At 43.6% G+C, this 71,885-nt stretch overlaps 1 protein-coding gene across 2 annotated transcripts; it reads left to right on the top strand.

The window, feature by feature from the left end:
- Window positions 1-15,392: 15,392 nt before the first annotated feature.
- Window positions 15,393-51,707, top strand: Ppp4r2 (protein phosphatase 4, regulatory subunit 2). 2 transcript variants are annotated; one of them, NM_182939.4, is made up of 9 exons: window positions 15,411-15,690; window positions 16,490-16,571; window positions 34,258-34,428; window positions 43,183-43,276; window positions 44,896-44,933; window positions 46,452-46,526; window positions 46,847-46,990; window positions 47,561-47,856; window positions 48,030-50,490. In NM_182939.4, exons 1-9 carry the CDS (start codon window positions 15,657-15,659, stop codon window positions 48,347-48,349), a joined length of 1,254 nt encoding a protein of 417 aa, NP_891984.1. In that variant the 5' UTR covers window positions 15,411-15,656; the 3' UTR covers window positions 48,350-50,490. The 2 variants fall into 2 exon arrangements, with proteins under 2 accessions (XP_006506071.1, NP_891984.1); XM_006506008.4 differs by lacking the exon at window positions 46,847-46,990 and having other exon boundaries at window positions 15,393-15,690; window positions 48,030-51,707.
- The last annotated feature ends 20,178 nt before the right edge of the window (window positions 51,708-71,885 follow it).

Below are 71,885 nucleotides of genomic sequence, written 5' to 3' on the forward strand. Positions count from 1 at the left end.
CCATTGGACATGCAAACTTTATATGCCCCAGTACAGGGCAACGCCAGGGCCAAAAAGGGGGAGTGGGTTGGTAGGGGAGTGGGGGTGGGTGGGTATGGGGGACTTTTGGTATAGCATTGGAAATGTAAATGAGCTAAATACCTAATAAAAAATGGAAAAAAAAACAAACAAAAAAAATCTACAACCCAAAAAAAAAAAAAAAAAAGAAAAAGAAAAGAAAAGAAGAAAAGACAAAGAAAAGGAAAGAAAAAACAAAAAAGGAAAGGAAGGAGAAAGAAAACAAAAAAGAAACAGAAAAAAATAGTAACAATACTTAAGACATAATTTATTGACTACCTTCCCTAGTAGAGACACTGTCCCCTTTTTTTATTTTTAGGAAATTTATTGTTATATGTAAGTACACGTAGCTGTCTTCAGGCACACTAGAAGAGGGAGTCAGATCTCATTACAGATGGCTGTGAGTCACCATTTGGTTCCTGGGATTTGAACTCAGGACCTTCGGAAGAGCAGTCAGTGCTCTTAACCACTGAGCCATCTGTCCAGCCCTGAGACACTGTTCCTTAAAGGCATAATCCTTGTTACCCTGTTCTCTGTTCTGAACTTTGGTGATGAACACACAGGAGCACCACAGTTAACAAGAATAAATAAATAATTTGGCTGCGCGCTGATTGGGGACCCAGCCCTGTCAGCAAAGTTTCAGAACACTAGTTTTGGTTAGTCTGAAAAAACAACTTTGCTTCCTGGGAAGGTTGCTGCAGAGGTATGACATCTTATTCACTGAATGTTTATCGAGTTGTGTGACTCTTAGGGATTTATTTACCCAAAGGAGGACAAGATAGAGACAGAGACTAACGGAGTCCTTTTCAGCTTAAATGCTTACTCTTTCCACGATCCGTTCTTTATGGCCCCGTGGATGGCATTTGTTTGGAAACCACCTTATTTCTCATAGCCATTTCTTTCATCATTAACTATTTAAATTGTAAATGAGAGCAAACTTAGGCCATTTAGCAGAGGAGGTGTGTGTGTGTGTGTGAGAGAGAGAGAGAGAGAGAGAGAGAGAGAGAGAGAGAGAAGGACAGAGACAGAGAGACAAGAGCCAGAGAGAGACAAACAGACAATATAAATGTGGACAGGCTCATGTAAATGACAAGGTACCCACCTCACCCCCGAAATCTGTATGTATTCAAAGGCTCACACGATGCCAAAGGAATTGTATCTTTCATGGTGTTTTTGTCTTTAATATTTTATTGAAAACAATTGGCCATCCTTCTAGTATCCCAGCCATAAAATGTTGGGATGTCATTACAATAGCATCTTTCCATCTGCAGAAACACATTGTCTCCATGTCCAGATAAAAAATGACATTGCCAAGGTAGGCCGCCAAAACATCGAGAAAATTATTCTCCTAGTGTATGCTTTAAATTAATTACAATATTCGTTTCTCCTGAATGGTAAAAAACCCACTGGCCACCTAAAGCCCTCCCCAGGGAAAAAAAATCCATAATCTAACCAAAGGGATAATTGGAAGGATCTTATCAGAAACCCGATCTGTTGGACAAGACTCATTTAGCACTCCCTACAACTGTAGTCAAAGTCATGAGTGTAAATGTATCCTCTACATGCCTGTGGTGTGTGTCATTTATGACATGTAAAATGTGACTATAAAGGGTTCTGTTAGAACACCTACTCTTACTGAACATGTAGGGCTTATCAAAATATTAATATTCCCCTTCTCTGGGATGGCCGTGTTGGGTTAAATGGTGAATCAGTTATATGTATGTTATGTTAGAAAATTGGATTCTTTTTGATTTTTTGTTTGTTTGTTTGCTTTGTTTTTCTAGACAGGGTTTTTCTGTGTAGCCCTGGCTGTCTTGGAATTCACTGTGTCAACCAGGTTGGCCTTGAACTCACAGAAATCCATTGCCTCTGCCTCCCAAGTGCTGGGATTAAAGGTGTGCACCATCACTGCCCAGCAAGATTTGGATCCTTTTTGAAATATTCATTCTTATCTGTGTGTAACACACGTGTGCACACGCGCGCGCGCGCACACACACACACACACACACACACACACACACACACACACACACGCATGTAACTTTTACTCTCCTGCTCCGCTTGTTCTCTTGGAGGCTTATTGCCTCTATCTGCCAGCCTAGGCCTAGCTTCTAGCCGCCTCCGTACAGTCTTATCTAGACCTAGAATGTTTTAGCCTCTGATACTTACTGCTGAATAAGCTCACCCTTTCTTGTTCTTTTGCATCTCCAACTGGCTGGTCAACTCAGCTGTTTTGGCTCAAACTTCTCTCCAAACTGACTGATTCAATCTGGCTTTTCTCTCCTGGCCTCTCCTGCAATGGAGTCATACTGAAGTGCCAGAAAAGGGTTAGTGATTCTCCCCCCCCCCCAAAAAAAAACCCAGACAGAAGCTGATCCAATGCAACTCACATCAGGGTCTTTATTCTATTCAAGCTAGCTTGGGGGGTGGGGGAGCCCTATCATGCCTTCACCCAGGATGGTTTTGGTGATGGGGAGCCGCAAACATACATCAGGGCAAGGCTTTATAGAAAGCTACAAGTGTGTGTGTGTGCGTAGGGGGGGGGGGGTTAAGCATCTAATTGGGGAGCTACTGTGGCCTTTAACATAATTGACTGGTGTTGGGAATCATATCATATACTTAATTTCTGCTTCCCTCTGCATTGGTGGTCATTGGGCAGGGGGTGGGCTTTTAACGGGGTAGGGGTGGGGGGTGCAAAACTGTTGGGATGATAACCTAGAGACACTGGCCTTGCTGGGGGTGTTACCTGGAGACTGGAGCTAGGCTCGGGTTTTGATGGGAGGTAACTTGGAAACTAACCTTAGGTACCAGCCTGTTAGTTTGTCTGAGTTCAAACTTAGGTCAGGTTCACTAAAATGGAGTCTGAATTTAAAAGATTTGGCCTCTCCATACTAATGCTGGCAATCTGTTCAGATCTTCTCACTTCTCATTCTCTGCCTCATTCTGTTCTCTCTCTGCAACCTGTCTGTGTACAACTGTCCCAGGAAAACTGTCTTCTCCTCTTCCTCCTCCTCCTCTTCCTCTTCTTCCTCCTCCTCCTCTTCTTTCTCCCCCTCCCCACTGCTCTCTTAAGCATCTTCCATTTCTTCTTTCTTCTCCTGAGAATCTGGCGTTTCCTAATCTGTGAAACTTTTCTCTGATTCATCATCACTTAGTCTGCCACTTAATTAGACATACACTTTCAAATACAAGCGCTTCCTTCTACAAACTAACCTTACCTTAATTGTTTGAGATTAAAGGTGTGTACTAAAGGTGTGTCTGTATTCCAGCCAGGGATATTAAAGGTGTGTGCTAAGGGCTGAGCCACACCCTAACTAGAAACAGGTTCAAATATCCTGTAACATGCCTGTATTACAGAACACATGTGGTGATCAGGGGTCCACCTGTAGTAATGAGTTTTCTCCTTCTACTGGGTGGGGCCCAGGGATCAAATTTAAGCTGTCAGGCTTGGTAGCAAATGATCTTACATACTGAGCCATTCTACTGGCTCAGAAACTGGGTTTTTCATTAAGTTATTATTAGGAATTATTTTTAAAAATACAGAGCTAAAAGAAAAATTAAGAAATCATATTATGGGCTGAAGAGATGGCTCAGTGGTTAAGAGCACTGACTGCTCTTCCGGAGGTTGTGAGTTCAAATCCCAGCAACCACATGGTGGCTCACAACCATCTGCACAGCTACAGTGTACTCATATACATAAAGTAAATAAATAAATCTTTTTTAAAAAAGAAAGAGAGGAAGGAAGAAAACAAATCATATGGGTTTGGGCACACCGAGTGTTTGAAACCTGGTCAGTGATTAGAATAGGCCTGCTTATGGATTACTATTGCTGATACATATGTGGTAATGGGGCAATTGTTAACAAAACTAAGCTGTGTTCCAATGGGAAAGCACTTACACTCAAAATTTACAAGAGCCGGAGAGATGGCTCGTGGTTAAGAATGCTGGCTGTTCTTTCAGACAACCAGGGCTTGATTCCCAGCACTCACAGGGGAGCTCACAAACCATCTGTAACTCTAGAGGGGCCTAGGAGATCCAACACCTTGGATTTACACTGACAGACATGCAGGCAGAATACCCATACGCATGAACCAAAAATAAAGGTTAAAAAAAAAAATAAGGGGGCTGGAGAGATGGCTCAGCAGTTAAGAGCACTACTGATTGCTCTTCCAAAGGTCCTGAGTTCAATTCCCAGCAACCACATGGTGGCTCACAACCATCTGCAATGAGATCTGATGCCCTCTTGTGGTGTGTCTGAAGACAGCTACAGTGTACTTACATATAATAAAGAAATAAATCTTTAAAAAAAAAAGGAATTAAAGTAGTTGGCTTGTTGGGCATTAGGATTTGAGCTGCCTAAAATTGTCCTCCGTCTCTTTAGACAGCGACTGCGAGTACAGCTACCATTTGGCTTTCTCCACCTCTCTGCACACGTGTTTTCCATGCAAAGCAGCTCCCTAGCCTTGGCTGTCTCAAGGTGAACCACTGCCACCATTCCTGCGTGCAGAAGGCGCCGGAAAAGGAACACTTCTGGGAGTCGTCTTTTAAATAGACTGACCAATTTAGTCTGTCTATAACATGGCTAGCTCCTATCGGGTGGGTAACAGAATTGCCTGCTCTACCATTTCACCCCAGAACCCTCCAGTAGAAGGAGTTCAGAGTCCAACAGTGGGGGCTTCCTTGATAGTCAGTGCATTATTAGTCCCCCTAGTTCCCTTTCTTACCCCCCAAGTTCTGTAGACTTGGCCCCAGGGGAAACAACTCAAATCTTTGACTCATCATCTGCCATGGGTAACACTTTTGTTTTTTTGTTTTTTGGTTTTTGGGTTTTTTTTTTAAATGATTATTCTAGACAGCATCTCAGTGTGTACCCCTTGGCTGGCTTAGAATTCACAATGCAGACCAGCTAGCTGACCTTGAACTCTCAGATATCCACCTGCATCTATCTACTCCCTGAATGGTGAGATTAAAGGTATGCACCACCACTTCTGGGAAACCGCTTTTCTCTAAGAGCTTATGTTTCTCCACGTACAGTCTCCGGGGCCACACTTATTAGTATCCCCCACCTCAACCCCCAAGACCATGGTTCTCACAGTGTGCATTTTGGACCAGTAGCATCAGCATCAACATCAGCATCACTGATAACTTGAAACCTATAAGTGACCTCCACAGCCAGCTTCTGGGTGGTGCTGGTGGTAGCTTTAGTGTTGCTGGGGCTTGGGGTGTGTGTGTGTTCAAGACTATACCCTCAGGCAATCTGAAGCTAAAGTTTCTCAACTACAAGCCACACCCACAATCTGTGTTTGAGTGTGCTCTTCTGGTAACTTGAGAACCACTAATTTAGACTCTGGCTGAAATGGGCAATGCTGGTGCCTACCCCAGGCCTTTGGACTCAGAATCTTGTGATTTAGAAGCCGGGATGTCCCCTTTCCCCAAGCTTCATTCTATAAAATTGAGAATGATCAGTCTAGTAGTGTCTTATCAATGGCAGATTTTAGAATATTTGAGGGAGTGTCAGGCCATGGGTGTCTCTAAAAGATGAGCGTTCTCTTGGGAGTCCCCGAGAAGAAGATTTAACAAGAACACCGAGGATTTTGGCAAACACAAATCAGTGTCTGTCATGTGGGTGTGTAAAACATTCCACTGTCACCAGACACGGTGGCACGTGCCTTTTAATCCCAGCACTCAGGAGGCAAAGGCAAAGAGATCTCAGTGAGTTTAAGGTCAGCCTGGTCTACACTGATGGAGTTCCAGGCCAGCCAGGCTATATGGTAAGATCTTGTTTTAAAAAAAACAAAAACAAACAAACAAACAAAAAACAGGCGGGGCAGTGGTGGCACACGCCTTTAATCCCAGCACTTGGGAGGCAGAGGCAGGCAGATTTCTGAGTTCCAGGCCAGTCTAGACTACAAAGTGAGTTCCAGGGCAGCCAGGGCTATACAGAGAAACCCTGTCTCTGTAAATACCAACCAACCAACCAAACAAACAAACAAACAAATGTACAATCAGAACAAAAACCCATTCCACTATGGGGGCTTGCACAGTTCTGCCAGTACAAGTACTGCCTAAGATCAAGTTCTTCAGCGCTCAGTCCCAAAGCCAAGCACAGCTGCCTGTGCTGTAACCTCGGCTTTGAGGTAAGCACAAGCTCACACGCTCACACGCCTCCCAAGCACACTGGCGGGCCAGCCTAGCCAAGGCATGCAGCTTCCAGCTCAGTGAGAGACCTCGTCTCAAGGCAATAGGCTGAGGACAAAAGAAGGTGTTTTCCACACTGTGCCTCTGCCGTGTATGCAATGGGGGGGTGCAGACACTCATTCACAGTGCACATGCAACTAAACTAAGACCCAAACAACCTTTCAGTTTATGTCCCTTGAGAGTTGAGAATTAAATTCTTTATTGAGGCCCCACAACTCCCACAGGCCCCACAGGCCTATCAACACCTCCTCCTCTTTTCTTTCACACCCACCAGCCCTCTTCCCACCTCCTTGACCACAGTTTAGTTTTAGTAACTAAACCATAACCCAGCCCCCAGTTAGAGTTCTTTTAAGTCTAAGGGGTGGGGCTGGTGAGATTACTCAGTGGGAAAAGGCACTTGTTGCCAAACCTCACAACCTGAGATTGATTCCCCCAAGGGCTCACGTTGTGGAAAGTGGGTACTGATGATGCCTGCAAGGAGTGCTCGGATCACCAAGGTGCTTAGTGGCATTTGTGGGCCACTCTTACGCGCGCGCGCGCACACACACACACACACACACACACACACACACACATACACACACGCACAATTTTTTTTTTTAAAGAGTAAGGGTAAAGGTTACCTAACAAGGTCAGGAATGCCTGTGAGGGAGTAGAGATAGGAGAATCAAGGATTTAAGGCTATCTTTGGCTACATATAAAGTCTGAGGCCAACTTAGGTTACATAAGACTTTGTCCAAAATAATCAAAAGAGGGTTAAAGGGATAGCTCAGTTGGTGAACTGCTTGCTTTCGTGAAGCCCTGGGTTCAGTCCCCAGCACTGCATGATCAAGGGATGCTGTGAGCTCCAACAACCGCCATTTCAACACTTTGGAGGTGGAGTCAGAATGATTACAAATTCAAGGTCATCCTCTGATACAGGAGTTTGAGGCTAGCCTGGGCTACATATGATGAGATATGAGAGAGAGAGAGAGAGAGAGAGAGAGAGAGAGAGAGAGACTGACAGACAGATACACAAAGACACATACACAGATACACCCAACCATAAAAAGAAAGGTGACAGGGACAGAGAGTGTTTGGCAGGAGAGGGAAGAGACAGGGCCTGAATTGGCTGGAGAGTTTTTAGAGGAGCCAGCTCCCCTGTCTTGGCTTCAGACCCTCTTCTCCAGAACTTTAGGAGGATACATTTCCATTAGCTTAAGCAACTTAGTAGTAAATCATCACTGCAGTTCACAGAAAACAGGTGCAGTTACAGGGTGTAGGGAAGGAACCACCTAGGAGATATCTGACACAGTCACGATGACGTGATAAAGTGACTGTCTTTAATGATAGGACACACTTGACGGTACGCCATGCAGTGGGGTGGAAAGAGAACACAGCATTTTTTCAATGGTGTCCTGCCAGGGACCCCTTGATGGTGCTTTCCTGGGTCCACTCTTATCAAGGGCTCGATGTCAGATGGAGGTAGCCTATCGATGCTCATTTCTTGATGAAATGAATAGGAACGTGGTGGTCCTTGTGGTAGGAATTTACACTAAGGTTTGCAGGGGCTTGTGGCTGCCTGCTCAGCACCTTAGTCTCAAGCAGAGGAAGGGTTCTTGTATTAGTGTTGTGGTGACTCTCTGCATTTGAAATGATTCAAAAGACAGAAGTAGCAAACTCATGGGTATATTTTTGTCAGTCGGCCTAAACAAGATCATCAGGTTGGAGTCACTGAGGCAAGCCACTGGCTTAACTGGTTGAGTCACCTCTGGTGGCGTCGGGTCACAGCTGAAGAAACAGGCATTTTAGACATTAATGATTTACCTGGGTTCATACAATCAGGAAGTGGGAAGCGGGGGATTAAACGCAGATGTCAGGTCTTAGACCTTTATATAAACCAGAAGAACATTCGGTGCTATTACATTCAATTACTGATTGTGTATGTGTGTCTTTATGTTTATCTGTGTGTGTCTGAGATTTTCCAAAGAGATGGAGTAGTGGATATGGAACACAGAGACAATGATTTTTTTTTCCTTTTTGTTTTTGATACAAGATTTCTTCCTGAGCCTGGAACTCAGTGAGTCAGTGATCCCTAAAGATCTTTCTGTCCACCTCCCCAGCACTAGAATTAGACACCCACACTCTGCCTCGTAGTGTGATGTGTACAGACACACAGACAACTCTGGGGGAGGCGAGAGGGTAAGAGGGAGAGGGAGGAGAAAGGTTGAGAATTACTATAAGCATTGTCAGAAGATTGGCTCATATTATGCAGGCTGCCAGTCTTACAATCTACAGGATGACCTGGCAAACCAGGGCCTGGGTGGAGCCAATCAGACAGAAGATGTTTAAGATCTCTTTGGAGAAGAGAGAGGCTTTTGTTATATTGAGGCCTTTGCCTCATTAGAAGGGGCCCAGCCAACATTAAGGAAGACCAGCTATTCTCCTCTGGCTTCTAATTCAGATGCTTCTCCCACGCAGAAATATACTTACAGATGTGTGCAAAGTCGGACCAAATTCTACATCCCATGCCCCTTCTCTGAGTCCTGACATTACCTGGACTCTCTGCTTTAGTGGCCAGCAACAGCCAGATATATACAAGACCTTGGTTCTTAGGTATAGTGGTATGGACAGTTGGCCTAAGTCAGCCAACCAGACACTTTGCCTGTAACAGAACCATACTGTTCAGTTGTCCTTAGCAAGCTAATTAGAATGAAGATGTTTACTCCTGAGCAGTGGAGGGAGATTCAGAGAGAAAGATAAAGAGGCAAAGAGGAATGAGAAGGTCAGGGTTGGGGGAAATGGATAGCTGGCAGGCAGAGCGGAGGTCCCAATCTCACAGAACACTCCACTGGCCCAACAGTCCCCTGTTTTATATTTCTGGATTTCTGGAAGCCCACTTCCACAGTGGCGGTCAGGCTGAAAGAAAACACATTTATGTCTATCTGCTTGAAAGCTGTACATCATTGCCAGCATTGATCGTGACACCACAGAAAGCAATCACTGGTCTTTAAAAATCCCCAAGTTCCCTGTATTTTCACTCAGAACCTGTTAGGTTTTGAGAGTCTGGGGGATGAATGAAACCCAGTAGGTTTGGGAAGTAACTGCTATACTGTTCAGAACGTTATAACCGGTCTATTTTGTCTACTTCAGCTCTATCTTTCTATGCGTTGTGATGTACAAGTACCGACTCGAAAGGCATAAATGAAAGGCTACAGGAATCACAGAACTTTTCAGGCTTTATATAGTGCATTTAATTTAAATTTAGCTAAACTGATATATAAATATATAAAAATTGCAAGCATTTATGGGAAGCATCTATGTATCATGTGATTTTTATTTATTTATTTATTTATTTATTTATTTATTTTTGGTTTTTTCGAGACAGGGTTTCTCTGTAGAGCCCTGACTGTCCTGGAACTCACTTTGTAAACCAGGCTGGCCTCGAACTCAGAAATCCGCCTGCCTCTGCCTCCCGAGTGCTGGGATTAAAGGAGTGCGCCACCACGCCCGGCTGTGATTTTTATTTTATTTATGTTGATTTGTTTGTTTGTTTGTTTGTTTTTGGAGACAGGATTTCTCTGTGTAGCCCTGGCTGTGCTGAACTCACTCTGTAGACCAGGCTATCCTTGAAATCAGAGATCCACCTGCCTCCACCTCCCTTGTGGTGGAGTCAAAGGTGCATGCCACCTGCCCTGGCTTTGTGTGCTATTTAACTCAAGGTAGGCTTACCAATCTCACAAACATTACCATTTCTTTATTATAAAAGTCTTTTTCCTGGCTTTGTTTGTTTATGTGAAACAAGGTCTCACTGCAGTCCTGGCTGCTCTCTGCAGCTCCTCCTTCATAGACCAGGCTGGCCTTGAACTCACAGAGATCCTCACACCTCTGCCTCTCAAGCGCTGGGATTATAGGGATGTTCTACCTTGCTCAGCTTTTTCTAGCCTTGTAAAAGATTCACCATGATGTCATTATCCATGGACATCTCATTGTGAAGTACACACTGACAGACACCTCCTGTGACATAGCAGTTAGAATGACATGTCATAAAAGGGGATTCCTTAGATTGTCCTACATGATATGAACTCCATGTACCTGTACATACGTGTGAACCCAAATGCACATATGCACACACGCAAGCATGGATATGTACGTACACACAAAAATGTACGTTTAGATCTAGCTCACATTCAAAATGTCTACTTTTTAGTCTACTTTTTATGCATGATTGCTTGTATGAGTATCACATGCCTGCAGGTGCTCAAAGAGGCAAAAAGAAGGCATCGAGAGCTGAAGTCACAGGCAGTTGTGATCTGTCATGTGGGTGCTGGCAGCTGATCCATCTCTCCACCCCCATACAATGCTCATTCTTTTTTTTTTTTTTTTTTTTTGGCATGCAAGGGGGGGGGGCGTGTTTCGAGACAGGGTTTCTCTGTGTAGCCCTGGCTGTCCTGGAACTCACTCTGAAGACCAGGCTGGCCTTGAACTCAGAAATCTGCCTGTCTCTGCCTCCTAAGTGCTGGGATTAAAGGCGTGTGCCACCACGCACGGCTACAATGCTCATTCTTAAACTGATTTGTTGTTATTGAGTTTTGACAGTTTCAGATATATTCTGAATATTAACCTCCTTTCAAAGGAATGCGTTATAAATATGTTTTCCCACTCTGTATGGTTTGCTTTCTATTGGTTGCTTCTTTTGCTAAGCCGTAACACAGTGATACTTTAACCGAGGCCTGTTTGCTGGTCTCCAACCTGTGGAAACTGGATGTAGATGATTTCCTATACTTTTCCTAAATCTCTGGTCTTTTTCCACAGACTCAGCTCGGGAGGGCAACCAGACTCCAGTAATTCCCCATGGACTTATAAAATGATCCTCCCACATGGTCTCTGAAGTCACCCTGTTTTCTCTCTACCCTTTCTTCCTGTCTCCATCTTCTGCCACCCACTCTTCAGTACTCAGGACTTTCCCTCAGTGCACATGTGCACGACATGCAGCGGGGCTGGTTTAAGGTCCTTCTCTGTTTCTGGTTTAAATCTGAAACGTCCCCCCGTACTGGCTAAGTTTGTAATGCTTGGTCCCTAGCTAGTAGCAATGCTAAGGGTCATCGTGAAACTTTTAGAAAATGGGGGTGGAAGCAGGGCTGGTGGCTAAGTTGGAGGAAGTAGTTACAAGCACTGGCCTTTGAGATTTATTCCTGGCTCCTGTTTCATGCCCTGTTCTGTCCGCTGTGATGTGAAGAATGTCTAACACAAGCTACCGCACCGAACACTAGGCAGCCCCACCTGTCTTTCCCACCAGGATGGACTAAGCCCTCTGAAACCATGAGTTAAATAAATCCCTCTTCCTGAAGCTCCCCCCCCCCCATGCCCCCTGTCAGCCCTGTCAGCCATTTGGTCACAGCGAGGAGAAAGCCGAGACACTGGTGCATGCCAGCTGTTGTACGTTGATGCCCTTAGTCCCAAACTCCATGCTGCTGGTCCTGCTGATCCCTGTCAGAGCCCCGTGACTTCTCCCCTGGGAGTGTGGAATTGGCAGTGTAAAGTTAGCCTTTAATCTCAGCACTCAGAATGCGGAGCTAGGTGGATCTCTGTGAATTTGATGACCCAGCATGATCTTTAAAGTGAGTTCTAGATTGGTCAGTTCTGGCAGGTCACTACACAATGAGATCCTGTCTGCCCCCACCTCCATCCCCCACCCCACAAAAACTAAAAACTTAATTTTAGTTATCATTTAATTTTTATTTGCATTGGTTTTCTTACATATAAGAAGTTATCTTGAAATTTCAGGAGCGGCAGCATTATAACCCTTGTCGTCTTCCCTGGCTCCTTTTTTATCAGTAACTGGGGAGTTGTTCAGATGGGCTGTTCTAGGAGATCTCACTTTAACTGCCGTCCCACCATCACCTGTCCCACAGTCGCTGAGAGAGTCCCCAACCAAAGCAAGCCTCTGCCTTTCTCCATCCGGTTTCTCCCCCGGGGCTAGCCAGTGTTCTCACGAATGGTAGGTGACTTTTGCCCTCAAATCCCCAAGGTGGGAACCCCAGAACCTTCTGTGATCTAGCCACTCCCTCCACACTGACTTCTCTGATTCAGTGTAGGGATCAGACATGGGCAGGAATCCCAAGAATCATTATGAGGAGTTCTGGGGCTGGCAGCCACATCTTAGTCCTGTTTCTCTGCCATGGAATTAACATGTGAAGAACCAGCCTGCTTCCATCTTAGGCTTGAAAGCCATCTTATAGTAAAGACAAGCTAGGTTCATTCCTGTTTATGGTTAAATCTGTTTTTCAAGGACTGGGCTATGCACCCTTAGCCCTGTACTGCCTGTTTTAGGAACGGCAGCCATGTCCTTGTTTCGAAAGGCTAATAGCATCTTGCAGCCCTCCCTTTGCTTCAAAGGATTGCTATGGCTACCTTGTCGTGACTACCTGTTGTTATGACCACCTTGCAACCATGTCTTTGTTTCAGGAGGTCGTTAGGACTACTGTATATTCTTATTTTCTGCTCCTGTAACACTAAGTATTTTGCCTGCCAAATCCCCCATTTGGGACCACCTTACCTCTGAGCTTTGAAAGCTTTTAAACTTTGTCTTCCTCACACCCAATGCTGACCTCTCAAACCCCGCCTCCGGGGGAAGGCAGCCCAATTACACCAATTAAAAAGCTTGCTTGAATTAATTGCTTGCTTTAATTAAGTTGACCATGATGATTTGGGGAGGTGGTCTTCCACTTCCCATCTTTGGGATTATAAACAAGGTTTAGCAGGCAGCTGCCCAGTTAAGGATTCTAAGAGGAAAAAGAAAACAATCCAAAAAGCCAGACCTCGGGCTCCTCTTTTGCCTCTACTCTCTTTGCAAGCCTGACCTGCAAATAACAGATAAGGTACAAGACAGAAGCAAAGAGCACTCAGCAACACCTGCCTAAGGGAATGGGAAGTTTCTCAGAGGAAGTGGTGTTTAGTCTGACACCAGATATATGTGAGGAAGGTCCCACAGTGATCTTCAGGGGGAAGAGATTTCAAACAGAAAACCCTCAAAGCAGGGACCTTTAAATGAGAAGGCTGGAGAGATGGCTGGCCAGGGTGGCTGGCCATGGTGTGCCTATAATCGCAACACTCGGGAGACTGAGGCAGGAGGGTGCTGAGTCAGAGGTCAGAGTGGGCTAAATGGCCAGTTGTAGGCCAGTTTGGCCTACAGAATGCAATTTTGTCTGTAAGAATTAGGTGTTGGGGGAGAAAAGGGAGGAGAAGAGACCAGGACATGTGAGAGAAGGAAAAAGGGAGAGAAGAAGAGGGAGGAGGGGGAGAGAGGGGAGAAGAGAAAGGGGAGAAGGTGAAGTGGAGAACATATATCTAGCATGTGAGAGACCTTGGGTTTGATCCTCAGCGCATAGAAAGACGTAGATGGATTCTGACTAGCCACAAAGCAAAACAAACTTAATTTGACCCAAGTTGAGAGTGACGCAAGGGACAAAGCAGCGTGACAGGAATGGACTTGGCTTGCTTTCTACTGGAAGGTTCCAATAGAACTCTCTGTAACCCTGTAACAATGGAATACAAGAGCTCACAGCCACTTGAAACGGGGCTGGGGCCGGAGGAACTGGTTTTTATTGAAAAATCTAGAAACTGAATTTTAAATTTTATTGCATTTTTTCCCCTTCACTTGGCTAGTGTGGCTGTATTATACAGCAGATTGCTCTTCGTGAGAAACTGGGGTCTATGGTGGATAGGATAGCAGAGAGATGGTAAACTTTGTTGTGGAGTTAGTGGTTCCATTCAGAGCTGAAGGGACCTGGGCTCATGGCAGTCATCCCCATGGTTTCATGACATTGTCCTCCCCTTAGATCTTCCTGTGATTTCTCAATACACATCCTCATCTGTAGTGGCCCAAAGACACAGACCATTGTTTGGCAGCAACATTTGACAGAGGTATTTTGAGTGTGGGAGGATTTTGCTTGCATCTAAAACCCAGGGTTAGAGTCAGAAACATCTTTTTTGTTTGTTTGTTTGTTTTTCGAGACAGGGTTTCTCTGGCTGTCCTGGAACTCACTTTGTAGACCAGGCTGGCAACTCACTTTGTAGACCAGGCTGGCCTCGAACTCAGAAATCCACCTGCCTCTGCCTCCCGAGTGCTGGGATTAAAGGCGTGCACCACCACTGCCCAGCCAGAAACATCTTTTTAAAGTCAACTTTGTAATGGCTATGTCCAGATTCTCAGCGTCTCAGTTAACGTTTGGTAACAGGCTTCATCCTTTCTTTGCTGACATGGTATGTGGGCCTCAGGAAGAGAAGGTGGAACAAGCAAGAGCTTTTCTTTTTTCTTTCTTTTCTTTTCTTTTCTTTTCTTCTTTTTTTAAAAAATTATTTTGTGTGTGCCCGAGTATGCGTGTTAAAATGGAAGTCAGATGACAACCACATGCATACAATGGATAGAACTCTGGCTCTAAGCACCTTCACCAGATGAGCCATCTTGCTGGCCCACTGCAAAAGTATAAAATGTTCCGTGCTGGTTTAGAGCTAGATGTTTTGAGTTCTAGAACTATCTTGACATACTTTGTCTCCATTTGTCATAGAGTTCTAGAATTGTCTTGACATACTTCGCATCCATATTATATAATGTATGTGTGTGTGTGTGTGTGTGTGTAAAGGCATACTGGGCTTGAATGTGTCTCAGCTGGTAAAATGCTTGCCAAGTGCTTGGTTTGTATCTCAGAACCCATAAAAACAGGAGTCGTGGTAAGCCTCTATTATCCCAGCGCTTGGGAGGTGAAATCAAAAGAATGAGTAGCATAAGGTCATCTTCCAGCTTGGGAAACATAAGATCCTCGAAAATTAAACAAACAAACAAACAAACATTGAAAATGTGTTCTCTGAGCCCTAGTGATGACAGCAACAGTACACAGGGACCACAAGAGTGGTCGGCACCAGCGCCTTCAGTGTACTGATGGGGAAACGGAGGCTCAGAGAAGCAATGTGGACACATCAGCTACACTCTTCCTCTGTTCAGCGGCGTCCGCAGCGCGCAGCTCCAGCCGCGGGCTCCGAACTCGCGCCTCGATCCCGTGCGCCTCCGCCGCGCACGCGCACTGGGCGGGCCGGGAGCGCTCCTGGGCGTGTGTGGGTGTGTGCGCGCGCGCAGCGGGCGCGAGGACGACAGCTGTGGGGAGCGTGCGCGCGCTGACGTGCCGGGCGCCATGTTGGAGGGCTGGTGGTAGCGGCTCGGGGAGGTTCTCGCTCTGTCCGTCTCGCTCCGTCTCTCGCTTCCCCCCGCCCCGGCTCCCTTCGGGACCCCCCTCCCCGGTCGCCGGCGTGTGGCGGAGTGTGTGCGAGGGCGGGGGCGGGCGTCCGGGGGGGCGGGGGCGGGCGCCGCGGCCCCCGGGACGGCGGCCGAGGGAGGCGCCGGCGGCGAGGGACTGCGCGGCGCCATGGACGTCGAGAGGCTGCAGGAGGCGCTGAAAGGTGGGGGTCGCCGCGCTGCCGGCCGCGCGCTCGGGCGGAGGCCGCCCGCGCCTCCCTGCTGTAGCTGTCGCCGGCGCGGGGCTTTGTGTGGGTTGCGGGCGTGGGGTGGGGGGGAGGGGAGCGCCTAGCACCGGCGCGGCCTCGTCGTGCGGCGGCGGCGGCGGCCTCCGGGCCTGGGGAGGTTCGCACTCATCAGACGCTGGGGCCGCGGCTTGGCAAGCAACAGGCTCGAGAACACTGCTTCCCAAACTTGGAACCGCGGGGTCCCGGCGTTCTGAAAACACCCCCACCCCCTAGGACATGCGGGAGCATTTGGAGGATGGCGGCTCGGTTGGGTGGCTTTAGTGGCTTGGGGCTGGATTCATTCAGGTGCACGCTGCGGCGGTCGGGGTTCGGGTCGGATGCCGGGGCTCCCTGCGCCACACTTGGGGAACACTGAAGGATAGTCTGTGAGGTGGAGTGCCCCCTTTAGGAGAATTTGCACTGCCGGTGAAAAAGGGTAACGAGGAGGTAGGAATTCAGGGTGCACGTATGTGGGTATTTGAGTGAGAGGCTGATTTTCTTTCTTAAATTAAAAAAAAAAATTTCGTTTTGACACAGTTTTTCTGTGTTGCCTTGGCTGGTCTGAAACTCAAAGAAATCCGCCTGCTTCTGCCTCCCAAGTGCAGAGATTAAAGGCTTGTCCCACAGGCGCCCAGCTGAGTCTGATTTTCTTAATTGTTTCCAAATGTAGAGAAAGTTTGAATGTTCTTGGCAAGGACGTAGTGATAACCCTTTTTTTTTTCTTTTTCTTATCTAGATTTTGAGAAGAGAGGGAAAAAGGAAGTTTGTCCTGTACTGGATCAGTTTCTCTGTCATGTAGCTAAAACTGGAGAAACAATGTAAGTAGAAACATGGGTTCGTGGTCACAGGCCTACCTGTCATTCAGAGTTGCTCAGGAATGTGGGGGAGAGAGGATTTCAAAACACTCACGGAATAGATCTGTCCAAATTCGAGACCCCTGGGGATGGGTGAGATAGCCCAACAGGTTAAGGTGTTGACTAGCAGGCCTGAGGGCTTGCGTTTGATCTGGGAGTGCCACATAATAGAGCTGATTCCCAAAAGTTGTCCTCGGACTCAAACACAAATCAATAAGTGAATGTAAGTTAAAAAATTGAGATGCCTTAAAGATCACAGTAGAGGTGAGAATCTTTCTGCATGTTGCATAACAGTTGTTAAGAATTTATCAGAGTTTTTTAGATTTCTATACTTTGGCACAAAGAACCTACTAGTTTTAGTTGGAAAGAACTTAGGAAAGAATGTTCCATTGTGTGGCTTTGATACTGTTTCAGGGATTTGTTGAGGATTTTTTTTTTTTTTTTTTTTTGTGCTGTTGCTTACCCAGCCTTTTGTTTTCTTACTAATTCTTGTAGTTGTTTGAAGTCTAACTTGTATTTCTTGCCTTGAGGACTTAAGGTGATTATCTGACACGTTCCAGATGGTGAGGTTGTCACTGTCCTGACCTAGGCTAGCTAACTTACATATGCCCAACATCTTACTAGGCTCTTTTCCAAAAGTTGCTCTCAACTTATACTGTATTTTTTATCCAAAGGAAGAATCTAGTTTTATTATTCTATAGCTTGTGTGGAAAAAGTTGCTCTCACAGTTTGGCTCAGTTACTCTGGAAGATAACCCATCTTTGTACACTGCTCTGAGTAGGGTAGGGTGAGGAGCAGGAAAGAGGAAAGGTTATTTTGGGTTCATGTTGGTGAACTGCCTGCTTAGTTTGAATAATATAATCACTCAGCAAGTGATTGTACAGCTTCTCTGTCATTAGCACTGTTCAGTCAGGGCCTGGAGCCACAACTATTTATTTTAGACCAGGCTGGATTTGAACTCTGATCTGTATTGCCCCTGCCTTCTTAATAGGTAGCCAAACCAGGCTGTTTTTATCCTTTTAGGTGTAACCTTCACCTAGCTCAGGTGGTTTGGAACTCAGTAGGTAACCCAGACTGACTTCATACTCAGACGTGCCTCAGCCACCAAGTGCTGGGGTTACAGATGTGACTGCCACCCCGGCTTCCCTCATTGTTGTCAACATCTTGTTATTATTATTGATTACTGGAGGGCACTGGAGCTGGGACCTAGTGTCTCATGTGCAAGACAAGAAAGAGCCATAACACTGAACTACATTCTCAGCCCCTTAAAAATTTTCTTTTAAGCCTTTAATCCCAGCACTCGAGGCCGAGGCAGGCAAATCTCTTGTGAGTTCAAGCCAGCTTGGTTTACAGAGTGAGTACTGGGACAGCCAGGGCTGCACAGAAAAACCCTGTCTTGAAAAAAGAAATATTTTGAGAGTTACCCACACACTGGCTTTGAACTTAGGGTCCTGCTTTTTCATCTCTGTAGTGCTGGAACTACATGCATGCCCCAACATGCTCAGATCTGTCTTTATTAACAAGTATTCATTTCTTACACGATTCATTTATGGTTGTAGTTTAGCTTTCTAATAACTAGCTGCATTTTAGAAATATCTGGTGTAGTGTATAATTTAGTACTGTAAAGCAGAACCTTTTCAGTGGTCTGTTAAAGTGCACCTTTAATCCCAGCACTCGGGAGGCAGAGGCAGGCGGATTTCTGAGTTCAAGGCCAGCCTGGTCTACAGAGTGAGTTCCAGAACAGCCAGGGCTATACCGAGAAACCCTGTCTCAAAAACCCAATATGACTAATGTGACTATAATTCATTCACTTAATATTTCTTTGCATGTCAGTTTTAAGAATGGAATTCTTGCAGGACATGATGGTGAACAACACCTTTCATCCCAGTAGAAGATTAAAGGCACAGACAGGTAGATTTTTACCAGTTCAGGTACAGCCTGGTCTACAAAATTCTATGACAGCTAAGGCTACATACTGAGACTCTGTCTTAGGTGGGGTTAAGGGAACCCTCTCCCAGAGTGGAGAGGTGGCTCAGTGGTTAAGAGATCTGACTGCTCTTTCAAAGGACCCAGGTTTGATAATTGGCACCCACTTTTAGGCTAACAAGTCTCTAACTCCAGTTCCAGGGGATCTTTTCTGGTCTCCAAGGGCATAGAACACACATATGGTACACGCTTATACATGCAAGCAAACACCCAAAATGAATGCAAGTCACTAGTTTACTTATAGAAAAGCCTAAAAATGATTAGGTACCATTTTTCAAACGTAGTCCCTAAGTGAGTCCCTAGAGAATCATTGCTGTATTGCCTTTCTTTCTCTTGAGCTGTTGACTAGACTGAGCTATTTCTGTGTCATCAAAAGAAAAACATTTTATTTTCTGGAAAAAAAATTTTTTTTTTTGACAAAAGATTATCTTAGCTTTGACTATTCACACCTTTGTTCCCAGCACTTGGAAGGCAGAGGCAGGCAGATCTCTTGAGTTCAAGGCCAGCTTGGTCTACAGAGTGAGTTTCAGGACAGCCAGGGCAGTGCAGAGAAACCCTGACTGAGGTATAGGTGACGGGTATCTTCCCAGTCAGGTCTATACACATTGCCTTAACTGTTTGATTAGTACAGTGCCTATAGTTGATGTGCTCTGATCTAGAACTTCAGCTCTCTGCTCACTACATTGTTTGGCTAGTATATATTTAGATGTTTGTATTAAAATGAGTGGTGTTTTTATATTCTTTATTACACTTAGTGGAGCTTGAACTATATTTTATTTTCCAAACTACCTGTAGCCTGTCTCTGCTTTCTTTTTCACTAGTCAGGGGTGAAAGAAACCTGGGTCTTGCATATGTTAGCCCGGTGCTCAGCCATTGAGTCACAATGCAGAACCAGATAGGGATTACTTTGTTTAGCTGGTTCTGGAGATGATATTCATCACTGGGCAACATCCCCAGTCCAGTACTATGAGGCTTTTTTTTTTTTTTCCCACAACAAATTCCCTGGTTCTGGAGATGAATGAGTGGCTCAGTATCTCTCACGATTACTACATGAATCTATTTTACAGGAGAAAAGACAGAAATGATGCTAGTGTTACTTCCATAAAACAGGAATGTTAACATTTTTTTAAGGCTTACATAATTTATTTTTTGTTTTTTCAAGATGGGTTCACTGTGTAGTCCTGGTTGTCTTAGAAAACACTCTGTAGACCAGGCTGGCCTCAATCTCACATAGATCCCCCTGCCTCTGTTTGCCGAGTGCTGGGATTAAAATGTGTGCCTGGGTGTTTTCCCTGAATGTATGTCTGCACTGTGTGAATGCTGTGCCTGCCAGGATCAGAAGGGAACGTCTGGAGTTTCAGGGGATTTTCAGGTGCCTATGGGTATTTGGAAATGAATTCAGGTACCCTTAACTGATGAAGTATCTCTCTAGCCCCAAGAAAGTTTTTATTTTTTAACAAATGCTCCTACTTCATAGTGCTTTCCCTCTACCTGTTTAGAGGCAGGTTCATGTGTAGCCATAGTGGTCTCTTTATGTGGAGTTGGTATCTGGACATGAATGAGCTTTGTTTGTTAATGCCACATTTAGGAGCTTAGTGAGCACAAATGGCCCCTTCAGATCTTCTCTTCACTCACTGGTGGAGTGGCCAAGAGTGTTTCATTTGTAGCTGTGGCTTTTAAGTCAGGCTGCCATGGCTCTGGTGATACCTGCTGGACCTTTTGTGTGTGTGTCTTTGTAGTGAAACTGATTAGACTTTGTGTGTATGAGAGAGAAGGGGTGGGGGGAGGCACGAGCCAACGGAGGGAGGAGGGGGGCAGGGAAGGAGGGAGGATTCTTAGTTCAGAGCCTTGACCTCTACCACTGTTCTGTTTCCTTTTGAACAGGTAGGTCCCAGAGGTGCACAATTTGTTGGGCTTTTTATTTTGCTGTCTAGTCTGCCTGACAGGGTTTTGAGAGACAGACAAAGCTGACAGTGCCATTCTTTTTTATTTCTTTCTCTTCTCTTCTCTTCTCTTCTCTTCTCTTCTCTTCTCTTCTCTTCTCTTCTCTTCTCTTCTTTCTTTTTTCTTTTTAAAGGTAAACTTAAATCCTTGCTAGACCAGTGTAGTGTGGCAAAACTTTTCCTGGGGAACAATATACTCACCCCCATAGGGATCTCACAACAGACCAAACTACGGATACCACCAAAGTCCCCCTTGGTGAACCAGTGAATTTTCTTGGGGTTACTTAGGAACAGAATGACTCAAGGACAGCTGCATTATTACCACGGTCCACCCCAGCATGGGTGACAGCTCACAAAATCGGATAAACCTGAAGCACACTGCACAGCCTGCAGGCAGCACAACAGCTTGGAGTGTCCCTTTCCTTTCCCTTTCCTTTCCCTTTCCTTTCCCTTTCCTTTCTCCTTTCTCCTCCTTTCTCCTTTCTCCTTTCTCCTTTCTCCTTTCTCCTTTCTCCTTTCTCCTTTCTCCTTTCTCCTTTCTCCTTTCTCCTTTCTCCTTTCTCCTTTCTCCTTTCTCCTTTCCTTTCCTTTCCTTTCCTTTCCTTTCCTTTCCTTTCTGTTGCTCTAAACCACTTCGCATCAGCTCTTCTGGTTCTTCCAGCTTCTTCCAGGCAGCTGGTCTCTTCTTTGAAGCTCAGCTTCTCTTCCCTGAGAGGAACTCATTCTCAGCTTTATTGTTTACTCTGTCTGGGAGTGCCCTAGTGAATCTGGTCAGCTTCAGGGACTTCTTGCTTTGTTTACCTCTGCTTAAAGAGCTTGCCTGCAGGATGGAATGTTTTTTGATCATGGAGGAAGCTGTTACCTAGCAGCCAGTTAAAATAAGGCAAGTACCTCAAACAGTATGGAAATAATATGCAAAAATTAGACCACTACTTGGTGCTAAATAAATAATAGCTGTGATACAGTTTGCAGTGGTGGCTGTGTTGGGAATTGGAGGTGGTCTAGCAATTTCCAGGTTAACCTGGAACTTACTTTGTAGTGTAGGTTGGCTCCAGCTGGCAGTCCTGTGTGACTCTCCTTATGTTTATATATTTGATACTTCAGGAAGGATATAAAGTTAGGTAACTTAGAAGTAGTTACTAGTCACTAGGAAGATCTACATTATTACAGTGTGAGGCCTTGATACATTTTGAGGTGGGGAATATTTTATCTGTAGTACTTTTAACTTAGTAATCATGTAATGCTGGAGCATATTGATTTTTTTTTTAAGTCTTAATTTTTTTTTGGTTTGTTTTATTTTGTTTTTTTTTCGAGACAGGGTTTCTCTGTGTAGCCCTGGCTGTCCTGGAACTCACTCTGTAGACCAGGCTGGCCTTGAACTCAGAGATCCGCCTGCCTCTGCCTCCCAAGTGCAGGGATCAAAGGCGTGCGCCACCACGCCTGGCTACATCACACTTTTAAGTGTGGAATTCAGAGGACACCTTGTAAGAATCAGTTATAATACTTTTACCATGTGGCCCCAGAATCAAACTCAGGTCATCAGATTGTGTTCCATCTTACTAGTCTCAGTTTTTGTTTTGTTTCTTTTTTATGAAAGAAACTATAGATCAAAGGCATATGCCTGGCTCACAAGGAACTTCTGCTTTGGGTTGTTAACTGTCTCTCACCAAACCTCAAGGAAGACAGATTTCATGAACATGTTTTGTATAAGCCATCAAATATTTCCTGTGCATATCCTGCCTTAGTCTTTGTGACTGTTTTCTGTGATAATATTCTGTTTAAAATGAGGCTAGGCTTACAATCATATGTACAGATGAAAAACAATGCAGTTATCCTTGGGCATGGACATTATCAGGTCCTATCAGAACTCATTCCTTGATGCACTGCGTGTGCTGTGTTCACTTGTATAACATCTCTCTCCAGCAGTCTTACTTAAACCTACCAGTAGAATTATCATTATTTGAGGTTGTCATTGTTTACCTAAACTGACTTCATATACCTACACAGCTCTTCTTCCTTCGTGGTACATAGAGCACGTGGCCTGATGGCTGAGCCCTGTGGATAGGATAGGTGCTTGGGCAGGAATTGGAAGGTTGTGTGTGGTGATGCTTGCACACTATTTGGCAGTAAAATAGGTGGCCCACGTGCTCTTAACATCTTTACTTTGTCATTTCTAGTAACTTCAAAGCCTGAACACATTGTGTAAATACAGTTTTTGCAGAGGCATAAATTTGATAGGACATTGATGTTTAGACCGATACATGCTATTTTAGTTTGTAATACATAAACCTAGTTTTTTTCCGTATATGAAGAAGGCATACATTGTGGAAGCATTTGAAATTTGAGGGACATGAGAGGTTTCACTGATGTTGGTGTAGGTTTTGCTCTGTTGTGTCTGTAAAAAGAAGGTGCGGTGGCTTCCTATCACCCACTGTCACGCTGTCTCTTAAGCTTGCATGGTAAGGGAATTTGTGTTTACAGATTTCTTTAAAATTATGGTTGGATTTTAGAGGTCTTTCCACAGTGATTAGCAGTTATTTCTGAGATTACCGCATTTCCTTCCTACCAGTTCTGGGCATGGAGACTGGTCTAACTTTTTACGGGTTTTACAAACAGTATTTCTTGATAAAACAATCTTGAATGTGGGTACAATTTTGAACATTTTTCTCTTTAGAGACAGTATCTTGTAGCTCAAACTGGCTTTGAACTTTGTGTATAAGCAAGGATGGCCTTGAACTTCCTGATTGATCTTCCTGCTTCCACCTTTGTAATGTTAGGATTAGAGGTTTGTGCTACTGTGCCTGGACTACATTTGAAGGTATTTTCTGAGTCCGTGAGTAGGTACCGTTGATGACTCCATGATAGTTCACGGTGCTGTTGTCTTGGATTTTGGTATTTTTTGGTCTTTCCTCCTGTTTGTTTGGTAGGTTCATAATTTCCTTGTTGCTTGACTTTCTTGTATTTTCTGTGGTCTGTGGTCTTCCTGTCTCACTCACTCTAGGATAGGATTGAAATCACTGGCACAGCCCAAGTGCGGCAACTTTAAACCATTGTTAATGGTTCTGGAGAGATGGGTCAGTGGTTAAGATCATTTATGCTTGCAGAGGTCTCGTGTTCGGTTCCTAGTACCCACACCCCTCAAAAATCATCCGTGTAACTAGTTCCCGGGGAGCTTACATCTTCTGACCTCCATGGGCACTGCATTGTGTGCACATGGTACATAATGCAGACTAAGCATTCATACCGATAAAATAAATCTTTTTTAAAACTTAAAAAAAAATGTATCTTGACAATATTTTTAGGGTTTTCTTTTTTCTCCCTGAGGCAAGGTCTCTCTGTAGCCTTGACTGTCTTGGTACTTTCTCTGTAGACTACTAGACTAGACTTTAAACCCATAGAGATCTGCCTGCCTCTGCCTCCTGAGTTCTGGGATTAAAGGCACTTGTTGGGAGTTGATACTATTTGCAAACATTGGAGATTGCACTTAACAAACATAGGTGGTGGAGGTCAGTTAGTAAGCCTCCTGGTGTCTGAGTCTGCAGCTGGCACCATACAGTTTGCTGTTACATAGTCAGCTTTAGCTAGACTAGCTTTAGCTAGAGACATTCTCTAGCAATAAAATGTATGTAGGCCAGTGAGTCACATGTTCTTACCAAGAATTATGCATCATAGTAACTATATGCATTACTGTTCTAAGCTATAGTGCAATGAGTTCTTGGGAAACTCATATGGACTGTACTGTGTTATAGTACATTATTTTGATGGCATGGCTGTGGCACCACACTAGGCAATAGGAATTTTTTATTTTCATTGTATTCTCTTATTCTGTTGATGACCAAACCATAGTTATGAAGTATATGACTGAATATTTTATATACAGAATTTTTTAAAAGATTTATTTATTATTATATATAAGTACACTGTAGCTGTCTTCAGACACACCAGAAAAGGGCATCAGATCTCATTATGGATGGTTACGAGCTACCATGTGGTTGTGGAATTTGAACTCAGGACCTTTGGAAGAGCAGTCAGTGCTCTTAACCACTGAGCCATCTCACAGCCCTATATACAGAATTTTTAGTGGTTGTGTTTCTTCATAGAAACTTCCATGATTCACATGTGTTGTAGTTTGTTTTTACTCATGGCTCTGTAACTGAGTTGGCAGAGCCTGACTTGTTCCTCAGCAGTCCTTGCACCTGTTAGGCTTATGAAAGGCTGGCCTAGAACTTGTTACACTTTTGCTGCTGTCTCTCCATTGTTGTGATTATAGGCCTGCGACCACCACACCAAGCTGGGATCATGCTTTTGTATCATTGGTCCTTTAAAATGAAGACTTAACTATTTTAGCTTGAGCTGATGTAACAACATAGAGGCTGCATGGATTAATAAGCAGGTCTTTTTTCCCAGTTTCTTAGACTGTGAAATCTAAAACTGTGAGGTCCTGTGGTGGTGGAACTTTGTCGTCTGCCTTGTCAGTATTTTATAACACTTCAGAAAATGTCAGCTTCTCATGTGTCTAGGCTCTAACCTAATCATGAAGGTCCCGTGCAGATGTCCTTAACTAGCCATCTCCTCAAGTCATTGCATTGAAGTTTAAAGGCTTCAAATCGCAAATATTGTAAGATCTCATAATTGAGTTGATACTTGTCACAAATTTGTGCAGTGACTGAGCCTCAGATTTACTGATTAAATAGGAGTGTGCGTACGTTGTTGAAGATGACTTTCTTGCAAGTGTATATTGAGTTGCAGAAACATTTTAGCTGTCCCTTCCACTGTCTTTAAAAGAACTGTGAGAAGGGGCTTGAATTTGTTAAGTATAATCTGTGTGGCTACTTAGGTACTCAACAGCCTGTACATGTGAAATGCTTTGTAGCCCTTGATTCTCCTACCTCCCCACCCCCATCCCCAACTCTCAAGCAACTGGATGTGGATGTGTGCCACTGGGCCTGACTGAAAATGTAGTTCTTTAAGAGAAATGTTTCACGTAATTTTTAAGAGAAGTGTTTCACATAGTTTATTAGATGAGTCTAGGACCAGTTGGGACCAGAATGAAGTCAACATATGACTACTGATTTTGCTTTGCATTTCTACTTTAAAGAAATGGCATGTATGCCAATAATACAACATGTATGTAGGGAGGTGTGTGTGTCTGTGTTGTATATGGTGTGAGTATGTCGGTCAGAACACAACTTCAGATGTCAGTTTTCTCCATCCTGAAGCACTGTGAAGACCAGGTAGGTTGGTACCTTAGGGGACTGGGGAGATAGATACTCTGAGTCAGTATCATCTTGTCTGTATTAGCCTAGCATTCTAAAAGTATACACACAACAGGGAAAATGTAAAATTGAAATTAGCTTTAATCGGGGCAGTGTTGGTACCCGCCTTTAATCCTAGCACTTGGGGAGGCAGAGGCAGGTGGATTTCTGAGTTCAAGGTCATCCTGGTCTATAGAGTGAGTTCCAGGACAGCCAGGGTTACACAGAAACCCTGTCTCGAATGCCCCCACACCCCCCAAAAAAGAAATTATCTTTAACTCCTGTTTGTGAATATTTATTTTACATATACATATACATATATATGTGTATATATATGTATACACACACACACACACACACACACACACACATATATATATTGTTTGTTTGTTTTTGTTTTTGTTTTTTCGAGACAGGGTTTCTCTGTATAGCCTGGCTGTCCTGGAACTCACTTTGTAGACCAGGCTGGCCTCGAACTCAGAAATCTGCCTGCCTTTGCCTCCCAAGTGCTGGGATTAAAGGCGTGAAATATTTCTTTTATAATTTGGACATAGTTATAACTTAACCCAACAATGGCTTGTCTTAGTTAGGGTTTCCATTGCTGTGAAGAATCACCATGACCATGGCATGGCCACTCTTATAAAAGAAAACATTTTATTAGGCTGTTTGTTGTTTAGGGATCTTCAAATATGTGTGCTGTTTCAGGTTAATAGGGTTTATGGGAAAAAATCTTAATTTGTGACAAATTGAAGATTGTACAGAGTGCTAAATTAAAGCTCAGATTCTCTGAATGCTAAGGTGAACCTTTAAGTTAGGCAATCTGCTAGGGTGCATGTTTAAGTGGCTCATTTGGGAGTGTTTAAAAAGAACTTGAGTTAATGTACTAGTCCCACAACAGTTTTAGTATTAAAAACTATAAAATTTTAAATTGTGATGGGAAGGTTAGAAGAGACCCTCCACCTGCCATTTCTGGTTGAAACAGAAGCATTCTAAATGTTATCCTAAAAGAGTATATGGGTTTTAGACAGTACCATAATAAGTTTAAAGACTTTTTTTTTTTTTGATTGACTTAAATCCAAAAGGAAATAAAAGAGGAAAAAGATACATTTTTTTTTTTTTTTTGGAAGGATGTTGAGTTAGCAACGAATCAGGCTTTGGGTAGGAGGATAAGGCACCTGTGGGCGACAAAGCCATTGTAGTTGGTAGAGCTGTTCCTTGGGCTGCCATAGGCCGACTGTGCTTCAACTGGTTTCTCTTTCGGTTTCCTTTCTGTTCCACCTTTCAGAGGCAGAATATAACTGTGCCACAGGCATGGTAGTACATACCTGTAAGGCATAGAGACTAGGGCATTTCTGTGAGTTCAAGGCCAGCCTGAGCTATAAGGTGAGTTATAAGCCAGTTTTTTTTCTTTATATGTTTTAAAGGTATAAATAGATTTTTTTGACAGGAAGATGTGATGGGGGAATGGAGTCAGTAGTGAATTAGGGATTTCATCACAGGGAGAAGAAAATTCTGGCAGGAACTATTGATGGGAAACATCAGTTTGGTGTTGGACAGTTTTAGCAAAATGGAAGAATGAAGTACGTGGTTGAATGGATGAGTCTCAGAAATAAGGTCTAATTGACATACCTAGGTATAAAAACTATGCTGGGTGAAACCATTATCTGTTCATAAAGAAGAGGTAGGCTCTGCTCCTGAATGCTGCAGCTTTGAACATTTAAAAATGAGGAAGAATGGTAACCTTTCTGAACGCTCCTTGTAGAGCAGGGAAGTTGAGGTGTTTGAATTAACCACTGAGGCCTGTAGAGATGCTCTTCCAGAGGTCCTGAGTTCAATTCCTAGCAACCACATGGTGGCTCACATCCATCTACAATGGGCCCTGATGCCCTCTTCTGGTGTGTCTGAAGACATCTACAGTGTACTTATATAAATACAATCTTAAAAAAAAAATAACCACTAGATATAGCAACATGGAGGTTGCTGATGATCATGATGGGGACAAATTAGATTTAATGATAGAGCTGTAAGCCCGACTGGGAGATTCGCTATAGGAATTTTACTGCAGAAGACAATGAAGAAATGAGGTGGGAACTAGGAAAGGACAGTAAAGGAAAAAAATGAAGATGGGAGAAATAGGTAGGTGGGTGATTTGCCAGTGAAGTATTCTGTAGGTTTGTGATAAGAGGTGCATAGGTGAGCATAGAGATTGCTCATCAGGAGGTATGCAAGAGAAAGCTGGGTATTTCTTCCCTAATGCTTCAGTTTTAAAAAAGAAGCAGGAAGTGGGGCCATCAAATTGGACAGTAAGGGAGTTAGTTGTTGGTGAAGTACTGAAGAGTGAAAATAAGGGTGAGTGCACTAGAAATCCTGGTGGAGTCAGACTTGGGAATGTGAAGTACATAAATGTCTCTCCCTCATCAAGTACTATAAAAGGAAATCTCACTAGAGTTGGACAAAGCTAAGTGATACATTTTTTGTTTGTTTGTTTGTTTGTTTGTTTTTCGGGACAGGGTTTCTCTCTGTATAGCCCTGGCTGTCCTGGAACTCACTTTGTAGACCAGGCTGGCCCTGAACTCAGAAATCCGTCTGCCTCTGCCCCCCCCAGTGCTGGCATGCACCACCACGCCTGGCTAAGTGATAACATTTTTTTTTTGGTTGTTACTTTCTATACTGATTTGTCATTTGACATATTGTCTTTATCTTTAAATAAAGAAATATAAATGAGTTGGGAATCATTACTGAGAATTTTCTTCTCCTTAACAAAAGGGAATGCTTAAAGTGCCTCTGAAGGTATTTCTAGGGCAGAGACTCCTGAAGTTACCTATTATGTGATAGTATGTTAAAGAGTTCAACAAAAGTCTGTTTTGCTGGGTGGGGGTGGCACACTAATTGCAGCACTTAGGAGGCTGCAATCTGATCTCTTGGAGTTCAAGGTCAGCCTGGTCTAGAGTGAGTTCCATAAACAGCCAGGACTACACAGAGAAACTCTGTCTTGAAAAACAAACTATAAAACAGTCTCTAACTGATCCATTTTACTATTATTAGTGTCATCCCAAAATGTCCCCCTCATCCCCAAGTTCCTATATTTCTTTCAACTTCATTACTTTTAAAGATTTATGTGTATGAGTTTTAGCCTACATGTATGCATATATACCTGCACCACGTGCATACCTGGTGATCCTAGAGGTCAAAAGAGACCATCAAATCTCCTGGAATTGGATTTACAAATGGTCGTCAACCACAGTGTGAGTGATGTAAACCTAATCCCACCCCTCTGCAAGAGCAGCAAATGTCAGTAGTCTGACAGCTGACGAGGGGAGCACATACGTCTCCTTAGAGCAGCGGTTTTCAACCTTCCAAATGCTGCGATCCTTGACTAGACTTCCTCATGTGGTAACACTCAAACATGAAATTACTCTCATTGCTACTTCATGACTGTAATCTTGCTACTGTTATGAATTGTAATGTAAATATCTTAGGCAATCCCTCCGAAAGGTTCATTTGACACCCCTTCTACCAAGTGTTATGACCCACCAGTTGAGAAACACTGCATTAAAGTATATTCATTCCTGTTAGATTATTCTTCATTCTTTAACACATTAATCTTGAGGTGAAATATGCCTCTGTCTGATAAAATATAAAAAGAATTTAAGTAGGAGCCATGGTTGACCACTTTTAGTCAGTGTCATATGTACAAGCTGCTCTGCATCACTCCTTGGCTTTTGTGACCTTTGGAAGGGCTGGTCCAAGCAGCCCATTATACATGCTTGAGACAGGACTGCCTTGCTAGGGTTATAGGTAGGGACCTCCATGCCTAGCAATGAAGAACCAGTTTTAAAGTTAAATTGTGTGATGGTCATAATGTGTAGTGGTGCTCATGTAGGAATCAGAGGATAACTTGCAGGGGCTTATATCTTCTGCCTTGTAGGTCCAGGGATTGAACTCTGGTCATCAGGCTTGGCAGCAAGCTCCTTCACCTGTTATATTATCTTGCTGAACCAGAAAGAGCCATTCTTGATTGTTTATTCCAAATTGATTGCCTATAGGTTTCAAATTCCATGTCATAGGAATCTTTATCTTACAACTGAGATGACAATTTTTATAATGAAGGTGCTCTTTAATAATTTCATTTTTCTAGGCACTGTGACATCCTTGTTCACTTGATTTTATTGAGCAAGGGAATTCTGGACAGTGAACTGACTAATTCTGCTTTCAGTGTTTAAAGACGTATTGGTTTCACCTCACTACCATGGATAGTTTGGGCATAAAGTTAAAAAATCATCATCTCTTTGGGTTTTGAAGGTGTCTTCTTCCTGTTACTCTTACGACACTGCCTTTTATACGTCTCTGGTATGTTTAATCAATGAAATATTGTAGTGCTTTTTATAGGGTTTCAAGATTATGCAATTATATTATGCATTGATGTATGTATGTCTTGTCAACTCTTAGTGTGGCTACTTTCACTTACCCTTAAACTCTTTGAATGTGAAAACTGGTCGTCATCCTTTGCCTTCAAGGTTTTTTTGTTTGTTTGTTTGGGTTTTTTTGGGGGGAGGGGAGTTCGAGACAAGGTTTCTCTGTGTAGCCCTGGCTGTTCTGGAACTCACTTTGTAGACCAGGCTGGCCTTGAACTCAGAAATCCACCTGTCTCTGCCTCCCAAGTGTAGAGATTAAAGGCGTGCGCCACCACGTCCGGCTTCAAGGTTTTGTTATAGGAGCCCTGTTGATAACAAATTCTGGATACTCAAGTTCCTTAATGTTTATTATGTTCAACCTGCACATACCTTTCATGTGCTGCTTGTCTTGGTGACCTCTGTGCTGTGATAAAATATCTTCATAAAAGCAACTTAAAGGGGAAGGGATTTAGTGTCATAGTAACCCCTTGTGATGCAAGAGCACCACAGGAAGACGAAGGTGGATGTTTTAAAGGTCACAGTGCTAGAGCATTTATTTTAAATGAACCATTTACACTTTAGAATTTGTCTTTTCACCTATATGTTATTTTATGTCTCTGAGATTTCATTTGGCGGTTCTGGGTTTCCTAGTTTGATTTTTCGCTGTAGTCCTCAGCAGAGGGATTAAGGATTGCACTGGTTCCTAACTGGCGGCAGTTCATTTAGCAGTGTCTAGAGGCATAGTTGTTACTTCTGAGGTGTTCCTGGCACAAGTGTTTGGCCATGCTGCAGAAAACTAAAACTCTTAAGGCAGCTTGCCATGACATAGATTCCAACATTACTGAGTATGAGAAATTCCCTTTATTTACTTTTTTTTCTTCTTGTACTGGCTTTACTTAAGTCTTTGACCTTTTCGATTTTTTTTTTTCTATACTCATCTTTTTAAGGGCCAGCCTATAGTTAGGACTCTTTCCTGATGGCTTTGTGCCATAGTTCTAAATCACGTGATCTTTTTGTGGCTTCTATGCATTAGCACTAAAATCTCTGTTGTCGAGTTTCTATTTAACATCTAAAGTCTTTTGAAATAAATTAATTTTGCTAATTGTGGATCTTCCTCTTTGATTTCTTCAGGAAATTTTATGTTGAGATATGCTAATCTGGAACTGGGTTCCAGTGATCTGTGACACCACTTTGGGACCTTTTAACTGCTCTCAACCTTGTTGTAGGTTGTTAAAATGAAGAGGGAGGGGTGGGTTATCTTATGTAGCCCCTGCTGACCTTGAATTCCTGATCTTCTGTCTCCATTTCCCAACTGTTGGGGTTATAGTCTTATTACATCACCATGCCCAATTTATGCAGGGATCAAGCCCTGGCCATCTACCACATATCCAGCCCTAGATTTATAAACAAAACAAAAGAAAACAAACCCGAGTTTCTGATTGTACTGTTAGTGCAATTTGGTTTTCATCTGGATTGCTGTTAGGTTGTCATCAGTTCCATTCATCATTGCTTTCAATGGCATTATTAGTATATCGTCAGCACAGCGAAGATACCTGACTTCTCATTCAAGCCTTGTTCTCTTGAATCACTTACTTACAGAAGTATAGATGAAGGGTATACACTACTCTCCTAGTTTACAGGGCAACTAGGCAATTGTATGTTTAGCATTTTTATGTATGTCTGTCATAGCGCATTATTATACTGTTTTTTATAATTGTGAACTTGCATGAAATTACTGTCTGCACAAGAAAATAGGTGATACCCCTAACTTTTGTGTCTCCTAAAACTTAGACTGTATGTTCAGGTATCACCTTCAATTTTTTTTTTCTTACACTAATGGTAAGGTGTGAGGATAAAAAGGTCTGGTACTATTCCTAGAGAGACATGAATGAACCCCTACTCATGCTTAATTAGGAAACAATGTCAGACCAAAGTAAAGGATACTACTACCAAAGTCCAGCTTGGTGAGCACTGGCTCAGTTTACATACTCTGGTTGTTAGTCTGCTGCTGTGAAGAGACCCCATGCCCGTGGCAACTCCTATAAAGGAAACAGTTTAGGGCTTGCTTATACTTTAGGCAGTGGTTCTCAACCTTTCTAGTGCTGTGACCCTTTAATACAGTTTTCTCATGTTATACTGATTCCCAACAATAAAATTATTTTTCTTTCTGCTTCATAACTGTAATTTTGCTCCTGTTAGGAGTTGTAATGTAAACATCTGTTTCTGATGGTCTTAGGTGACCCGTGTGAAAGGATGTTTAGTCCCCTAGAGGGTCTCGACTCACAAGTTGAGAAACACTGGTTTAGAAGTTGATCCATTATTAGCATGGTGGCAGCAGGCAGGCCGTGCTGGAGAAGGAACTGAAAGTTGTATGTCATCATCCACAGGCAGCAAGGAAGAGACGGACCCTGGGCCTGGTGGGAGCTTTTGAAACTCCAAAGTCCATCCCCATCCCGTGTTGACTTAGTTCTTCCAACAAGGCTGCACCTACTCCAGCAAGGCCACACTTGTTCCCTGTCAAGTAGCACCACTCCCTAATGACCAAGTATTCAAATACACTAACCTTCACACTGAGGTACTTATAGGAAGAATGGATGAAGGGTTACTTAGAAGAGCAGAAATGCAGCCGGGCGTGGTGGCGCACGCCTTTAATCCCAGCACTCGGGAGGCAGAGAGGTGGATTTCTGAGTTCGAGGCCAGCCTGGTCTACAAAGTGAGTTCCAGGACAGCCAGGGCAACACAGAGAAACCCTGTCTCGCGAAAAACCAAAAAGAAGAAGAAGAGCAGAAATGCTCCCAGGCAGCTTTATCACCAAAAGTTTATCGTGGCTGGTAACCCACGGAACTGGAAATAAGGAATGTACCATGCTGCTTGTAGTTAGCACAGTCAGAGGGTGTGTCTTCCAGGCAGTATGGCCTTGGAGAGAGACAGTGCTAGAGAGATGGTTTAGTGATTAAGAGCTCTTGTTATTCTTACAGAGGACCTGAGTTGATTTCCAACACTTAGATACAACTTACAACTGCCTGCAAAACTTCAGTTTCAGGAAATCTGACACACTCTTGTAGCCTCCTTGGGCACCAGGGACCCAGGAGGTTCACAAGCAAACATTCACACAAAACACCCATATATATTAAAAATATATTCTTACTGCTTAAATGAGCTTGGGATAAGCAGGTTGTAGTGAGTTGGTCAGTGTCCGGTACTTGTGAAACAGCTGAGTTGTTTACTGTCTGGGTCTCAAGGGGCATCCCATAACAACTTCCTGAGTCTTACAACTGCCTTCAAAGATGGAACATTTTATTTTGGAGGAAATTACCACACAACAATGATTAGAGATGAAAAATGCATAATTTCCCCATGCATATGTGCATGTTTGTGTGCTTGTGTGTATGTGTATCTAAGGATGATGTTGCAATTGATTTTTTTTCTCCCTTATTTGTTGAATACAGTCAGTGTCTCTTGTTGAACCCAAAGCTTGCTGATGAAACTTGTCAGGCTAGAGAGCTGGCTTCAGGGACCCTGTCTTTACCTTCTAAGTACTGGAATTATAGTAGGCAGCTACCATACCTACCTGGTACCTGGTTCTGGGAATCCAAACTCTTGTTCTTGTGCTTGAGCCCCGGGTGCCTTAAACACTGAGCCATCTTCCTAGCTTAGGCAGTTGTGTACTTTATTTATTACTGTCTGACAGGCTGGGACCAGCACCCTGAATACCTCAGATGACAAGTGACTGAAAGTGTCGGGGGTGGGGTGACAGACAGTAAAGTTGTTTTGGCTTATTTTGGGTTGTTTATATTGTTTGAGTGAAAATCTCACTGTATGGCACCTGATTGGCTTGGAACTTAAATTGTAGACAAAACTGCCCATAAACTCAGAGATCCCCCTGCCTCAGTCTACCAAGTGCTGGGATTACAGGTGTATGCCACCAAACCTGGCATATTCTGTACTTTTAGTGGTAACAGACTTTCCTAGTCCATATAAGCATTATAGCATGGAAATGATGAACACCTTTATAATGTCCGTCTGTATTTATGTGTAGTGTAAGTATGTTTTGTGACTTTTTGTTTTCTAGGATTCAGTGGTCCCAATTTAAAGGCTATTTCATTTTCAAACTGGAGAAAGTGATGGATGATTTCAGAACTTCAGCTCCTGAACCAAGAGGTCCTCCCAATCCTAATGTTGAATATATTCCCTTTGATGAAATGAAGGAAAGAATACTGAAAATTGTCACTGGATTTAATGGGTATGCACATAATAATAGTAGTAATAATTAATTTTAACAGAGTTTTTTCTTAAGTTTTACTATATCTGATTGATAATTGACTTATCTTTAGTAATTGTCAAATATTGGTTCATAAGTATTTTAAATGTTTACAATCTTGAAAAAAACAAACTGTTCTTATGAGTTTTGAGGGTGTTCAGACTTTAAATATGCATGATAGCAGTGATATTCCTTTATCAAAATATATTTTAATATTTCCTTTGTTTATTTGGTTTTACATCTTGATATTTGGTGAAGGCTTATTTATACTTAAGAAGTTTGTTTATTTTAGAGTTTATGTGTCCTCCTTTCTTCCAATAACTAAACACCTTTTAAACCTTTTGTAAAACATTGAAAACACCAGGAACACTAAATGAGTGTGATACTTTAAAAACTAAAAACATTGCTATACTTTATTGGTCGTCGTGTTTATATTTTCTGAGGGGAAGATGATGCGTTTGTGAAGTTGAATTGCTTTTGGCACTAGCAACTTGAAGCAGTTGTAACAGTGTGAAATGTGGGGAATTGGTTTATGTTAATATAGTTCCTGTTTACTGGGAGGATTTATATGAAGAAGTTTTAATTCTATGTTTTTATGCCAGAAATAGCCTGATTCTTTTGGGGGCTGGTGTTTGGAACAGAGAACAGAGTCTTACTAGGTGGCCCTGGCTGGCCTTGGAAATTCAGAGATCCGGTTGCCTATTTATTGTTGGTGAGATTTAAGGTGTGCCACCATTCTCAGCTGCTTATTCCCATTTTAAGTTTAGGGATTTGCCTACAATATCAGAAGTTTATGCTTTGATATTGGGTCTATTAATAAAACTGCTTTTTCCAGGACATGCCATGCTTGGTTGGTGTTTAGTTTCATCGGATTAGTTTTCCCACCTTGACTGGTCATTATGAGTTTAGTTGGAACTTTAAAAAAAATCACATACCAGGAAGAAGCCATATGTTATGTTTGTTATATGTTGCATAAGATTTATTTTAGAACTGGGTGTATGCAGAATAAACAGACTTCTTTGTAAAATATTTGTGTTTATGCAAATGTGTACACACACAAAATGCATAGACATTCCAAATATATGCGAGTTAAAATGAATTGCATTGTGAATATTGAGCTAATTTATAAATTAATAAAAGCAAATATTCTTAATTGTATTAAAGTTAGACTAGATAACAGATAAGCAGGCTATTAGATAAAGCTAAAATATTTATAATTTTTTAACCTGTTACAACATGTATTTATGCTGGGCAGTGGTGGCACATACCTTTAATCCCAGCACTTGGGAGGCAGAGGCAGGCGGATTTCTGAGTTCGAAGCCAGAGTGAGTTCCAGGACAGCCAGGACTACACAGAGAAACCCCGTCTCGAAAAAACAAACAAACAAAAAAACCAAAAAAACTCAAAAGGCAAACGGTGCATTCATCTACTTGAGATGATTTGAGCAGTCATTGAGTGCATAAGCACACTTAAGCATAATTGCTCTTACGGTGTTTTTCATCTTTGAGCCATAGTATTTTAGTTCTGGTTTTCAGAATGACTGTTTTTGAATTATTTATTCTAATTAGGCAGGATCTAAGTTTTAACTAGTGATATGAATTTCTATTTTATACCTGCCTTTTTGGTCTACAATTACATATTTACATTGAAACATGATAACCTTTTGTTCTTAAGTTCTGAATGTAGATTTTGATAGATTTAAAAAAAAAAACCCATACCCTTTTGCTTTCCATCCAGTTTATTTTCTTTCTTTCTTTTTAAATAATGTTGTGTTTGTGATGCCTGTGTAGTTTCCTGTGGCCACCACAGGTCTGTCAGAATGTCATCTTCAATTGCTTACTAGCTCTGGAGTTCATTGCTTGGCTAGTGATCGAGCTCCAGGGATCCACTTGCCTCTGCTTACCAGCATTTGGGATACAGATTTGTCTTACCCACCACCTAAGTGTGCTGGCTACCCAAATTCAGGTCCTCAGGTTGAGGGACAGCAAATATTTTACCCACCGAGTCATTCCCCAGGCTTATTCATCAGGGGATTCTTATTTCTAGTATATGTTAATCATGTTTTAATAGGTTGTCTTTGATAAAATTGATATATCTTTAAATCCTCAAATACCAGAAATACATACAGAAATGTATTGAAATCATGGTGTATGCTGGTTGTATATTCATTTTTCAAAAGATATGATACCTCAGTGAACAGTAAGTACATGTATGGCCCATGTGGTGGCTCATCACACATGTCATCCCAGCACTGAGAAGTCTGGGATGATTTAAGACCCGAATGCTGGGATTGGAGAGATGGCTCAGTGGTTAAGAGCACTGACTACTGTTCCAAAGGAGTCCCAATTCCCAGCAACCACATGGTGGCTCACAGCCATCTGTAATAGGGATCCAATGCACTCTTCTGGTGTATCTGAAGACAGCAACAGTGCACCCACATACATGAAATAAATAAATCTTTATTTAAAAAAAAAAAGACTGCTGACTAGCCTGTGCTACATAATTAAGATCTTGTCCTAAAACCATAAAGGAGAGAGGCTTGAGCCATGGCTCAGCTATTAAGAAAGTTTTTAAAAAAAAAAAAAAAAAGGGCTGGAGAGATGGCTCAGTGGTTAAGAGCACTGACTGCTTTTCTGAAGGTCCTGAGTTCAAATCCCAGCAACCACATGGTGGCTCACAACCATCCGTAATGATGCCCTCTTCTGGAGTGTCTGAAGTACAGCTACAGTATAAATAAATCTTAGAAAGTGTACTTCCAGAGGGCCGTAGTTGGGTTCCCAGCACCCATATCAGGCTTTTCAAAAACCACCTGCAGCCAGGCTGTGGTAGTCCACGCCTCTAATCCAGCACGCGGGAGCAGGCAGATCTCACAAGTTGGAGAAGACCCTGGCCTGTAGAGTTCCAGCACAGACTGCAGAGAGAGAAAACCCGATTGGATGCTTGCTTTTGGCTTACATCAACATGTGCCCTTGTGTGTATGCACACGTATACACAAACTGTCGCTTTTTAAAACCAAAAAGGAAAGAATATGTAAACGGCTCAGAATATGCCTTTTTATCTCTAGAGACAGGGTTGGTTTGTTTGTTTTGTTTTAAAGTGATTCGGGAGAGCAGTACTGTGAACCATGCTTGTTTGTAGTATGTTTTTACAGAACATCTTTTGCTGATTTGTTGTTCTAGGTAAGAACATATCACAAACAAGCACAAAGCATAGCAGAAACCTTTGTGTGTGTGCTCCTGATGCCTCAGATTGAAATCAAGCCCATTGCAAGTTCTAGGCCAGCGCTTTACCACTGAGCTACCTCTTAGCCCTATCACAAAATGTCTGTGTATACCTCTGTGTAGTAACTGAAGTTACTGTAGTTTTGTGTATTCTGTGAATGCTTTTCAGAGTTTTGTGTGTATCTTCTGTCTACATTTTTCTTTCTTTCTTTTCTTTTTTTTTTTTTTGTTTTTTTGAGACAGGTTTCTCTGTATAGCCCTGGCTGTCCTGGAACTCAGAAATCCACCTGCCTCTGCCTCCCGAGTGCTGGGATTAAAGGTGTGCACCACCTTGCCCCACTTCTGTCTACATTTGAGGTGCCAGTTTATACTTTTGTAAAATAAAATGAAGTTTTTTATTTAATTGCTATTTTTTTCTTTTGTGAGTGGGTATTTTGTTAGCATGTATGTTTGTGTACCATATGCATGGTGCCCTTGGAAGCCAGAATACTGCATCAGATCCCTAGGACTGGAGTTAGGAGTGACCACGTGGGTGCTGGTCCTCTGCAAAGCAGCCATTTATCTTAACTGCTGAGCCACCTCTCCAGCCTTGTTCTGTTTGTTTTCATTGTATTGCTGCTGTGTCTTTAGTTTTATTTAAAAGCTGTAAATTAAATGCTTTATAGAATCTTAACACATATCTTTATTTTCTAAACTATTTTTGTAAATTTTGAGTAATTTTTGCTCTTTGAATTGCAAGTTGTTTACATCCTTGATCTTTTTTTTTCTTTTATTTAAAGTAGTTGTTTTTTTTTTTTTTCATACAATACATTCTGATTATGGCTTCCCATCTCTATCCATACCGTTTCCCTTTGGTCTCTCCTGAGAAAACAAACAGGCATCTAAGGAATAATGAAGAACAATAAGATAAAAATAAATTGGAATAGGACAAAGCAAACAGAAGATAAAACATAAGGAACACATTCTCATACAGGAATCTCATGAAAACAAAAAACTGTAAATCATAATTTTATATATGCGTTAAGGACCTCTAAAATTAAGAAGAAGGCCCTGACACAACATTACGAACAACTTCCCAAGATGCCATTGGGTTCATTTTGTGTTTCGCTGCTGGGAAGGGGGGGCCAATCCTTGCTTTGTTCACCCAGTGAGGCTCTCCTGGAGAAAACTAATTTTCACTTGTAAGTGCCTATCAATTGCAAATAATATTTTGGTTAGGGGTCAGAGTTTTTGTCCAGTTCTTCTCTCAGTTCTAGGACGTTCTCACATGCAGACTCTGTACCTGCTTCTATAGTCTCTGTAAATGTTTGTATGTGCAACTTTCGTTCATTCTGTGTTTAGGAGGTCTTGTTTCCTTGGTGTTTTCCATCTCCTCTAGCTCTTAGCACTCTTTCTGTCTCCTCCTCTTCAGAGTTCTCTGATCCCTGAGGGAAGGGATTCGATAAAAACATTCCCCTTTAGGGCTAAGTGTTCCAAAGTCTAATTACTCCGCATGTTGTCTGACCAAGGGACTCTATTTCTTCTTACCCGTTGGAGGAGGAAGCTTCTCTGAGGATGGCTGAGTGTGGCACTACTGATTTATGAGGATAGTAGACTATCATTGGGAGTAGTTTGATTGCTTTGTTCTTTTTGCAGAACAGTAGTGTTTGGTTTCCCCTTAGATACCTGGACTGTCTTAAGACAGTCTCAGGTTCTTGGCCATCTAGACACTGTCAGGTATGGGTTCTATGGGTTCCATGGCATGGAGTGGGCCTTAAATCCAGTCAGGTATTGGTTGGTTACTCCATAGGCTTTATGCCACTAATGTACAAGTATATCTTGAGAGTAGGTCGCCATTAACATTGTAAATGTTCATGCAGGTAAATGTTTTAGGTAGTAGTATCAGCTTCCTTAGTATAGGAAGAACATGCTTCTTCAAATAAGGAAACGTTACTGACTTGCGATTCTAAACTGTATGAGAGAATACAATTAGGAATCTATTCAGCTTTTAAGACAGTGGCATGTATGGAGTGAGATTGTGAGTGAATGTTTGACATGACAGGGACACATGGGAGTGGTAAAGCCAGTAAGTATTGACAGTATGTGCAGAAAGAATCCGCAGTAGCTTTCCTCTTCTGGATATTTACGGCCTGAAGACAGCTCTTCAAAAGACGGTTTTACTGAGGTTAAATTACCTCCTTATTCCACTGTACATACTAATAAGCATACTGAGCTTCCAGGATGCTACAGCTCTTCTCTGTCTGAGAGCACAGGCCACCTGGTCTTAGCTTTTCTATGTCAGTGTGTCTTTATTCATTCCCTCACTGCTCCCAGTTAGGGCTGTGGGACTTTGCAAAGATTTGGCAGCATCTTACTATTGTCTTACTGTGTGTCTCTGGCTGGTCTGGAACTCGAAGAGCCATCTGCTTTGTTTGCTTCTGAGAGCTTTTGTTGTTGTTGTTGGTTATTTTTGTTTTTTGTTTTTTGAGACAGGGTTTCTCTGTATAGCCCTGGCTGTCCAGGAACTCACTTTGTAGACCAGGCTGGCCTCAAACTCAGAAATCCGCCTGCCTCTGCCTCCCAAGTGCTGGGATCAAAGGTGTGCGCCACCACTGCCCCTGAGAGCTTTTAATGTGCCCTGCCACACCCAGCTTCTTTCTGTTCAGTTTTTGATACTAGGTTTCATGAATAGTTTGAAGACTAAGTAGAAAAGAAAAGCATACTAAAGCTACATGCTATGCATAAAAGTGAGTGGCTCTTTGGGCCTTTTTTCCCTGAAAGGATTTACATAATCACTACACTTACATAATTTCCACCCCTTCCTTTCCTCCTCTGGTCCTCACAAATTAATGACCTCTTACAGTGTGTGTGTGTGTGTGTGTGTGTGTGTGTGTGTGTGTGTATACCTGAGTATAGGTTTGTGCATGCAGGAATACTTTAAGGTCAAAATCCAGAACTTTTGCAAGAGCAGTAAGTGCTCTTAACCACTGGGCCTTGTTCCTGTGCCGTTTGCCTGTGGCTCTTCACAGTACAAGTTCCCCCTTCGTGTCAGCACATCAATTGATGTTGACATGCAAGTCTTGTTTAGACAGCAGGACTGTTGAGACTTGATGGTGCAGCTTCCCTGTTAAGTTTAGAAGACACTGTTCAGCAGCAGTCATCTTCGTTCTCTGACTCCTGCAAATCTTCCCATCTTCTGCAGTGTTCCCGAGCCTGAAGTGCAAGGGTTGCATTGTAGATGTATCCGTTGTGGATTTTGTATTTTGAACATTTGCGGATCTCTGTAATGGTAATAGGGCAGGGTAATAGATAATAGGTCTAGTTTCTGCTTTTCACATGTGGACATCCAGTTTTCCCAGCACCATTTGTTGAAGATGCTGTCTTTCTATTTATTGTGTATTTTTTGCTATCTTTGTCAAGTATGGGATGACAGTAACATGCACACATGTGGGTCTTCTGTTTTGTTTCATTGATCTACATGTCTGTTACTGTCAATTTGATGTTTTCTAATATTAGGCTGGCTGGTTTTGTTCATCTGCTTAGCTTTGTACTCAGGTTGTCTCTTTGGTGTACTTGGCGTTGTTTTGTGCTGTCAGGCAAATGCTGCTGCCTCTTTTACGTTCTTTGCCAGAGCAATTTTCAGATTGAAAGTTAGTTGATTAAAGATAGAGCCTTGGATTTTCAACAGAAAACATTTATTATAAACAACATTTTCTTTAAACATTTTCTAATTGTACCCTGACATAATGCAAGAAATAGTGTTGGTTCTAAGAATGTAAATTTTGATGGGTGTGGTTGTGTATGCATTTAGTCCCAGCAATAGTGAGGCAGAGGCAGAACTCTTGTTCAAGTACAGCCTGGTCTATAATGTAAGTCCAGGATAGCCAGGGCTCTGTTAGAAACCTTGTTTTACCCCTCCCTGCCAAAAGAATTTGAGTTTTGCTAAGTATGGTGGCACAGTGTCTTCACAGTTGTAGCACTGGATATGCAGAAACAGGGCAGAGTTCAAGGTCGGCCTGGTCTACAAAAAAACGAGACTTTGTCTTTTAAAAAAGCATAAGATTTACATGTAGTTTATTCAGTAAAAAAACTAGTATGATTTATATCAGATGTGTGTGGTGCAGTGAAGATGAGTGTTTTTTTATAAGACCTATTTATTTTATGTATGTGAGTACACTGTACCTGTACAGATAGTTGTTCATGTGGTTGTTGGGAATTGAATTTTAGGACCTCTGCTCGCTCAGGACTGCCCTTCTTGCTCTGGTTCTCCCCCCCCACCCCCCGTTCCTGCTCGTTCTGGCCCAACGATTTATTTATTATTATACATAAGTACACTGTAGCTGTCTTCTGACATACTAGAAGAGGACGTCAGATCTCATTATGGATGGTTGCTGGGATTTGAACTCAGGACCTTTGGAAGAGCAGTTAGTGCTCTTACCCGCTAAACCATCTCTCCAGCCCAATGTATTGGTTTTGAAATTAGAGAAATTGGGTTCAGGTTATGGCATTGTCACACACTAACTGGCATCGCTTGTAGGATAGACTATTGTGTGAAAATAAAGGCACTATGAACATTGTGCAGCTGAGGCTTTGCAATTCCCCTCATAAGCAGCATAAGTAGGTTTTAATGGAGATGTATTTTGCATGCCATTTGTACTTACATCACACTTAGCTACAATTTTGATGATTGCTAATAATTCTGTGAGTCCAAAACCTTTTTTAAAAATGTGTTTGTTTCTATATGTTGTTTTGCCAGCATGTATGTCTATAAACTGCATGCGTACCTGCTTCCCACAGAGACCAGACAGTGTTATTCAATCCCTTGGGACTAGAGTTGTGAGCTGCTGTATGGATCCTGGGAATCAAACTCGTTCCTCTGGAAGAGCAGCCAAAGTTCTTAACTGATGAGCTATTTTTCTCATTGCCTCCAAACTCTTTGTAAAATGATTGTTGTTCCGAGTCTTATTTCAAGACTTTCACTCTTGGATTTGCTGTGATGGCGGAAAAACTGCATTCTGTCAAAAGTGTTTGGTATATTTAACTCTGCAAGTTCTTAGAAAATAGTAAAGTTTGACTAAATGTAATAGGTTATATATAAAGTTGTAGTAATGGAGCAGAGTCTATTTAAAATCCTTTTGTGTCAGAACTAATTCATCATACTCTAACCAGTAACAGAATCATAACCATCATATGATGTTCAGTAAAATGTTTGGGAGCAAAAGAATGCTTGAGGAAACCTTCTGTTTGTAAATAAACTAACAATTGTTATTTATGTTATCTCTTACAAAAAGTTCAAATTGAGTGGTCAGAGGGTAGAATATTGTACTAATCTTTTTTTGGAATGAGTTTTAAATCATTGTGTTTTCTGCGTTCCTTTTTATTGCTCTAAGTGACTCCTACATGCATTCTTCTGTAGCTTAACACATGGCGGCTTGATAAAGCTGTGATGCACATGGTGACCTGATGAAGCCTCACTGTGAAGTTCTGCTCCTAATTTCTCACACTAATGGCCTCAAACTATAAAATTATTTTGCAGTATCCCTTTTACTATTCAGCGGCTATGTGAATTGCTAACGGATCCGAGAAGAAACTATACAGGAACAGACAAGTTTCTCAGAGGAGTAGAGAAGGTAGGTGTCTACCATGGGATAAGTTTGGAGAAAGCTGCTTATTTACTTTTATTTGATTTTTATTCTTTATTAAGCATTAAAAAAAACCCAAAAACAAACCACCAGAGAGACGTGAGAACTGACAGTGCATTGTAAACATCACTGTGGGATTTCAAAAGTCAGAAGCACACAACTTTGGAAACTTGAGTGGAAAACCATTTAAGTGATGTATATTGAGTAGAAAGATCCAGTTCAGATTATGGGTGGAAGGTAACCAAAAAAAGAATATTTTGGAGGATGGAAATAACTTAATATACAAAGATATGGTGTAATTAAGTTTAAAACTTAATTCTACTGTTCATTATAATTTTTGTTTGTTTCAAAATCAGTCCTTTTACTCTGGGAACAGGAGTCTAGGACCATTAACTTTGGGATTTTTCAGCAGTTAGGGCTCATCAGACTCATGTTTTGCTGAGTCTTTGTTATCTATTAGTGAAATTCTGCAGGGCAGCTTCAGGGTTTATGAGCACTTCAGCTTAAGGGTCCGGAGACGTTGTGTTTTGGGGATTTTATTTTTTGATAGGGTATCACTGCCTTCATTTGCCAAATCAGTGCTACGATATTTTATATTCTGAGCCAGGAATTTAAACAAAATTTGTTTCCTCTGAAATTTGGGTCATAGGGCTGTGAGATGATCTTAAAAGCACTTTCCTGCTGTAATTGCCAAAGGAAGGGGGTTTGGTCTCTTTTTGGGTTCCAAAGAAAAGAAACAAAACTATTAACAATTTAAAAACGAACCAACATTCTCCCTTACAATATGATGGCGAGTTTCCAGGGATCATAATGCCACTTACACAATTTAAATTATTGGAATTGTTCTTCCTGTAAGAAAAGAAACAATCTTGGTATAGTGGTACAAGCTTGGGAGTCAGGGGCAAGCCAATCTCTGAATTGACTGTCCTGATCTACATAGTGAATCCCAAGCTAGCCAGGGCTTTAAAAGAGGGGCAGGTTTGGAGATGAGGCCTGATCTTGAGACTTCTGTGGACTTTTACTCAAGGACATGCATGCATACAAGATAAATATGATATAAGCCGGGCATGGTGGCGCATGCCTTTAATCCCAGCAGAGGCAGGCGGATTTCTGAGTTCGAGGCCAGCCTGGTCTACAGAGTGAGTTCCAGGACAGGCAAGGCTACACAGAGAAACCCTGTCTTGAAAAAAAACAAAACAACAAAAAAAAGAATATGATATAAATAAATATAAAGCAAGCCAGTGGCTGTTGCAGTCAAACCTGAAGTCTTGCTGTTTTTAATTTTTGCTTTATTGGCATTTATTTATTTATTTATTTTTGGTTTTTCGAGACAGGGTTTCTCTGTATAGCCCTGGCTGTCCTGGAACTCCCTTTGTAGACCAGGCTGGCCTAGAATTCAGAAATCTGCCTGCTTCTGCCTCCTGAGTGCTGGGATTAAAGGCATGCGCCACCACACCTGGCTTGGCTTTTATTTTTAACCAGTTACTTTGGGTTGGAATAAGCTTGCCCCGCATGCGGCTGATTGTGAAAATCTCCCACAAAGGGTAAACAGTTTATGTTCTGTGATTTAACTTCACTCATCAGCATACCGGTTTCTCTTGTTTCAGAATGTGATGGTTGTTAGCTGCGTTTGTCCATCCTCAGAGTAAGTATAGAGAGTTTGTTTTTTTAAAGATTGATTGATTGATTGATTTATTCATTCATTTATTTATTTATTTATTTATTTATTTATTTATTTATTTATTTATTTATTTATTTATTTATTTTGTGTGAGTGCACTGTAGCTGTCTTCAGACACTCCAGAAGAGGGCATCAGATTTTGTTACGGATGGTTGTGAGCCACCATGTGGTTGCTGGGATTTGAACTTCGGAAGAGCAGTCGGCACTCTTAACCACTGAGCCATCTCACCAGCTCCCTGTGTTTGCTTTTGATATTACTATATTCTAGTTTTTAAATAGTGTCACTTAAATAATCATAGTTATTTCATATGTAACTAAACATGATAGCATCTATTCATTGTGAAATCTACTACCTGGTTCCTGAGGTGGAATATTGCCAAAATACTGTTCACGTGAACCAAAGAGATGGGTTAATTACTCCAGTTCTGGCCGTGTAGATGTGTTTGTAGGGGTGGAATAAGATACTTCATGGTATTCTTCATGATGGACAGCATTGCTAATTGTCAAGATATCTAGATCCAAATGAAGGACTTAGCTCCAGGCATCTGTTCAGCCGCGGCAGTGTTAGCATTGAGCTCAATGCATAATTCTTTGTTGTGTGTGGATGTCCCTAGGAATTGCAGAAGGGTAGTACACCCTCAGCCCAACCTCACCCAGCACATTCAGAGGCTGGGGCATGAGAAGGGCTGGGAAGAAAACGCTGCTGCTTGCATGGATCCACTACCTTATTAAAAACAAAAATTTTATTTTTAGAACTCTTGACTTATGAGATAATCTATTGATGCTTCTTGTTAGAAGAACCAAAAAAATTATGCTACAAATTTGATTTCCTTTTTAATTAAATGTTTTGCTTTTCTGATGAATGTAAAGTTAGCTGAAGAACATTTCCAGAGATTTGAAAGCAAGTGTCAATAGTTTTGTTTTTGTTTTTAAACCAATCTCACCATTGGTGCATGCATGTGCTAATGTGTTTGAATTTGCTGGCTATGTTACAAAAGACTTTCTAGATTTAGATTTTTCTCTTTTTAATGTATTTATTTTGCTTCTTATGTATGTGAGTGTTTTTATCTGAATGTATGTAAGTATGTATACTTTGTGTATGCCATGGAGTTCAGAAGGGGGGCATTAGCTCTTCTGGAGAAGGGGTTAATGGATGGTTGTGAGCCACCATATGGGTGCTGGGAACAGAACCCAAGTCCTCTGGAAGAGGGGCTTGGGCTCTTCCTGCTGAGCCAATCTCTCCAGCCCTATACCTAGATTCTTACACATTAGCCATTCACAACCCTCCTTCCTTCTTTTTCTTCCTGTAAGGCTTTATTTTATTTTGAGACATGGTCTGAGTCTGTGGCTCTGGCTGGCCTTGAACTTGTTATGTGGTCCAGGCTAGCCTTGAACTCACAGAGCTCCACTTGCCTCTGCCTTTCAGTATTAGGATTAAAGTCTGTATTACCATGCTCACCTGAAGTGTTTTCTTTTACTACAGGAAGAACAATTCTAATAGCTTAAATAGAATGAATGGTGTTATGTTTCCTGGAAACTCACCAAACTATACTGACAGGTGAGAATATGGTGGTTTGTTTTGTTTTTTAAATTGTCCAGAGTGTGTTTTCTGGTAGTATTTGAATTAAGGCTTGGTATACTTTTTTTCTTTTAAATATATATTTTATGGGGAAGATACAAGATAATATGTTGTATATCTTGGACACAAGGCTACTTTACATAGGGTAAGGCACAGATCCAAAAGCCAAAATTACTGCAAATATTTGTGATGTTGTCTTTAGAAGGGGTGATTGTGTGTGTGTTTAGTTATTTTATTTTTTATTACATTTTTATATTATTTCTAAAAGTAGAAAATGATGTTCATTTATTTCATTATAGGTCTAATATAAACGGGCCTGGAACACCTAGGCCACTTAATCGACCAAAGCTTTCTTTGTCAGCCCCCTTGACAACAAATGGTTTGCCTGAGAGCACAGATAGCAAAGATTCTGAGCTGCAGCTAAGTGAAGAGAAAGGCCACAGGTTTGTGTGTTTCGTATTTGAAGAGATAGAAATGCATAGAAATTTAAGAACTGTTAAAGGTTTTATAGCACTATTTACTATTCACAAGGTGGAATGGACCTTCTATATTTAATGGGCTCCATTTGTGGGTTTGAAAGAGTCAGCCAGTAAAAGGTCAGAAGTCATTGAGGGAGAAAGTTTGCATCTGTCCTGGTTAGGAACTTTGTCCCCCGTGCCTAAGAGTGTTCATTTGCATTACATCACCTAGCACTGATTCCCAAGTAAGGGAGATGATTGCCCCGGGGCCCTAGAACTTCCCACGGTCCTGAGGGACAGACCAGGCCTTAAAGGAGATACGGCTTCTGTATTGCATCAGTACAGCTGAAGGTAAATGCAGAATTCTCATAAGCGCATAGAGTCGGACAAATTGGTCCTAATGAAACAGTTCAGGGTGCTTTGGAAATTGTTTTCTTAGCCCAGATACTAACATTTAATTTCACAGTCAGTTTGTTAAGTTTTTAAAATTAGAGGTGAGAATGTAGATTATGAGGAAAATGCTTTTATTAATGATACTTTAATAACCATCTGCAGTGATTCTTCAGCCTCTGAATCAGAAGTTTCCTTACTGAGCCCTGTTAAAAATAAACATCCAGATGAAGATGCTGTGGAGTCTGAGGAACATGAGGTGAAAAGACTGAAGTTTGACAAAGAAGGTGACGTCAGAGAGACAGCTAGCCAAACGGTGTCTGGTGAAGTCTCTTCAGTTAGAGCAGAGGAAACGGAAACAGCAGCTCCCCCTCCTGACAAGGACAGAGAAAGTCGAACCAGGCAGCACTGTACAGAAGAGGAGGAGGAGGAGGAGGAAGAAGAGGAAGAGGAGGAGGAAGGTGAGTGGGGGTGGAGTTCATCACCCTTCTTCCCCACACAGTGCACACGGGGCTCTTCTACATGTTGCCTGCTGCTGAGTTTGAGGAGCTATGAGCCATAGACACAGGAATCATGAAACTTACCTGGGTGTGTCTTGAAAATAAATTTAACTGCAACATTTGCTTATTTCTAGAATCGTTTATGACACCAAGAGAAATGGTCCCAGAAAGAAAAAATCAAGAAAAGGAATCTGATGACGCCTTAACTGTGAATGAAGAGACTTCAGAGGAGAGCCATCAGATGGAAGGCTCTGGTGTGTCTCCAGCTCAGACAGACTCCACTTCAGAAAGGAGTGACAGTGCAGGGGCCTCAAGGAGTGGCTCTGACTGCCTGGAGACACAGGAGTCAGGAGGGCCCCCTTCCAGTAAGACTGGAGAGAGTGTGTCAGTGCCGTCGTCCATGGAGAGTGAGGAAGCCGCAGAAGTCACAGATGACCCAATGGAGCAAGACTAACTACTCAGAAACACTTAGAGGCAGTATTTTACATACAGTTCTGGTTTTACACTGTATAAGACTTTTAAGTAATAAAGTGGACCTTTAGTTTTACAAGAGAAACAGGCTGTAAAATAAAGAACCTTAAGAATAAACCCTGAAGGTTGTATGTGGAAGAGCTGTGAGTACGGCTCCTCTGGGTCCCGCTTAGTGCTGATTTTCTTGTTTGGTTTGGTTTTTTGTTTGCTTTTTTCCTGGTGTACTCAAATCAGTGGTTTGTGTATAGATTTTTTTTTTTAATTTAGAATTAAAGTTTTTAAACTGGAAGATAATTATAATTTTGAAAACTTTAAAGATGATCTCATTTGGTTTATACATACACAAGGAAGATTTTTGTCTTGTCTCTAGCAGTTTCCATATTTTGGTCATAGTTTAAACATGTTAACATGTGAATTAATAGGGTTTCATGTGGTTTCAGATTTTTATTGTTCGACTGTACAATGGAACCTTAAGTCATATATACATATATAGATTATCCTGAGGGGGGATGTTATATTTTTCTGTTTCTATAAGAGATGAATACAGTGGATACTTTTTTATTGGTAATGACTGAGTTCACTTCTTTCAGAAGACATCTTCTCTTCTGAGTAGTTGAGACAAAAATCTGGCCCCTGTGAGACCCTGGGAATCTTTCAGTCTGTTGAAATACCAGGTTAAACACATTCCAAGAGATCTGTGCAAACTAAATTCTTTTGTATACTTCTAAGGTGCCTGAGACAACAAGACTTCATTTATTTATGGAAAGTGTGCTTTATCTTGGGAGTTGTGCTCAAGCATTAGCTTGCTGTCTGTAGAATGAGTGCTTCGGAGCCTGACATGAAACCATCTCAAGAGCCCACAGGTCCCATAACATTCGGTTGCTTTTCTGAACACTGTCAACATCACATCTGTCTTTCTGAATAATCCTATATGCCGCATGGCACTGGTGTGAAACATCACTGTACTGGAAGAATTAGTAGAGGACTTCAGTAATGTACCTGAGCTAAAATGACCGAGGCGTTAGGGGTGCACAGAAACCACCATGATTTGTATAACATTTTGAAGTGAATTAATATTTTTGAACATGCTTCTTCAACAGCCAGTGTTATATTTTTCAGATCAACACAAAGCACAATGGTTACTACTCTATAAACTCAATATTTTCAAATTCACATATTTAAAGTCATGCAAGCTGCAACTTCCCTGTCAGAATTACTGGCTGCCAAATTTATACCTGTTTCTTCAGCTGTACTTTTTGATATTTAGAATTTTTAAATTTCTGTAAAGTAGGTTTTGTAGACTGTAATGTGTTCACTGCCTTTGTGAAGCGGTATATTGTATAATTTCGTGTGTAACTGAATGCTTGGGCTTTCAATACAGTATTCATATAAAGCAATAAATATTAATGTTATGAAATATTGGAGTACATTTTTATCAAAATACAAAATCTCTTTTTTAGTTTCAGACATCTGAGGTACAGGGATGGACCTAATAGCTGATACAAACAGTTTCTCACACTTTATCTATCCTAAGCTTCGGGTGATCAGAGGGAAACCACAAGGTTTGCATTTTGACTGCTTAGACGTTACTATGGCTAAAAAGATATTTGGCTCCGTTTGTTCATAAAGTAATATGCTACTGACTGATGACCTTCAGGTTCACAGCAGCTGGACAGTAGATTTATGAATCTGTCTAGTAAAACTGTCGATTTACTGTACCCAAAGGGGTGAAAGTCAAATGTAACTTCAAGTTTTTTGGCAAAAAGATTAAAATGAAGCAAAATTTAAGTGTGACATTCATTTGTAATGGCCTGTTAGAGTTGAGGGATTGACAGTAAGAGCAGATTTTAAACATTTTAGGTTTAGAGTTTTTGAGATTTTCCTTAGGATATTTATGAGGTTGTTGTCAATAAACCTGTTCTCTAAGCTCCTGTGACCTTTGATAGTCTTTATTTATGGTGCCATGGACCATTTACAAACAAGTCAGTTTGCTGTTGGTTAAAAGTTGAAGATTTCGCATCATGAATAGAGGTCTGTGGCTTTATTTGTAAACTTGCAATTGCTATCTTTGCAAGGGGAAGTGTATTTCTTTATTAAATAAAGTACAATTAATAATGGTGAATGTACCAAAATGACATCACTCAATTCTATGAGAGGTCTGCATTTTAACCTATAGTTTAATAGCTTTAATATTTATTAGCTATTCCTATGTTGATCATAGATGAAAGTTGTTGCTGTTTATACAGATACACGTAGGATACTGGTGAAGGGTCTCTAGGGCAGTTGTAATATTCATCACCGTGTGAGGCCATGTTCAGACTGTGGATGCATTGGTCCCTTGGAAGTCCATTTCCACACGTGGTGTTAGATGCACTTACAGGAGACTGCAGGAAAGTGTCAGTTCTAATGAGCACTGAGTCCTTTGTGAGTGACAGAATGAGACCCAAGAGGGAGGGTCAAGCCGTCCCGTGGCTGAAGTAGCTGGCTCTTTGATGTTGAACAGATTCCTAACCGGGTTCTCCTTTCCCAAGCCTAACTCAGATCTGGGCAGTGCTGATGGTGCTGACAGAATACACATGACATGGTTTTGCCACCCCTCCCTTTTAAAAAGTGAAAACATTTTGAAAACTCTATAAAGTTCTGTACATGTAGAACAGAAGTGAGTAGTGAAAATATATTTTGAGGATTAGTAAACTTAATCCACTTAATTGTCACAACTCCGGTCTTTCCCATATGTAGCCAGAGCAATGGAGTTACAACTCTGGCTTTCGAAAGCTATTCCAGAAACCCTGCCCCAGAAAGTCTTAAAGCATTGAGATCCTTGTGTTTTATTTTGGCAGTGTAGATAGGCATGTATTTATGCATTTGTAAAATCAATTTTTTTCAAATAATGTATGTAATGTACTAGCTTAAACGGTACTGGGCAGAGCCTAGAGCTACTGCGAGGATTGAATGTGAAGCCGGTATCGCGGGTGGAAATGTACCTGCAGAGCTACAGCAAACTATTCCGGGTAGTGTTTCAGGCTGCCTTTGAGCAGGAGTTTCTTAGATCTATTGGTTTTGACAAACTGAAGATCAGTTCTTGAGATTTGTGTTAATCATGAGATGAATGGATGCAAAAAACACCTTGTAATTTCATGTGGAATTATGAAAATTAGCTTGATGGGATATTGGCCTAACAAGGATGATGGTATGTACTGGCTAGAATACATATATTTCACATATAAAAAATAATCCGGACACCAGAATTCTCTTCTTTCAATTTGGAGCCTAGATCGATCACTTTGCCAAATAAATGTATTATTTTCATAATGCAATAAAGTGTAAACTAGATGAATGTTTTCACGTGTGGAATTACTTTATTTACTATTCTGATGCATCTGCCTCTTCCCCATTGCCCTTCAATTGAGCGGGCCACAGGGAGGAAGTCTCATGAAACTCAGTGATTGGAGGATGTCAGCAGGGAGACATGTAGCTGCACGGGCAGTCACGTGTCCAGGTCTCTGTTGACATAACTCGGCATTCGGTTGCAAGCACTGATTTAGGTGTGCGATGAAACACCCCTCCCACCACCACCACCACCTTGAGGCAAGTGTAGGGTCAGAGGAGAGCACCCGGATTTCTTATTTCTCATTCCCGCTTGAACTCTGTGGTGTCACAGAATTGGCACTAATAATGGAAATTTGTAGTTGATTTGTACTTTGAGGAATTGGGTGGCCGCTGGCTGCTTTGCTAAGGTGAAGCTAGTGAGGCTGGCCTTAGTTTTAGAGTTTATGGTCTTTGGGTTCCGTGTACAAATATTTTTTTTCACTACCCAGAAATGAGTCGTGAAAATACATTTTGAGTGTTGATCATTGGATAATTTTAATCCTGGGTTCAATTCCTAGCACCCACATGTTGGTTCAGTCACCCCCAGGGGTCTGACTTCCTCCTTAGGTCCTGTACTCATGTGGTAGGTGTACATGCACACAAAACATCCATACACATAAAGAGGGAGGCAACTAAGAACTAGGTGATTTGATTTTTGGTGATGAGAGAGGTCGATCAGGATGATCTGCCCTGATGTCCTACCAAGGACACAATAGGGGTCTCTTCGGGCAGTCTCACTCTCCAGTTTCAATGGTTAGCTTACACACACCCAGCAACAGCACACATAAAACAACAAATTCAAGTTCTGTCTCGATGCTTTTATTTCCACATATCCCACTTACACCCTCCCCGTCCAGCGTGTGCCCTTACCCAGGGAGCTTAGCACTGGGGGTGGGGGATTGAAGCTGGATTCCTAGGGTTTGAATTCTAACTGCCACAACTTGTTGCTTGGGTAATCACTAAAGCAAGAGGGCAGTCAGTTAGGAACCAGATCAGGCTCTGGTGGGTGCTGAAAGTACTAGTTGCTATGTTCACATAAGGCCAGGCCTAGTACTGAGTAGCACTGTGTTCACAGATGAGGTTGAACTTTTGCAAATGCAGGGTACTCATCACTGCTGCTGGGACTCACCATAGTGAACATGGGGCACACAATGAAGAGACCCCCTTCACACACATCATTTATCCAGCAGATCTTTGTGAAATGTCTGAATTGGCGCCTAAAAGCTGCATCCCCCATCGTTTTAGCTGCTCTTGGGCCACATCATATTCACACAAACCATGGCTTCTTTAGTGTCCTGTTAAGTGGTTTTGTGGTATTTCAACTTGTGGCCAGTTCACACAGCTTAACCACTCCCCTCCCTCATTCCCTGGACAACTGCAAAAGCCGTTAAACTTCAGTACTTAAAGAATGGTTCAGCTGGGCAGTGGTGGCGCGCGCCTTTAATCCCAGCACTTGAGAAGCAGAGGCAGGAGGATTTCTGAGTTCGAGGCCAGCCTGGTCTACAGAGTGAGTTCCAGGACACAGAGAAACCCTGTCTCGAAAACAAAACAAAACAAAACAAACAAAAAGAATGGTTCAGGCAATATGTGACACATCTCTAGGTCTATGGTGGTGGAGGAAGAGACAGACAGACACATTATCTGGATGGTAAACCCCATGTTCTATCCCACCTCACATGGCAAGTTGCAGTAGTGTACTAGTGTTTAGGTGTAATGTACTGTCTATTCTAGCTTGCGTCTCTGTCTCTGTGGTAAAGCGGCTAGTGGGAGGAAAGGATTTATTTTGGTTTCAGGTCACTGCATCATCAAGGGAGACAGAACTGAAGCAGAGACCATGAAGGAACACTGCTTGCTGGCTGGGTCCCCAAGCCCCGGCTTGGTCCGATAGCATTCTTACACAGCTTGGGTCCAACTGCCTAGGGAGTGCACTGCCCACAGTGGACTGGGCCCTCAGACATCCATTAGGAATTTTAGAAAATGACCCACGGATATGTTCTCGGGCCAGTGTGATGGAGATAATTCTGTAGTTGGGGGTGCCTCTTCCTAGGCATGTCAAGTTGACAATCAAACCTAGCCATCACAATAAGAATACTGAAGGTGGCCACTTGCCTTCATGATATTACTGCAAACACCCCCAGGTCCTTTCTCCATTGCTCCCCCTGGCTTGTCCTTTGAGGAATGACCCTACAGGAACGAAACACAGCCACACTTGTTTGTGGGTGGTTTTCTGTTCTTGGGTTCTGCAAACTCATGACTGCGGCTCGTTAAGAAAACACAGAACTTCATTCACTTGCACAAAGACCCGTGGCACGCTTTACCAGTGGCTCAGCCACTCCTTGCCGCTGTTGGTGGGTTCTGGGAGATTGGGTTAACTCTTGTCTCTGAAGAGAATCTTCTAGAAAACACAGTCTATGGTGATTCTCCTCAGTACACGGGCTCCACCAGCTAGAGTGACTGAACCCTCACCTTGGCTAGAGCAACTCCGGTGTGAACATTGTGGTACCAGCTGCGAGATCGAGAGACATGTCTGCATTTCCAAGTTGAGATGTGGGACTTAGATTTCTCTGGAAGAGCCATCAATTCGTGTGATATTCATTTGTTCGTAACGTCAAACCACAGCTCGGGGATTCAGGAGTTACTGTGGTCAAAGGAGATAATACACATTAAGGTGGCAGGAGTGCTTGACTCTCAACAGCAGGGACAGACCAAGCATGGAAGGTGTCCTTTTGTGTGACTGTCCTGTGTCAAGGGGCTCAGCTTTGAAACAAACAAACAAACAAACAAATCTTTATTATTTATAAAGATACTGTCCATAACATTCTGTTCCAGAGAGACCGTATCCCAGAGGCTAAGAGCCAGCAGCAAGGGGCCATGAGTTAAAGATGGACACAGGCAGATCTAGGGCTGCTGTGCAAGGATGAGGTGACTTGCAGGCTAAAGTGTGGTCTAAGGTTTCAATGCACAAACCACAGCTCTCGTCTTAAAGGGAACAGGACACAGTTTACTCTGGAGCTGTTTTGAGTGACCATGACTTGTGAACATAGATTTAGGTTACTCCAAACTCCATGCTCCAATGTGGAAGCAGTCTCATGAAGCTTTAGAGTGGGATAGATAGAGCATAGAATGTCATAAATCAAGGCAGGTTTAATATATATTGGTGAGAACATCAGAGAGGCAGAGCCAGCACAATGAGACCAGGGGAGCTTGTCCGTGGGTCTCAGATGCTGTCTGATGAAGTTCTTAGCTTTTGGGTTGGTGGAAGCTGGTGGTCTGCTCAGTTAATAGATTCCAAAAGGCTTTTATCTGTTAGTCATGTGATGTGAGTTTGGAGGATGAGGGTAGGGGAGGAGGGCGAGGAGGAGGGCCAGGGAAGGGCTTTTCCAGAGGGTCCGAACTAGCCTGAAGTAAGGTATTCAGTTTCTGGACCTATTTGCAACACTCCGTCTTCTCCACAGAACTGCAGTTCAAACAGGTCAATCAGCCCCTGCAGACACAGCCTTCCCACAGGAATTCTCATTCTCACACTCACAGCAGGACCCGCCGATGCTAGAAAGGTCTAGAGTGCTCAGGACGACTGCCTAGGTGACTCTAATAGAGCACTTAGGTAGATGATAGAGCCATCTTTTCTTTAGACATTCATGGAGGGAAAAGGAAAACTTTCCATTTTAGTGGTTGGGAAAGAGATCCAAAGAAAAGCAGGACTTTTGTGACACGCGGGGAATCGGTACTTAAAGGTCAGCCGCTACAGTAAAGTGGTTTTAAAAACATTTTTTTAATATTTATTTTTTACTTTATGTGTATCACAGTGTTTTGGCTGTGTGTATGCCTGTGTACCTGATGTGCTTGTGGAAGCCAGGAGAGGCCCTTGGATCCCCTGCAACTGGAGTCAGAGATGGCTGTGTACTGTCATGTAGGTGGTGGGAATCGAACCTGGGATCCTCTGGAAAAGCAGCCAGTGTTAGTGTCCTTAACTGCTGAGCCATCTCACCAGCCCCATTGTTTCCTTTTTTTCCCTTTTTGTTTATTTTATGTATGAGGGCTTTATCTGCATGTAGACCTGCATTTGAGACAAGGGCATCGGATACCGTTACAGATGGCTGTGAGCCACCATGTGGTTACTGGGTATTGAACTCAGGACCTCTGGAAGAGCAGTCAGTGCTCTTAGCCACTGAGCCATCTCTCCATCCCCTACCTTTTAAGTATTTATTATGGTTTATTTTTTATGTGGGTGGGTGGGGAATGAACACATCACTGCATGCATGTGGAGACCGGAGAACACCTTGCAGGGGTCCCATTCTTTCCACCCTTATGTAGGCTTCAGGGCTCAAACCCAAGGAGAGGGCTCAGGCTGGAGCAGCAAGCACCTTTACCCACTGAGCCACATATTGGAAGATGCTTGCCTTTTAGCCACTGATCTGATGTCATGTCCACCCTGGTTATGAGGAATGGAGTGAGCAGCAGTAATCAGGAATGATAAACATCTCCGCTCACCTGAGAAGTGTTCTATGAAAGCCGGCATGGCAGTCGGGAACTAGGGAGGCTGAGGCAGGAAGGTTTAGAGTTCAAAGTCATTTTTTTTTTTTTTAAACCCTGGCTGTCCTGGAACTCACTTTGTAGACCACGCCAGCCTCAAACTCAGAAATCCTCCTGCCTCTGCCTCCCGAGTGCTGGGATTAAAGGCGTAGAGTTCAAGGTCAGCCTGGGCTGCATAGTGAGACCCCATCACAAACGGAACAAAGCATTTGCAAACTTTTTATAATCCAAAGACTCGGGGTCATTTTACGTTTAAAATTGATGGCATGAAGTTCCACGCTTGGGCTACAAGTCATGCAACCTGAAATAAAGGTCATGAGGTGGCTACTTTTCAGGAGCAGGGGGAGGTAGCCAGTTCCTACCCACCTCAACCCCAGGAAGTAGCTACTGCCATTGTCCCTACTGCAGAGAGAAGACAACATCTCAGAGAGGTTGATTCAGTTCTCTAGGGACACACAGCTGTGTGAACACTGAACACCATCTGATGCTCAGGTTTTCCTTTGGTCTCTAGCTTTTCTTGCCTGTACAAGGAATATTTGTAATAATTTCATGCTCATTAAAAACCCTTTCCTCGTTCCCTTTTCTCTACTTCTTCCAAACTTATCAAGTGATCTTAGTAATGGCATTATCCATGTCCCCTTGGAAGTAATCAGTATGTAAAACTGGGTGGAGTTCAGATGCCTCTCCACTGCTACCTAGGCTTGTTGGTTACTCCTCAGTCTGTCTGTCTGTCTGTCTGTCTGTCTGTCTGTCTCTCTCTCTCTCTCTCTCTCTCTCTCCCCCCTCTCCCTGTCTCTCCCTTTTGTTTCTCCCTTTCCTTCTGTCTCTATCTCTTTCTACATCTTCCTCTATTTCTATCTCTCTGTCTCTCTTTGTCTCTCTCTTACACACACACACACACACACACACACACACGTACGCGCGCATGGGTATGATGTATACGGAACTAGAGATGTCTGGTGTTTTCCTCCATTGCTCCCGCCTTGCTGTTTGAGACGTGGTCTTTCTTTGTACCTAACTAAAGCTTGCTGCTTTTCCGAGGGGGCAACCCCCCAGCGATCCTCCTGGGATCCACTAGGCCCCACTGCTAGGATCATAGATGCCGTGCCTGGCATTTGTGAAGGTGCCAGGGATCGGGCTGACCTGAGGTCCTCCTGCTTGCATTGCAGGTGAGCATTTAACAGACCTGTGAGAACCCCATGTCCACGGCCTGTCTTCACTGTTTTGAAGGTTCCATTTGAAGAAAGACTTTGTGAAGGCTTCAGCTAACTGGGTGTTCAGTTTCTTCAGTGGAGTCCCACTGCTGTTGCTCTGTACATTTCGCCCAACTGTGACTTAAAAACAAACTTAGGACAAAGACTGCTTGAATCTCAGTCGTTTTAAAACCTCGGGCACCAAGAAGAAATCCTACGTCTTGTTACTGTTATCACTGTCCCAACAGGGAGCTTCTTAGCCTGCTGTCCCAAATAAGTGTTCCCATTTTGAGTTTATGTCTTAGACAAGGTGACTCTAAGAAAAATCGCCAGTTTTCCAATGTACCAGACATGACATGTCACTGATGGAGCGGATTCATGGCCTCATGGTGCCCCCTTGTGGTCATGAGTCTATCTGCAGGATGGTGTTGGTTTTTTCTTTAAAAAAAGAACAGAGGAAGGAAGGAAGGAAGGAGGGAAGGAAGAAAGGAAGGAAGGAAGGAGGTAAAGAAGGAGGGAAGGAAGGAAGGAAGGAAGGGAAGACGGCCTTACATATCTTTCTTCACCATTTTAAGGTGTGACAGACCTGCCAAAACAATACAATTCATCAAACTTTAACCTCTGCGTAAAATGGACATTTTCCTCAGCGTTCTCCACTAGCCTTACAGTGAGAGCTGCCAAAACATTTTGAGTGACAACAGTGAGCCAGGGAAGGGAAGCTGGGCAAGCCATGTGCATGTGTGTGAGAATCAGAGCTTGGACCGAGAAAGCCAGCGGAGAGGTGGGGAAGGTGTGAGCTTAAGGGCCTGGTGCCCGAGGCTGTGCCCGAGGCTGTGCCCGAGGCTGTGCACGAGGCTGTGCACGAGGCTCAGTGCCCGAGGCTCAGTGCCCGAGGCTCAGTGCCCGAGGCTGTGCCCGAGGCTGTGCACGAGGCTGTGCCCGAGGCTGTGCACGAGGCTGTGCACGAGGCTCAGTGCCCGAGGCTCAGTGCCCGAGGCTGTGCCCGAGGCTGTGCCCGAGGCTGTGCCCGAGCGCTTTACAGAAGGAGAGTCCTTCCTTGGTTGTGCACTGGCCTCTGCTATCACCAGGATACGACTTCACAGAGACAGGGGCACAAGTAAGCAGCACACAGAATAAAGACAGTTTCAGAAGGGAAGGTGCTGAGGTGGGAAGGAAACAGACCTGTGAATGTTGTTATGAGACCCATCTAGACCCTCAGTGTGTAGTTAGAAAAGACTCCTGGGTTGGTGAAATGTTTCGGGGCATAAAGGTACTTAACACACAACCCTGGGGATATGAACTCCATCTTAAGAACGTGGTGGCAAGAGAGAACCGACTCCCAGAAGTTTTCCTCGACCTTCACACGTGTGCTGTGCCACTCACACCTGAATTCACACATGCATCCTACACTGCCCCTCTCTCTGCCTCTTGGTGTCTGTCTGTCTGTCTGTCTGTCTCTCTCACACACACACACAAATTTTAAAAATCAAAACTGAGAAGTCCTTCCCTGACTAACAGCTGTGTAACACGTCATTGCAGAACAAGTTATGAAGAGGGTCTTAAATCTAACGCTCCTGCACGAATAGCCCCCCTTGTAAAACATGGAGAAATCAAGCCGGTCCACCCCTGGAAACCTCAGCCGATGGTAGCTTTCACAGTGCTGGGAGATGCTGGGCGTCTGCAGTGGAAAGGAAGTCATCAGACCCACCCAACTGCAAACCCTTCAAGCTCCAGCAACTACCCGACAAAGCCTGTGTGCTCTGACTAGGTTTACCCCCTGCCTCCAACCCCATACACGCATGTGTTTCAATGCTTGGCTTGTGTCAAGGGATACCATTAGGAGGTGTGGCCTCGTTGGAGGAAGTGTGTCACACTGTTGGGGTGGGCTTTGAGGTCTCTAAGCTTAAGCTCCACCCAGTGTGGAATTCCAGTCCCCTTCTGTGGATGAAGATGGCTCCTCCAGTTATGATGACTGCCTGGATGCTGCCGTGTTTCCTGCCTTGATGATAATAGACTGAACCTCTGAACCTGTAAGCCAGCCCCAGTTAAATTTTTTTTTAAAAATGAGTTGCTTTGGTCATGGTGTCTCTTCACAGCAATGAAACCCTAAGTAAGCCACACCCACTGATGCAGTAGAATTATAAATGTTATGAGGGCAACCAATCAGCTTTTGGTTCTGTCAAAGACCTGCTCTATGAGATGGAACTCCTACTTGGCACCATAAGTAGGGTCACAGACTGTGGCTAGATAGGCCAGAGGCCCTGGAAGGGAACCGAACACTATTATTCCGCTGAACGGACATAGTATAGAAACCGCTCCCAATACCTAGCATATCTCTCAACCTTTAGCAGAGAAACTGCTTCTTGCAATAGATGGCGATTAATTCTAAGACACTCAACTTAGTCTGGCCCATGCCTGGAGAATAAGAGACTGTGGAGTGCTTAGTCCTAAGTGGGACATACACATAACACGCCTATAGCCACGGCTCCGTGATCTTCAAGGGTTAGGTGGCAGAAGGACTGTGAGAGACAGAGGTGATGGATAGCCCCAAGTAAGCAGCATTTTCCAGACACACCAGGAGAGTTGCACATAGAAACTCACAGCAATTGTGCCAGCAGGCACAAGCCCTTCATAAACTCAAGTCAACTGGAGGTGGACAGAAAGCCCCGCCTCTAGATGAGGGGCTATTGGTGATTGACAGCTACTGGGAAAGGGAGAGTCAGTTTTCTTTCAAGTTGTTAACCCTGGTAGGGTGACAAAACGCAGGGCGGGTCCCACGTCCAAGAGTTCTTGGGCAACGGGAACTGGACTCAAAGGTTACAAAAACAAAAACAAAAACAAAAACAAAACAAAACAAAACAAAACAAAAACAGAAAGAAAACTAGAAATTGAGCGTAGGAAGGTAAAGCCAGAGCTGGTGGATCTTAGAGTTGGGGGAAAAGAGGTCGATTGATCAAGACACGTTGTATAGGAGGGATGTCTCAGTGGTTTAAAAACAAGAGAGCCGGGTGCCCACAGGGCGGCTCACAATCATCTATAACCCCAGATCCAAAGGGTCCGACGCCCTCTCTGGCCTCCGCAGGCACCGAGTGTATGTAGCACACAGAAAACGCACACTCATGAAACAGCCATACACACAGAATAAAAACAAACAGCTCTTTAAACATACATTGTCTGCCGTTCTCACGGAATTCATTAAAACCTTGCTTAAAAACTCTTTCTTCATCCGTATGCACTCTGAATGTCCCTCAGTGTACGGAGCACAGGCTGAGAAAGGACGGGTGGGGTTGCCAGGTCACTCTTGCAGGGGAAAGGATCCAGGACTGGTCCTGGGTTGTGCCTGCCTGGGGCTCTCTGATGGGCTGTGGAGTTTTCCCTGCCTGCAGCCTCGGCAGACACCGCTGCCGCAGAGGGCAGCTTCCCAGGTCTCTGAGCGGCAGACTGTTGGGAGAAAACTGGGGCTCCTGCCCCGGTCCCTTTGGCCATGACTTCCCTTCCATGTATACCTGGTCCTTGCTATTTCCGCAGTGGCAGAACAGACTTTGTCGACAAAGAGGGACCTTTTGTTTGTGCATTGTCAAGTGGGGGTGACCGTGTCCTCGAAGATTCATCTGAGGATGAAGCATGCAGGGACTAGGAACCCGTGGTGCTGCGTGTGGCTACCCACACTTGCATTTTGCTTTAGCTAAGACTGAGCATGGTAGACAAGAATCTGCTCTCAGGGAGAGGAAGCCCCGCTGTGCCTGAAGCTCTGCTCTCATAGGTGTACAGAATACAAAGCAGTGTTCTTACACAGTGGCATTCTGGAGCTACGGCAGGAGGATGGAAAGTTTGAGGCTAGTCTGGGCTACACAGTGAGTTTCAGACCATCCTGGGCCACGAGACCCAAAGTCACTGGGGTGTGTGTGTGGGATACTTGTGCCCCACAGCCAGAGTTCCTTTGTGACTCTGCCACTGCCATTACCTTGTAAGCTGTCCCATACTTCGTTTCCCCAGTGAAGAATGCTTGCTCCGGGTGGGGAGTGACACACCCAGGTCGGTCAGTGGTACCGGTTTGACTCACTACTGGAAGTACTGAAGAGGCCGGCCCAGGTGGTGGAGGTGGGAGGCGGGAGCTAGGGAGTGGTGACACACTGTGGGAGTGCAGGGGCAGCCCCAGAAGGCAGGCAAAGGCAAGGGCAGGGCTGTGCTCTTCTTCACCTTGCCCGGCCTGAAGCCACGTGTGGGTGAGGAAGAGGCCCTCACTGGATTAGAGAATTCACCTGTGAGAAGCCCAGAGCTGTTCACGAGGAACCAGTAGTGACCAGGACCGAGCAGCTGTTTTTGAAAATCTTTCTTTCTTTTTTTTTTCCCTTGGTTTTTCGAGACAGGGTTTCTCTGTGTAGCCCTGGCTGTCCTGGAACTCACTTTATATCTTTCCCTACCACACCGTGGATGAATCCAGGTTTTTCTTCACATTTGAGCAGAATATTTAAATATTCTTAAATATTTATTTATTTATCTTTCTGTATAAGAGTACGACTGGGTTATGGTGGTTGGCACACACCTTTACTCTCAGCAGTGAGGAAGCAGAGGCAGGTGAGCCTCAGGGCTACACAGAGAAACCCTGTTTCAACAAACAAACAAACAAACACATAACAACAAAAGAAAAAAAGAGTGTTTTGCATGCGTATGTATGTATGTGTGTATATATGTATGTATTATGTATGTGTATGTATCCATATATCCACATTTGTGTAGGATGCCAGAAGAGGCTGCTGGATCCTCTAGAACTGAGTTAAATAGACTGTTGTGAGTTACCATGTAGGTGCCAGGAATTGAACCTAGGTATCTGGAAGAGAAGCCAGCGATGCTCTTAATCTCTGAGCTGTCTTCCCAGCACCTACAGCAACTCTTTAAGCTGAGTGGTCGCTTGGCCCTACACTGCACCCCTCCCCATCCATGGTTTTAAGATAGAGTCTCACTGCATAGCCCAGGTTGGCCTTGAACTCACGTTAAAACTCTTGTCTGAGCTTCCCAAGTGCTGGCATCACAGGTGTGTGCCACCAAACCTGGCTCCCTCTTTCAGTGTTCCATTTTTTTCTTAACTTTGAAAACCAATCCTGGTAAGTCTAAAGCTGGGCCGTATCTTTGACTCGTGGAGTGAATGTGAGAATCGTTTTAAATCTGCAGTCTCTTGCGATGCCTTTAGCTTTGGACTCTGGCTTGCTGGGGACCTGCATTCTAACGAGCAGGAGGCAGGCATGGCATTCTGAGGCACAGCCAAGCCTGGCAACTATTGGGCCAGTCTCTCTTCCACTTGTCATTTCCTCCTTTGCTTAAAGTGGCATATTCACCACAGGACCAGTGGTCACCGGCTCAGTGGGTGGTTCCCAGAATGGGACCTGCATCTTCACCTTCATCCTGGAGCCGACAGGACATGAGACCCCTGTCTCCTAGGTCCCAATGGAGCCCACTGAGGGAGCCACCCTGGGGTGCACTGCCCCCCTGGGTTTAACAAGCCCTCAGAGGCCTCTGGTGCTGGCTGAGGTTTGAGCAGCAACTGGTGCATGACATTTTTTTGGTTCTGGACACGGGACCCCAGAGTCTGGACTGTGCTCAACCATTTTCTCCAGTTGTGAGGCCTTTAGTGTAAATCCTTTGGGAAGTCAATCTTTCGTGGGGAAGAGAGTGGCTCTGGGAAAGTGCCCCATACAAGGACTGCATCCTCTTGTAGCAATTGATTAATTAATTACTTTGGTAGTTCTGGGGGATCAAACCCAGGCCTTGAAGCATGCCAGGCAAGTGTTCCATAACTGAGCTAAGTCCCCAGCTCCTCTTAAGCTGATTTATGTTACAACTGGGGGTGGGGAAATGCCAATCTCCTGCCCCCACCAGCCTCTTGAGCCAGCTACTGTTAATTGTTTGAGGGAGCACTTCTGTTTGTATTTATATTACAAACCCAATATCCACTTGCAGGGAGTAGGTTGGGGGAAGGATCCCTCCCATAACACACACACTCTCTCTCCTCTCCTTTTTCACTCAGCGGTACCCACTGCCCACAGCCACTCCTCCAGGCCATGGCTTGTCCCGACCCTCTTTTTGACTCCTGAGTGTGAAATCTCCAGGTTGATGTTCTTACTGATGAACTTCTGCCCACCGCCTAGTTTGTGGCTGCCTACGGTCAGCAAGGTGTCCTTTGGACTGCAACGGATGGCAGAGGGTGGAACTCAGAAACTCAGCTGCTGCTCCCAAAGACAACTGGGAAGTTTTCAGTGTTGGAAACATTATCAAGAAATACGGGGGGAGTGGCGTTCCAGTTGGAATCGTGTACACAGTGGTGGAAGGACGGGAACTTAGTAGGTCTCCCCAAGGAGCCCCCACCATCCTAATGACCCTGTTCCCCCCTAACTGCCCCCTCCCACACCCAACTGAGGCTGTCTCTTTGGCTTGGCAGCCTCTGTTTTCTGCCTCAGGGTCCGTCTTCTCTTCCTTCTCAGGCCTGGTGGACTTCTGTGGAAATCGCCCGCGTGTGTTCTGTGTGTTTCCATTAATTGGCAGCAGTCTCATCAAAGGAGGTTGCTTAAGAAAATGTTGGCAGCCAGAGGAGGCTCGGAGCTCAGATCCGGGTCTTCTTACAGCAGGAAACCCTTTCTTCCCCAGCCTAAACAAATCCCAGGACTTGCCCCAGTTCCACTTCCCCTGCAGGCACAAGTTGGCTTTGAAATCCCAGGGAAAGTGTTCAGGTGTAGCCTTATTTTGGCACAAGCCCCAATTCCTGTTATTTTAAGAGTTTATGCACATTACCCATCTTCCCAATAAAAGTCACGTGTCACCCTTTCCGGTTAAGGTTCATCAGTTTGTCTCCAAGGCCAGTTGGATCCTGGTGTTGCAGTTCACATTATGGCCACGAGAGGGAGCACGATGCTTTGAGAAACACCCGAATTTTCCTCAAATTTCTGGCAAACCTCCTCCCCTCACGCCCACCCCTCATCTTGCAGGTTGTTGCTACATGTGGAGCCGCTAATGAGAAATACAACCAGAGATTGTTGCAGGGAATTTGAGAATTCAAGGAACGATGAGGCCACTAGTGTTGTTCTGTAAATAATTAATGTCGCTGGTCAGCAGGTGGGTGTGGACCGTGCTGGCTGTAATCATTGGCATTTAAAGCTTTAAGTGGACAGTGGCTAGAGGCCGGTTTCATACCTTAATGAGTAAGTTAGAATCTGGCCCCCAGGCACCGTTAATTGCTAAGAACTGACCTTTGAGCTGGACTGTAAAGAAGCACGGATTAATAACATTTTGGTCCCCAGAACTCGTGTGATAATTATCTTTAGCAGCAGTAGAGGGATCTGGGCCAGACCTTTCAGGGTAGAATTATGAGTTTGGAAGTCCAGGGGAGGACAGAAGGGTGCCTGCCATAGCTGGGCTCCTTTGGCCAGACTTGTGGGCCTTTGGAGTGTTCAAGGGTGTTGCTTAATGGCAGAGTTTTTTCCCATTATTTACTTTTTTTGTTTTGTTTTGTTTTTCGAGACAGGGTTTCTCTGTGTAGCCCTGGCTATCCTGGAACTCACTTTGTAGACCAGGCTGGCCTCGAACTCAGAAATCCGCCTGCCTCTGCCTCCCGAGTGCTGGGATTAAAGGCATGCACCACCACGCCCGGTATTACTATTTTTTTAATTTTATGTGTATGAGTCGCCCCAGCCCGCACACCCCCTTTCCCGCATGTATGGAACTGCATTACATGGATGCAGTACTCCCTTGTTTCCAGAAGAGGGCACCAGATTCCTTGGACCTACTGGTCTAAAAACCTTGCTGTAGTTTGCTGGGAACTGAACCCGGGCAAGAGCAGTTATCCTTAGCGACAGAGCCATCTCTCTAGCCCTCGCTCTCATTTTTAGAGAACGGAATGGGTGTAAAATAGCTTAATATTTATTTGCTCAGTTCGTGTAGTGGCAGAACCCTGATTTGATTCCTGTGCTGTGTGGCTCCATCTCTGTTCTGTGCAGGGCCGGCAGTATGTAAGGTAGGGCCATCCTAGCAGTAGGACAAGGTAGGGACAAGGCAGGCAAAAATCTCTGTCGTCTTGGAACTTACACTCTAGATTGGACTAACCAAGAAAATATATAAAATTTTTATTTTATTTTTAATTTTTATTTATTTTTTTTTATTTGTGGCCATGCACTTGCTTGGTGCAATAGTTACTCTCCTCATTGGTGGGGCAAACTACCTGATCAAGGTAAATGAAGTGCTAAGCACAGTGGTGAGTGTTTTTAAAATCTCAGCACTTGGGAGGCAGAGGTGGAGGTGAAGGCAGGCAGACTTCTGTGAGTTCCAGACCAACCCTATCTACATACAGAGTTTCATGACAGCCAAAACAAGGTAGAGAGACCATGCCTTGAAACATAAATAAGTAAGTAAATAAATAATAAATAAATAGAAAAGAAAACATCTTAAAGGGAAGAAGTGTCTCACTACTGCAGGGCAGTCATCATGTTGCAGTAGCTAGCACATGAAGTCGCTGCTCACACAGCACCCACGGTAAGGAAGCAGAGAGCCACCAACCTTGGCCCTTAGCTCATTTTCCTCTTTTTATTGAGCCAGGGATGTCCCTATCCACATTTACACTGATCTTCCCTTCTTAGGTAACCCGATCTAGAGAAGCCTTCCTGGATATTTTTTAAACGATTCTAGATCCTGTGAGGTTGACAAAGTTAACTATCACATGGGTACAGGTGCTGTACCACTGAGCTATACCCAGGCCCCAGGATGCTTTCCGTGGCTGCGTAAGAGAACCCAACAGGGAGCTGGGAGGGGCAGCGCTGTAGGTGCAGGGAAGAAAGGCTGCTTTCCAGAGAGTGTCCTTGACTGTGTGGAGGAGAGGGGATGGAGAAAAGACGCCTAAGGAGATGGCTTCATCTACAGGAAGCATCCCAGAGACAGGGTCCAGCCTGTGCAAAGGCTCTGACATTGTCTGGGCTGGGCGAAGTGCGTGCGTAGAAAACCAACCAACCAACCAACCAACCAACCAACCAACCAACCAACCAACCAACAAACAACAAAACAGGCATGTGAGGCTGGGCTTTGTAATCCTGCATCCCTCGTGTCACACCATGGACTCCCAAACTGTCTCCCATGAGTCCATCTTTGTCAGGCATATGTGTTGCTGTCAGACACAAGACAAGCCTATGGCGAGATTCCAGCTCATGTCACCTTTTTTTTTTTTTTTCCAAAAAAAAAAAAAAAAAAAAAGAAAGAAAAGCATCTAATTCATTCTTCCTGGTCTCCCTGGTTCCCAAAGGAAGGCCCAGCTGCCAACTCCCTCTTTATTATAATCTCCCTCTGGCCTCCTCCATCTGCCTTGGACCCGGGTAGAAGCTGGCACCGTCATCCCTGGACCATCAAGCCCTACATCTTGTTTAACCTGCTGAGCTCTGACACCGGCCTCCGATAAAAGGGCAAGCCAGGCCTTGGGGATGGCCACACCATAGAGGAAAAGAGAAGCGGGCCAGGTGGAGGCTGGGGAGGTTGCTGCCAGGTAGACGACAGGCGTGGCCTGATGGGCGGTGGTGGGAAGAGATGGAGGGTGTGCCGCTCAGCTGTCCATCAACAGGAAATGGCCAGCTGAATTCTGATTTCATAGCATCGTGGAGTCTCTAGCAGCCATTAAAATAAGGAGCTGATGCTGTATTCGGCCTAAGGAGTTAGATTCAAAAGTCTCCATTAGACATTGTGTGGGGACCATTTCCAAGGGCATCTGTATGAAGAGGAAGCAGCTCAGAAGACAGAAGAAGGGGTGTAGCTGAAGGGCTCCAGCTGCAGTTAGGGGTGACCCAATGGTGGGTAAGGGGCACGTGACTCTGGTGATTTTATGCTTCCCTTCTTAGCACTAAGACAAAGCTGAATGGAGCATGCTACTCTCCCAGTCTGCCCTCAGAGGGAGCTACGGACCTGGCTCAGCTGCTAAAGTGCTCTCCGAACACGCATGAGGATCTGAGTTGGGTCCCCAGTGCCTACCCATGGTGCTGTGCGCCTATAATCCTAGCACTGGGGAGGCAGGACAGGAGGACCCCGGAACTTGCTCGCCAGACAGTCTAACTGAATTGAGATGCACCGTGAAACTCAGGCTCAAAAAAAAAGTCAGGTGGAGAGAAACTGATGAGGACATCTGATGTTCACTTATGGGCTTAACAAGCACACAAATATAGGTTTGCATACACACAGGAGCATATACATATGTTCTAAACACATAAAATCAAAGTTCTGTCATTGTAGCAAATAAGTGAAAACCTTTACAAACTGTAATGTGCATCTAACATTTATTTGGTAGGTGCTGAAGGATATGTGTGTGTGAATATATATACATATATATATATATATACATATATATATACACATACATATACACACACATATATATGCATATATGTATGTATGTATATATGTATGCACATATACAAATATATAATATATAACACATTATGCACATACGATATATTATATATAATATATTTTATGTACACAAAAATATATATTTAGTTGATTGATCCACTGGATTCCTGTCACACTGGTCATATATACATCTGATCAGTTCTTATCTGTATCTATCAGTGAGGAGACAAAGGAAGCACCAGAGAGGGTGACTAACTTTCCTGAGGTCACACAGCTTTCGCTAAGTAAGGATTTGAACTCAGATGTTGGCTTTGAGCTGCAGTGCTGTGTTGGCCTTACCCAGGGTCTGTGCCACAGGGCTCCTCAGAGCCTTAGTGTGCTATTACACACTGTGGTTCTCTAAAGGGTTCACCAGACCACAGCACCCTACTTCAGGAACTGACTATCCTTGGAGCTTTAGAAAGGGTCTCTGAGGAGCTAGGTTGTGGCTCAGTGGTAGAGCACACATCTAGCAGATTCATAGCCTCGCATAAAACACAGAGAACCAAAAAGCAAAACATAAGCTCTATGTGTCATTTTAGTAATTTTGGTGAGATTTATTTTAAAAGAATCCACTTCATGCAAGACTTTTGTTTTCAGGACTGAGCTACCATTCCAAGCCCCGGTGGGTGCAGAATGAGCATAATTTTGGATCTCTACCTAACTGATTGTGCATCAAATCCATGGGTTTGTTTTGCTTTCTTGGTACTGACTGGCACAGGTTGGGAACTCTGGAGCATGGGTTGCATGGGGTTTATTGGTAGGGTCCCCATCCAGCTGTGTCTGGGGTAACGTCTGCAGCTCAGCTTCCAGAGGTCTGGTGGCAGCTGTAGATGAATCCCGAGCTGCAGGGCATCTCCTGAAGAAGCCACAACACATCTAAGTTCTGGGCACCTAGAGAGGGAGAGGGTTCCCAGTCTCAGCATGGCTGGTGACGCTGACTCTTTCTGATAAGCAACCAGAGACAGCCAGGCATGTGAGCATGTCAGCCACCCCGTTCTGTGGTGCACCCCAGCGGGAGAGCTTGGCTGTGCTCTGCTGGGAGCCACTTTTCATCGTGTGTCTCAGCTCACTGATCCACACTGAGGGAAGCAATGTTCCACTTAGGACATGAGGGAGTGACTTCAGAGAACGAGCCAGGGGTGGTTACTTATTCACAGCAACTCCGCATCGCTGCCCTGGTTCACCATCTTAGTCCCACTGCCTTTGAACCACCAAGCAGTGTCTCCTTGCTTCCTGACAGCTACCTATTCAAGCCCTGTCTTGAGTCACACATTCCAGCGACTTCACACGAATGGAGTTGTATAATGTAGCCATTCGGGCTTGGATTCTTTATTTAGCATGGCATTAGAGTTCATGCATGTTGTAGCATTTATTAGTATAGCACTCCTTTTTACGGGCTGCATAATATTCCATTACAGATCTACTGTACCAACTCTAAATATTATATTTATGCCCATGTTAGTGCTGCTGCTGGCTTTACTCGGAGAAGCTTCTTGCGGTGTGTGTGGGGGAAGGGAATGCAGAACCCCACGACTGCCTAATGGGCACAGCTCAGCCCCAAATGGGACAACTATTTCACCCTCAAGGGCTCAGGGAAGAATGTAAGGGCCAAAGGGTGGGGTGGAGTGCTGTGGAATGCTGTCTCCTGGACATGACGTGACATTAGATATGAACTGGATGTGGCTGTGGGTACCTGTGTAAGATCTGTACATGTCAGGCCCAGCCACAACTCATCATGGACAAAAGAGTAGCTCACAAGGCACAGCTCCTCCACAGGGATCTATAGGTAGTTGGTGTTGCTGGGAAGGACATTTCTGAGTGTTGGAGCCATGTTCCCATAAACAATTGTGAGGAGCCGCCCTCACATTCGCCATTACAAGATGGCGTTGACATCCTGTGTTCTAAGTAGTAAACAAATAATCTGCGCATGTGCCGGGGTAGTTTTCCACTCCATGTGCTCTGCCTTCCCCGTGACGACAACTCGGCCGATGGGCTGCAGCCAATCAGGGAGCGACACGTCTGAGGCAGAGGACAATTCTCCATAAAAGGGACGGGGTTTCGCCATTTGCCCTCTTCCTCCTGAAGAAGTAAGCAATAAAGCTTTTGCTGCAGAAGATTCCAGTTGTCCTGAGTGTGTTCTTGCCGGCGGGGACAAAAGCTCGTGATAAACAACCTCTTGCCTATGCTTCTATAGGCACCCCTAAACTTGTGGGATTACTAGAAAAAAGAGAGGGAAATTGTTGAGACTAGAAAAAAGAGAGGGAAATTGTTGAGACTGGTGGGGGAAAGGAAAGAGTTATCAGGAATGTTGGTGGGGACAAGGGAGAGGGAGGTAAGATTCAGTAGTGGGGATGAGTAGGACCAAAACACACACACACACACACACACACACACACACACACACACACACACGTCATTGTGAAACTGGTTATTATGTGTAATTAATGTATGGCAATAGAAATAATAGTCCAGGAGCCAGAGAGGGCTGAGAGATTAGAAGCATGTATGAGTCTTGCAGAAGACCCAAGTTTGGTTTTTAACATCCATGTGGGTAGATTACAGCCACCTGTAACCTCAGCTCCGAGGGGTTCTGAGCCCTCTTCTGAGCCCTCTTCTGGACTCTGACAGCACCTTAACTCATACATATGCATCCTCATACACAGACACAAATGTACACATGTCGGCAGAACAGAAGGCCTTTAGACAGATGCTATTCCACTCTAGATGTATGTGTGTGACTCAATAAACACAGTGCACAGTGTGTGTGTGCAGCGCACAAAGGATGTGTGCCGCCCCTTTAGAAGTTATGCATCCACATTTACATATGCATATGTAACATAATCTGTCCATTTGCTTGTTCACAACTGGCAGTTCTCACTGTGTGTCAGTCACTGAGGAAGTTTCCTTGGCTCTTTGAGTCTAGGTCTTTTGATCTGTAGCAGTAACTGTCCCCTAGGAAGAGGAGTGATGTGGGTGTTAACTGTCTGGGAGCCATGCAGGTGCATCCTGAAAGCATCAATAGCACCCACAAGTCTCACTGATGATGTTTGGTCTCAATTTAGTGTTTCTCATAAGTAGAACCATTGGTAAGGATTTCCCTCCAGGTAGCAAATTTGGGAAGCAGTCCCAAAGAGCCATCTTGGGAGGTAAGATTCAGAAAGGGGCAGAGCACAGCTGGTTGGGTTGTTAATCCCCCTCACTCCTGGGTACCTGGAGCTCTGGCCTGCTGAGTGTACCTTAGAACCATCTCGCTAGGGGACCAAGGGCCAGGCATCTAGTTCCAAATGTCTGCTGCAGTCCATGAAAGACTCATCGAGGGGAGCGGGAGAGTCTTGATGCCCCCCACGAAAGGCCACAGAGAGCCCTCTGGCACAGCAGTTATGGTTTGTGCTGGGCAGTGGGCAGCTTGGCAGATGTGGGCATCCAGGCTGCACCATCTGCTGTGTGCATGAGTGTCCAGAAGCCCACTTCACTCCCTGCTCTTCCACTTCAAGAATCCTGCAGGACATCACACTCCACTGCCTTATCAGAAAAGCAGGCAGCACAGCAGGCTCGATGTCTCGGTTTTGTCCTAACTTCTGACAGAGCCTGGCTATTTTGGAAATGCTCTCCTGGCTGACTAACAGTGATGCCCAGATTCTGTGTGATACAACTCTCAGCAAAGCGTTCAACACCGCAGAGGCCCACTCTGTGATCCTGCTGTGATCCCTGCTCCCCGGGCTGTTTCAGACTGAGTGAAGAAGCCCCTGAGAATAATCTGTGTTCAAATCTATTCATGTCATTGAGATAATTGCAAATAAATTATACTGGGTAGATGAAGGAGTAAACAGGTGGTGTCTAAGAGGATACAAGTATAAAAGTGGTCATTTCTCAGACAACAAAGATGAACACTTCAGTACATTCAGAACTTTGCACTCCCATGGCTATGAAAGCTTTTAGGTTCTGTCTCCTTTGGTGGGCAGTGTTGACTGCGCATCTTGTCACCTGTCTCCACCTCCTTCCCCATCTGCC

Source organism: Mus musculus, chromosome 6 (assembly GCF_000001635.26).
Source record: "Mus musculus strain C57BL/6J chromosome 6, GRCm38.p6 C57BL/6J".
Taxonomy (NCBI): domain Eukaryota; kingdom Metazoa; phylum Chordata; class Mammalia; order Rodentia; family Muridae; genus Mus; species Mus musculus.

What these genes read in the sequence shown, in the direction of transcription:
- Ppp4r2 (NM_182939.4), top strand. Translation starts at nt 15,657, where the DNA reads ATGGACGTCGAGAGGCTGCAGGAGGCGCTGAAAG. An exon ending in TTCTCAGAGGAGTAGAGAAG is followed by an intron (nt 43,277 to 44,895) that starts GTAGGTGTCTAC and finishes CTCTTGTTTCAG; the next exon opens with AATGTGATGGTTGTTAGCTG. An exon ending in AGTGAAGAGAAAGGCCACAG is followed by an intron (nt 46,991 to 47,560) that starts GTTTGTGTGTTT and finishes AACCATCTGCAG; the next exon opens with TGATTCTTCAGCCTCTGAAT.